General features: G+C 40.2%; 3 protein-coding genes across 5 annotated transcripts in view; 2 read left to right on the top strand and 1 right to left on the bottom strand.

Annotated features, from left to right (window-relative positions):
* Positions 1 to 252: 252 nt before the first annotated feature.
* Positions 253 to 45,010, top strand: LOC140739445 (lateral signaling target protein 2 homolog). 2 transcript variants are annotated; one of them, XM_073067748.1, is made up of 13 exons: positions 253 to 774; positions 17,725 to 17,865; positions 25,793 to 25,930; positions 26,684 to 26,886; positions 29,273 to 29,362; positions 30,717 to 30,806; positions 31,217 to 31,318; positions 33,546 to 34,334; positions 35,395 to 35,546; positions 40,131 to 40,250; positions 40,784 to 40,885; positions 41,239 to 41,342; positions 43,325 to 45,010. In XM_073067748.1, the coding sequence occupies exons 1-13, from the start codon at positions 733 to 735 to the stop codon at positions 43,454 to 43,456; spliced, it is 2,205 nt and encodes a 734-aa protein (XP_072923849.1). In that variant the 5' UTR covers positions 253 to 732; the 3' UTR covers positions 43,457 to 45,010. The 2 variants fall into 2 exon arrangements, with proteins under 2 accessions (XP_072923849.1, XP_072923850.1); XM_073067749.1 differs by lacking the exon at positions 29,273 to 29,362.
* A 6,605-nt stretch (positions 45,011 to 51,615) lies between these two features.
* Positions 51,616 to 62,648, bottom strand: LOC140739447 (PRELI domain-containing protein 1, mitochondrial-like). Of its 2 annotated transcripts, none has more exons than XM_073067750.1 (6): positions 62,538 to 62,648; positions 60,942 to 61,118; positions 59,298 to 59,520; positions 57,987 to 58,100; positions 57,058 to 57,136; positions 51,616 to 53,292 (listed from the first exon to the last, which is right to left on the bottom strand). In XM_073067750.1, exons 2-6 carry the CDS (start codon positions 61,031 to 61,033, stop codon positions 53,153 to 53,155), a joined length of 648 nt encoding a protein of 215 aa, XP_072923851.1. In that variant the 5' UTR covers positions 61,034 to 61,118; positions 62,538 to 62,648; the 3' UTR covers positions 51,616 to 53,152. The 2 variants fall into 2 exon arrangements, with proteins under 2 accessions (XP_072923851.1, XP_072923852.1); XM_073067751.1 differs by lacking the exon at positions 62,538 to 62,648 and adding an exon at positions 62,260 to 62,465.
* A 2,250-nt stretch (positions 62,649 to 64,898) lies between these two features.
* Positions 64,899 to 72,089, top strand: part of rab24 (RAB24, member RAS oncogene family) — a 55,937-nt gene continuing 48,746 nt past the window's right edge. The window contains exon 1 of the mRNA XM_073067753.1: positions 64,899 to 65,059. The gene's annotated coding sequence lies outside the window, so the exon portion shown is untranslated. The remainder of the gene's footprint in view (positions 65,060 to 72,089) is intronic.

A 72,089-nucleotide genomic window follows, 5' to 3' on the forward strand; every position in this document is an offset into this window, starting at 1 on the left:
ACCTGTAGCTGACGCACAGAGCAGTCCTGTGGAAGAATGGGATAGACTGCTCAGTCATTCTGTCAAATATCGCTATACCACCTGGGCGTTAGGAATAAGTGCTGCTGAATCAAGCGAAACGCAGCGTGCGTATCCCTGCCCAAGTCAGGCGGAAGGCGGGGTCGGCGTGATCTTCGGGCAGGACCATTGGTCGGAGGGCGGGGTCATTTCAGGCGCGTCAATGCGTGAATAGTGATTGAGACAGGTAGATGCGTCAGGTAGGTGAGCGAAGGCGGAAGGAGCTGCGGCTGCTGGCTAATTGGGTCATGGGAGGCCCGAGGAGTCCGTCAGGCTTCCCCCGAGAAGTCAGCAGGCGCGTTAGTTTGGAGAGAAGCTGAGCTTTCCTCTGTAGCAGAGCGACCATCTGTAAGAGAAGCGGGGAACTGCCAGCTTAGTCGGCGAGAGGTGTTGTCCACATCGCCGTGTACAGGAGAAAAGCTGTTAGTGTCTTCGTGAAGGTGGGGAATTGGCAAGACCATGTTAAGAAAGTGAACGTTCGTCCAGCCTATCCGGTGGAGAGACAATACCCGACCTGACATAAGGGCAGCCATGTACAATCAGTTATGATAGCGTGATGTCGCTGTGATTGAGGAAAGTTGAAGCGGACCGCAAGCTATTACAGTCAAGATTGTGGATTCGGCCACTGTAAATCGTTCTTTATAAAAGAACACTACCGTATCCGGAGAACTCAGTATGCTACCCGCGGCAGTGAAGCGATGGCTCTACAAGCCCAAAGTAAGAGAATATTTTACAGTCCGTCCATGTCGCTCAAATTTTCCTTTCCTTACTGTTACATTTCCTTACGTTCATGACGAACTTTAAAAGACTATGTTTCCAGCTTTGTTGATGTTGCACTTCCATTGATTGGCTTTTTAGTTTTAATTCGTAATTCCAGTTTAAGGAGATTGGGCGTCTAAGTAAGTTGTTCTCTGACCTGACTTTATTTTTAACGATCGCTGGTTAGTTTTGTTTGCTCCGTAGAATATTCCCAACTACCCGCTCTGTACCGTTGAAAAGGGCTTGAATGATGTTCGTTATATTCGTCGTGACTAGTTGATCATTAGCAAGACAGAACTTGCAAATTGCATCACTGGAAATAGTTAGCCCATTAACTTGACAAATAAATTCAATTTTGGGAAGGTTTGAGGCAATTCAATATGACGCGGATTCTGAGACGAAATTTGCAAAGTTATAGAGGTATTATCACCTTTTGACGACAAGGAGGAAGAAACTTGTGATAACTGGATTTATACCGAATCAAACTTTCTGTATTCCGAGGCTTCTGCCTCAAATTAACAAATGAAAATGTTAATTTGATTGCAATCACTTGCATTGATTTCCTAATACAATGGAAATTACTATTTACTCTCAAGCTGAGTTAACTTGCATTCAAATTCATTCGTGATTTTTTTTTTAAATCAACCCAATGATTAATATCGGAAACAACCAATATCTGAACCACCCAGATTCTTGTTTTCTGTGTCTGCACTTGTACACTGAGGAAATTTTTGTTAATTGGCTGCTGGAGAACTTGGTAAATAAGTATGGCGATATGTAAAGATCTGACGTGCATGGTTATTCTTCAGTTATAGATAATTATGTGCTTTCATTTTAGCTTGACCAAAGCAACTAGCCTTCCTGACTTTTTTCCTCATCAGCTCTTGAGGATGCAAACTCTTGTGTGAGCAGAATTCCACAAGCAACAAGTCCAACATTCTTACCTAAATAATATTTCAATTATGATCTAGTGTACTTGACCTGGAGGGCCTGTTGACTCACTCCACATACACTCATTATCTTTATATATTTCAAAACTTTTAATCATAATAAAATATAGTGTGAAACTTCCAAATTCACAGTTAATATATTCGTAGTATCAACTTACTTTAAAAATACAGCACCATTGCCACGTGTGGAAGCTGACTAACTTGAAAAGCTATAACCTGGATCATTTTGCTTCATGTTCTTCAAAGGAGAAGGCAGGAGAATGAGGCTGAGAGGAAAACTAGATCAGGCATGCTGAAATGGCAGCTCAGACTCATTCGCCTAAATGACCTAATTCTACTCCTATATCTTGTGGTCTAAATATGTTTTTTTTTAAATGAAGACAAGTGAAATGTCAGTGTAATTAAGTCATTTTATGCATGATTAAGCATAAGTGGAATTGTATTTATGATTTAATTTTTTATTACAACTTGCACAACCAGTTGTTATGTAAGTAAAAATGCTACCTGTACGATGTTACCAATGAGTCATTGAATAGGCAGTAATCAACAATGCAATCTCAACTAGCTCAACTTTCCCTGTTAACTAGATAATGTAATGTGCTGAAATGTCCTCTTGTTCAAATTGTAGAATGAAAATTAGCTATTTCCTCAATCACCAAAATCATTCGATTGTCCTGCTATTCTTTTACAACAAAGATAAAGTTAAATTCAAATATATGAAACTTGCTCTCTGGAAATCCAACACTACTTGCATCAGCGGTAAATCTTCACTGGAGGAAAGTTGATCATTTTGTGTGGATGGAAATTTGCTTTTTGTTTAATTATTCATAATGCCTACAAATATTAAGACAGTGTCACTCTGAGAATGATTGTGAGGTGGCTAATTTTCCTCCTTTATCATATCATAGGATTTAATGTTGCTTGCATATGCTGAAAACCAACTATCCCTGCATTGATTACCTGAATACATTTTTAAAGACCCACAGATGCTTTATAATTTTAATAATTGGGGAAAATTAGTCAAAATGGAGCAACCATGCTTGTCTTCCCCTTCATTCTTATGTCTATATGCTATATAAACAAGGTAGATTTGTACATTGCAGACTGCTTTAAGTTGAGTGATAGTCATCCATAAGGAATATTGTTTCACTTTTCCAATAGAATTGTGGTAACCATCTTGGAACAAATTGTCCAATGACTTCATAATTTAGCAAGATTATCAATATTAAGATTTCTATTTTTTTAAGGCTAGGACATCAGCTCAGAGTTGGTCAACACCTTCTCCTCGAAGGAAGTCATCAGTAGTCCATGGGCTTCTACCTATTCAATATGCCATTTAAAAAAAAAGCTGGCTCCTTAATGTATTTTCTTATTTCCCATACCAGCCACTTTGACCATTTGAGTTTGTTTCCTTCCCTAATCCAATAAATTTTGGCACTGGTAGGTGAAAGATATGAATGTCAAAACTATTATGTAGAGATGATAGCCCTTTATTCCCTAAGCTGTGCTCTAAAGTGGAAGCTTTGCCATTCTAGGTCAAATTCAAAGTGTAAGATCGCTGCCACCTAATTATGTGGCAAAGAAAGAATGGCTTTGTTAATTCTGTCATTAGTTTGGCAACTATTTGGGCTGAATAAAATAATATAAAAAACACAAATATCCTCTGTGGGCTATTTGCCAGCATGCTGTACCATTGGCTCAAAAGCCCAGCATTTGATCCCCAACAATAAAGTCGGAGCTAATTTTAGCATCCAATGGTTCCGAAGTCAACATTGTTAACTGTCAGCTCTGACGATGTCCTCCAGTTCCCAGTACTAAGAGTTTTAGAACATTTTTGCCAAGTCTTTTGAAATGATTGATTGAAGTTTATGCAGGGCTTCATTAATGCGGAATCAGCCTGTGGATGAGGAAAAACTGGAATAGCAATAGTGATCATGTACGATGAGGGAGGAGTGAACATTTGTTTAGGTTGCAGTGGGTCTACATAAGAGGACTAATGATCATTAACATGCGAGAGACTGGGGAGAGTTTCAGTAGGAACTGGAACAATGGGTATTAAAAATAACTGCAAAAAGATGGGTGGAGTTCAGACCCATTGTGATTTCCTCAACAAAACATTTTGTACTGAAGGGAAAAAAATGCATGTTTGTTCAAGGTGCTAGTTGGCTCAGTCAGGCAGACACCAAAAGTGGATGTGAATGGGTTGAATTGCTATTGATGGTTCATATGACAGACCTGGTGATGGATGGATGGAAGAGCAGAAGATATTCAGTGTGTTCAGACAACTAGACTTTGTTTGTGCTTTGGGTTTGAGAGCATGAAAAGAAATGGTAGGAATTGGGACAGAGAAAGCCAAGTTTATAATCTCCTGGCAGCTTGTTCAGGCAAAAGAAGAATGAAGTCAAATAGGTTATTTTGTTTAACCATGATGAAGTCAGCAGAGTGCAATCTGAGTAGGTGGACTAATGATTACCAGCCACCTCCTGTGGCAAATCCTGAATCACTTTTATGCAAACGAATCTTTTTTTTTCTTTTTATAAAAATAATGTGAAGGTATAACCAATCCAACACCCTGGGGTAGCTTTTTCAATCTGCTGCTCTGGTTGCAAATAAAGAAGTGATATTCTATTAGGAAATTTTCAGTGAAGAAGAATAAGTGCCTGGAAGAAAAATTAAATTATTCAGTTTAACTTTCCCTCATGTTATGTGATGCTCGCTGCTTGACTAGTCAGAAGAATTGAACAGGGGAATGAATAAGCAATATATTGTCTAAACAGCACAGATTTTGCCTTCTGCTCTTGTACACTTGTTCTCACTTGTATAAATATGAATCTTTTTCATGATTTCAAGCTGCATTTCCCCTTAGGAAGTGGATGTCTTAAGAGCCACATCAGAAAATTTCAGCTTCATTTGTATGCATTGGTTTTCATATCACCCTCATGTCCGTTGCATACATTGATTGTGAAGGGGTTTGACCCCAGTTGTACTTGCTCAATGCTGCTTACAGTTCCACTTCCAATCTAAGTTCTGGATGCAGCACAAAGTAAGTAGTAGATTTAAATCCTGTTTGGTTTTGCTACCACCAAATTCAAATCTTGTTGGGAAACAACATCATTATCAGAATCCTTGAAAGTAATGGGAAATAGAAAAAGAACATTTTTAAACATTATTTTGGGGTTCCAGGTTTGAATTGACAAGAGAATGGTTGGGGCAAAATGGGGTTATGGAGAAAAGGGAAGCTGATTCACTATTCAGGTGTTTGTTCTCTATTATAGAGTGTAGTGGAGATATCACAAACACAAGAAATTCTGCAGATGATGGAAATCTGGAGCAATGCACACAAAATGCTAGAGGAACTTAGCAAGTCGGGCAACATCTATGGAAATAAATGAACAGTTGACTTTTTAGGCTGAAACCCTTCTTCAGGACTGGAAAGGAAGTGGGAAGATGCCAGAATTAAGAAGTTGGATGGAGGAGGAGGAGCCTAGCTAGAAGGTGATAGGTGAAGCCAGGAGGGTGGAAAAGGTAAAGGGCTGGAGTGGAATGAATCTGATAGAAGATAGTGAACCATAAGTGAAGGGGAAGGAGGGGGGGAAGCCAGATTGGGGAATAGAAGAAGAGGGGAGGGAATTTTTTTTTTACAGGAAAGAGAAATCAATATTCATACCATCAGGTTGGAGGCTACCCAGAAAGAATATAAGGTGTTGCTCCTCCACCCTGAGGGTGGCCTCATTTTTGTACAAGAGGAAGCCACGGACTAACGTGTTGAAATTGGAATCAGAATTAAAATGATTGGCCACCAGGAAGTTGCACTTTTGGAGAATGGAGCAGACTGCCTATCACCTCCCCTAGGGTTCTCCCTCCTTTCCATTCTCCTAAGGTCCACACTCCTCTCCTATCAAATTCCTCCCTCTCCAGCCTTTTACTTTTCCCACACAACAAGCTTTGCCTATCACCTTCTAACTACCCTCCTGCCCTCCCCCCACTTTCTTATTCTGGCTTTTTCCCACCTCCTTTCCAATCCTGAAGAAGGTCTCAGCCCAAAATGTCAACTCTTTATTCATTTCCATAGATGCTGCCTGACCTGCTGAATTCCTGCAGCATGTTGTTGTGGAGATATCAATTGTTTTCTGTTTTTCTATACTTTTACAATGTGTCACAAAATCTGAAGAATTTTGGCTCACCTAGCCTAATGTATTCCATCCCCCGGGCCATGTGTGTCTAAAGTAGGTACTTAAAACTCATTTCTACAGATAGATTTAACTTCTGAGATTTAATAAACCTTTTACTAGACTGTTTTGTAGCCTGGAGAGGAAATACATATGTTTCTAACTGGGTGGGTCTGCATTGTAGATGCAAAGATTGTCATCCAAATAACAATGAAAAGAATTTGAACGCATTCAGCACTCTGTAATGCGCGACCTGGTGATTTGAGGTTTTTTAATTTTTAAGCACGTGGTGTATTTTTGGAAAGCCCCAGTTTTCATATCTTGAAGAGGGCTTGCCAATTTTTTTTTTATTGAAGTTGCAATGAGCTCTTCATAATGCTGCTTGGGATTTGAGTGCGTAGGTAATGTCTCGGTACTGTTTGAGTAATATTGTAGACACGTCATTTATTAGTCTTCTTGTCCATTTAAATAGTTCATTAGGGCCTGTATGTAAAAAAATAAGTGAATTGCATATGTCATCCCACTACCACATGATACTTGTGCACCTAAAAGTAAACAAAGTTAGACTCACAATTCAGACTTCTATGTCTTGCTTTGAATTTGTTTTCATGTTTTGAAGTTACAAAACGTAACATCGGTGGTGAGGTTCTTTTTTTAAGATGCCAAAAAAAGTACATCTTTAAAAAGTGCATTTTTAAACCAAAAGTGCAACGAGGAACAGAGTTTAAACATAATAAATGAAGCCCAGCAAGTGCAGAGAAAGTCAAGTTATAAAAAGGCAGTAAACAGAAGAATTCAGTGCTCATAACAAGTGAGTACTGGGTGATGATCATCAGAAAAACGAGCAGAAATAGCTGATTACATCAGAAAGATAGACATGTTTCATTACACAACAGATAACTGGATTTTATATACTGAGCAAATTGAATAGTATTTTGAAGCAAATGATATAGCCAATGAGAAATGAATACAATTTTTCCTATGTGCACAGAGTTCAAAGGCATAGCTTGCTTTGAAGTTTGACTGCTCAAATCAAACCATCTGAAATTAGTTTTGATGATATTGTGAAAGTGATGCAGGAACATTTAGAATCAAACATTGTTGATTGCAGAATGCTTTGGGTTTCATAAGTGGAATCAAAAAGAAAGGGAGTCCATTTCAGCATATGTGGCTGAATTTAAGAGATTGTCTGAGCATTATCAGTTTGGTAATGGAATTAATGATGCAGCAAGAGATTGTTTAGTTTGTGGAATCTTACAAGAAAGCATTCAAAAATGGCTCCTAATTGAAGCACAACTTGCATTTAAAAGAACAGTTGAAATTGCTGTTTCAATGGAAACCACAGACACACAATTGAGTTGCAGTCAGGAATGAAAGTGACCATGAACAAATATGCAGTGTCTAAACAGAAACCAGTCCGGCCGAATGAATTGTGTTACCATTGTGCCAGTGTCTCTCTTATAACAGATCAATGCAGATTTAAGGGTGAAACTTACAGAAAATGCAACCAAGTGGGACACATACAAACAGGACGTTGGGCAGACAAAAATTAAAAGCTAAAAGTCAAGTCGCAGTTTCAGTAACAGCACTAATCTGCAAGCTGTTGATGAAAAATCTAATACTGATGAGGGTGACACAGGACTGGCTAACCTTGAGAGCTACAACTTGAAAACTAACAGGAGATGAGCAATATGACTGTCTAATTAAAATGGAATTGTACACTGGTTTAGCTGTCACTGTAATTCCATAAAATGATTTTTCATAGCATTTCAAAAACAATAAACTGAAGCCTGCAGACATCCTACTAAGAACTTGTACTGGAGAAAAGATAACTCCTGTGGGACTGGCATTCATACCAGTGAAACGCAACAACCAACAAGAGACATTAAGCTTGTACATGGTAAGAACAGGAGGACCAGCATCATGGGTGCATGATTGGCTGATACAACCACAACTGGATCAGAGATCTATTCTCAATCTGCATGCCACATCCCTTGCAATGAAGCCACCTAAAAGTGAATTAAGAAAGATACCAGATGATGCCAAAACTGTCTCCATGCTATATGCCATGAAGTGTTCCTCAGCAGGTGGCAAACAGGTGTTGGTGCCAACCTCTTTGCTTCTGGTTGGAAAGCGCTTTAGACCAAGGAAGAACCATGCTGCTCAGAGGAATCATGAGATGAAGAAAGCAGCGGTCCGACTACAAAAATTTTTGGTGGTTACATATCTGAGAAAGCCTCTGATATGTTAATCAGGCAGTTACTTGCAAAATGTGGCTTGGTTTTAAGCTGAGAGAGTTCAAGGAGCTTCAAAAAAGTTGCAAGCATTCAGCTTTTGTGAATATAAAGAACCAGAATCTGCTTTGTGTGCATTAAGGTTATTGCATGATCTTCAAGTGGGAGACAAAAAGCTGCTTGTAAAAGAAGATGCAAAGACCAAAGCCCAGCTGGATGAATAGATGACTAAAATAAAGAAGTCAATGAAGATATTGAAAACAGAGTTCATCAGATGATGTGGATGAGGAAACCAGGAGCGATCAGATCGTAAAGGCAGCAATAGACGGATTAATAAGGGAATACTCCAGTGAACTAAATGCACCTTCCCAAGATCAAGATGCACAAACCTGAGATTATTTTCACAATGACAGGTCTCACCTGCAAAACAGCGTGATTTCTCTTGTCAGGAAAGACATTATCCCACAAGAGGAAAAAAGCCTCCCCAGTGATTTAATCTTTAAGCCTAAATGGAACAATTTAAAATTTACTGTGTTGTGTAGTATACGTATAAAGTTGAGTATTAAATTGGGGTTTCTAGTTAAGCAGGGAGGAGTGTTGTGTATTTAATGCTTCAGCAGTGTTTGAATAATATTGTAAATGTTGATTAACAATTCTTGTTCATTTAAATAATTACAGGTTTTATGTTTTTTAAAAAAAGAGAATTACATAGGTCAAGGCACCAGCACCACCACATGAGACGTGTGCCTTGCTTAAAGTAATCACAAAGTTAGATCCATGTTTCAGACTCCTATGACTTCCTTTGAATTTGTTTAATGTTTTACAAAAATAAGTGTTTTAATGACTTGTGTAAATAGTTTGTGATGTTTCTTTGTGATTATTGTGACTGCTTCCATCACAAACCAGCTATTACCTCTTCCACTTGCAAAAGAAAATTGAACTAGATGTGTGCGCTTCAAGTCTTTCTGTAGACACGGACACATGTATAGGTGCTTCACAGTTTTACTAAGTCTGACATAATTAAATTTGGAACTGCTCCTCCTGAGATGTGGCAATTGTAAACACCAGACTGATTTAATAATTGTGTTCATTAGAATAAAATTCTGGGTCCAAATTAATTTAGATATTTGACCTCCTACAAAATACATTTTGGGCATAGTAGGCCATTGATGATCCCAGGGGAATGTGGGTTTGCACTTCTGGTGGACTGTGTCCTTCCCAGGGGGCAAGCCTGGACTGGAAGATTTGAAGAACTGGCTGTTGCCCATGCAGTGGGATTCCCCCTCTCCACGTCACTGATATAGTCCAAGGGAAGTTCAAGTGCCGATACAGCTTGGCACCAGTGTCGTCACAGATGTTGCAAACTGCCTTAGAGACCCCAGCTCCAGATTTCTTCCTTGGGGTTTACTCCTGAAGCCTTTCCCATGGGTGAGTATGGACACAAGGTAGCAGAGGTTTAAAATCAGAGTTTTGCTTCTCCTGGCCAGGCTGCCGTCAAAGTCTGACGAGCCCCCCCTGCCCGAAGCAGCCAGTTTTGAGGTGCCAGTGGTCAGCCTTTGCCCTTCACTTGTCAGAAGACATAGATCCACTGGGCCTAGTAGCTAAGCCGCACATGAAGGCCAAGAGTTGGACTTGATTGTCAGAGTTGCACGCCATTTGGAGCAGTTTATATAGAGTGGGAGCTTATCTCCACTACCACCCCCAGCTATGACAACCTTAGGAATCATTTGGGCATAAAGTTCATTTATAAAAAGAATCAATGTTCCTCTTAGAGTTGTGTGTTTTCACCCAAATGAATTTCATCTCGGACTCTACAATTTCCATCTCACCTGACACAAACAGTGATTATTTTGCTTCAGTAGTAGGTGTGATGAATGTTATTCATCTTTATGCACTTGATAAAATGGAAGCAATTGCCTCAGTGGTCTGCACTTGCCTTGAAAGGGAAGTAAGAGCTGACATGTATTTTAGAACATTGAGCATCACTTCCTTTCTCAGCAACAGCAGAAACTAATGAGTTAAATACCTGCCTGTTTTATTGGGGGGGGGGGGGAGAGAATTAAGATGCAAGACAAGAACAACTTAAATTTATTTTTTAAATCAATGAGTAAATGAGGCCTCTGCCGGCCTCTTGGCTTAAAGTCAGTAAAGGAAAGTGCTGTAATGAAAGATAGAATAACAGGGCACTCTAAGAGGTTTATAGTATGGACCTACTACAGGGCCATCATGGATTTATGAAAGGAAAGTTGTATCTACATAATAATAATCCCACCCCCTCTGGTCTACATAATCTTCTGGAGTACAAGCTTGTAATAGGTATAAATGCTAAAGATGGATCAGTAGTTATGATGTTTGAGTTTTCGGAAGACTTCTGATAAAATCCTAAGAGAAATTGGTTAGATCACACAGAGTTGGGATAAATTGGCACAGATTGAGAATTGGTTATTAGACAAAAAGAAATGTTGGGAATAAAATAATCCCCTCAGATTGACAGGATATGACTGGCTGAGTACCAAAGAGATTGATACGTCTATGGGCTGTGACTTACCACTAAATTCATAAATGATTTGGCTGAAGACAATGTGTGTCAAATATCCAAATTTGTTAATGCAACAGTAGATGGAATCAGGAGAGGGCGGGAGAATGTAAAGAAGCTTCAAGGGCAGGTAGACACTTTAACTAGGATGAAGAAGGCAGATGGTGGCAAAATTGTAATGGTGCAAAGTGTGGTAAAGCAGTATATTCTTAAAGAAATATTATGCTGGCAGTCATATGGGATCAAATGTGCTTATACAATCATTGAAAGTCAAAATTTGGGTGCAGCAAATGGCAGGGAAGGTAAATGGTTTGTGGATCTTTATTAACATTCTCTGGGTTTGCTGCAAATAAACTGGGGTGAGGGAGCAGCTTGTGTATTTTGTATAGTTTTAGTTTCCTTGCCTCGTACGCGGTTAAGATCCACTAAGCTGGTTGCAAGAATGGCAGGTGTGCTGTATGAATGGGTAAAACAGGCCTGCGTTCTTTAGTGGGATGAAGCTGAAAGCTGGAAAGGTGATTGGCGAAAGTGATACAGAGCTGGAGAAGGGAAAGGATCATGGGACAGCAGGCCTCGGGAGAAAGAAAGGGGGGGGGGAAGCACCAGAGGGAGATGGAGAACAGGCAAACAATTGACATCTCTAACTTCTGTTAATGCCCCTCCTCCCCTTCTTACCCCATCCCTGACATACTTAGTTGTTTGCCTGTTCTCCATCTCCCTCTGGTGCTTCCCCCCCCCCCTTCTTTCTCCCGAGGCCTGCTGTCCCATGATCCTTTCCCTTCTCCAGCTCTGTATCACTTTTGCCAATCACCTTTCCAGCTCTTAGCTTCATCCCACCCCCCTCCGGTCTTCTCCTATCATTTCACATTTCCCCCTCCCCCACTACTTTCAAATCTCTTACTATCTTTCCTTTCAGTTAGTCCTGACGAAGGGTCTCGGCCCGAAACGTCGGCAGTGCTTCTCCTTATAGATGCTGCCTGGCCTGCTGTGTTACACCAGCATTTTGTGTGTGTTGTTTGAATTTCCAGCATCTGCAGATTTCCTCATGTTTGCTCTTTAACATTTTCAAGACGCTCTTGAAACAAGCAAGCTGATTTATTATAAGCATGCTTTAATACTGCTTTTGTATGTAGTAGGTTAAAAATTACAACTTTATAGTGGTGTTCTCTATTTCTCAATGTCATTAGAGCTCTTAAATGCTTCATTATATGAAACCATGCCAGAATTTCATTCTAAAACAATTGGTGGGGAAAAAATAAGCTGCTTTGATAAATTGCAAATATATTCAAGATCTTCTAATGTATTACAGAAAGCAAGCTAACTACTAACCTCTCCCTCAATGTCAGCAAAACAAAAGAACTGGTCATTGGCTTCAACAAGTGGGTGCAGCACATGTATATATTAGTAGTGTTGAGGTCTTCAAGTTCTAAGGTGTAAACATCACCAGTAGCATGTTCTGGTCCAAACATGTAGATGTCTCTTTCCTCAAGGCTAAGGATGTCACCGACCTCCGGCCTTGCAAGTTTTATATAATGCACCATAGAAAGCATTAGAGCTTGATATGGCCACTTTTGTTGAAGATCACAAGAAATTGCAGAGGGTTGTGGACACAGCTCAGTCCGTCATGAAAACCATCCACCCAGCCATGAACCCCATCTACACTTCTCACTATATTGGCTGCTTTTCAAAGGTAATCAAAGACCTACCACCCAGGGCATTTCCTTCATCCTAATGGGCAGAAGATTTAAAAACTAAAGCATGTACCACTGTGCTCAAGGAAGCCTTCTAACCTACTATAAGACCCTTAAATGGATTCCTACATGAACAATAAACTTGTAACCTCAAAACCTACCTTGTCAAAACCCTTTCACTGTTGTCTATGTGCACAACACCCACGGTACTCTGTAATTGTAACTGTACACTATATTCTGCATTGTATTATTGCTTTTCACCTTGTACCACCTCAACATGCTTGTGTTTTGCAATTATCTATGTAGAGAGCTTGAAAATCATTGCTTCACTGTATCTTGTATGTGACAATTTTCCAATTCCAATTAAACCATGTCTGCAAAGAATGAAAATCCCTTTCTACCCAACAACTAGTTTCAATTTCTGAATTCCCTCTACTGTGGCAAAATAAAACCTCCTTGGGGCATCCTGAAGGAACACTATCGGCAAGCCATTTGAACATATTGGGGTAGTTGGTGAAAGAAAAAGCTATTGGGAGAGCTTTATGGGAGAAAGAAGATGGAGAAACTTGGAAAAAGGATTCCAGAGCTTAGAACGTTGGGAACTGAAGGCATAGCTGACAACGTTGGTGTGATTATTGATAAGTTTAGAGGGATGGAAGCTTTTGTTACTTGAGTGTCTGATTGCTAGGCGTCACAAGCCGCAGAGTTGCCTCTGCCCAGTAGTGTGCAGTTTTAATGACATCCTATTTGTGACTGGATGCTGATTAGGGCTGGAGCATATTGAAAATAAGAAGAAATGTTATGATGTATTTTATTTGTAACAAGGCTTGTTACCCGAAGAGTGAAAGACTATAGAGGTCTGAGATTTAAAAGTATCTGGGTGTTAGAGTTATGATTTGCAAAATGTTTGTATAATGGACGGTGAGTAATTAGAACTAACAAAATGTCAATGCTAATTGCAAAGGCAATTAGGTGCAGAAGTAGGGAGATTGTGCTTCATACATACAAAGCATTGATGAGATGGCATCTGAAGTATAATGTTTAAAGTTCAGAGTGCATTTATTATTAAAGTATGTATACAGAATACAACTCTGAGGTTCGTCCTCCCACAGGCAGCAACGGAACAAAGAAACACCGTGGAACCTATTCCTAGAAAAACATCGGCCACCCAGTGCATGGAAAAAAGAACAAATGGTTCAAGCAGTAAAAAGCGGGTGAACAATGCACGGAATATCATCATCAAACCAGGAGTATTCAGTTGAGCTTGGTTCACTTCAGTTGAGTGCCACTAGCCAACAGGAGGCCGCCGAGCCAGTCTCGGCTGAAGCAGCCCAGTCTGCACTGATCGCTCCAACCCAACTGCGTACGAACAGCAAAAAAAAAACAACAACCAGAATCCAGAAAACCGTGAAAGGAAAATAGTTTTGGAACCACTTTAGTACTAAAGTACTAAACCACCTTAGAATTTTCTTCCTTAAGAGCAGAAGAAGCTGAATCTTTGAGTAATTTGAAAATGGAAATAAAAGGGAATGAAAATCTATTGGTGGAAACAAGTCATGTGAAGCTCAGATTGTGATTGTGTCAGGCATGAATATATGAAATGGTGGAGCAGAGTTGAAGGGCCAAGTGGACTACTTGTTTTTATGAATGTACACATGACCCTGATTTCTCGGTATAAAGATCCAGGCATACTTATTAGAGTGGATTAGGATTCTCATGCATTCCTTGTTCCGTTTTAAGTTCATGGTGAGGTTTAGCCATTGCAAGCTGGCAATATTTTCAATCTTTTCTTTTACTGTTTCAACCTCTGACATTCAATTCATTCTATTGCCATAAATCAGAGTAATGACTGCTGCAATATTAGTTGGCATAATAACTAGCACCAGTGGAATGCTGCAGAATAATATGCTCAGATTGCTGTAAACTGATGTTTTAAAAAGCTCCACTAGAGTTGTACCACATATATAGCTGTTTTATTTGATCATATTTAGAGAGGGGAACGAAGAAGTGTACAGTACATGCTATTCCCAGCTCCGTGTTTTCCTTTCAATTTATTTTGTTCTGGAGTTACAAAACAGTGGTGACGAAGTTTTAAGCAAACCTGAGGTGACTACCTACCTGTTGAAGCAAAGCGAGATGTTTGAGTTTTTTAAAAGCGCAGCATGTTTTTTTTCTTCACAAAAGAGTTGAGGTGTTTTGTTTTTTTTTAAAAAAAGCCGAAATGGCTGGCTATATCAGAAAGATAGACGTGTTCAATTGCACGAGAGATAAATGAATATTGTATATTGAGTGAATTGAGCAGTATTTTAAAGTAAGTGAAATAGCCAATGAAAAACGAGTACCAATTTTGCTGATAGCATTAGGCATAATGGTTGCCTAGAAGTTTTACTGCTCCAACCTAACCAGATGAAATGAACTTTGTTGATATCATGAAAACATTGTAGGAACATTTAGAACTGAGACCATTGTTGATTGCAGAACGCTGTAGGTTGCATAAGTGGAATCAGAGGAACGTCTGAGAGATCATTTAGTTTGTGGGATCTTTCAAAAAAGCATTCAAAAATAACTGAAGCACAGATTGTACATGGAAACCACAGACAGAGATGCAATTGAGTTTCAGTCAAGAGTGAAAATGACCATGAACAAAATTTTAATATCTAAACAGAAACCAGCCTGGGCAAACAAATCATGCTACTGTTGGGGCAGGGGCTCACATACTCCAAAGAAATACTGGTTTAAAGGTGGAGCTTGCAGAAAATAGACAAAGTAGAACAAAGTAGAGCATGCTGGGCAGACTAAAATAAACGGACTGTACAGGGAAGAGAAAACTTAAAGTCAGGTTGCAGTTTCAAAAAGAGTACTCATCTGCATGCTGTTGATTGAAAAATCTGATAATAATGAGTGACGTAGGACTGAATAGCCTTGAGATTTACCATGTGAGAACTAATGAGAGACTAGCAATATGGCTCACTTCAGAAATGAACTACAAATCAATTAAAATGGAATTGGACACTGTCTTGATGTTACAGTAACTTCACAAAATGAGTTTGAATGATTTTTTAAAAATTCTGAACTGAAGCCTGTAGATATCCAGCTAAGAACTTGTACTGGAGAGAAGATGACTCCTGTGGGAATGTCAATCCTAGCAGTGAAATACAACATCCAACAAGCCGCAAAATGGTATGAACAGGAGGACCAGCATTGTGGGGTTATGATTGTCTGATCCAACTACATGATTGGAGATCCATCTACAATTTGCATATCAATGGCCAACAACAGAATCGACTGAAAGCAAATTTAGAAACGTGTTGGATGATGCCGTATCAGTGTTCAAGTTCGGCATTGGAAAATTTGAACATACCAAGGGTAAAGTAGTGTTAAATGAAATTTCCACACCCAAGTTTTACAAAGCCCATCTGGTTCCTTATACCAGTGAGCTACATTGCATGGAAGCTGAAAGAATTCTTTTCAATGTTGATTGGAGATTATGGGCAACATCAGTGGTCCCGGTAGCCAAGAAGTTTGAACCTGTCAGGACCTGTGGTGATTTTAAGGTAACCATCAACCAAGAACTGAAAGTAGATCAATGAACTCTGCCCAGGATAAAAAATATCTTTGTAAACCTTTCTAGAGGTAGGCACTTAAGTAAAATGAACTTGGCTGAGGCCTACCTACAGATGAAGATGGAAGAAGAGTCTAAAGTATTTTTCACAAAAAAAAACACTCGCAAAGGGCTTTATCATTATAGTAGGCTTATTTTTGGAGTAGCTTCTGCACCTGTACTCTGACCAAAAGCTATGGACCAGGTGCTACAATGCTGTCCAGGCACTGTTACCTGGATGACAAGGAACATCTCCAATATCTCAAGACAGGGTTAAAAATATCAGAAGATTTTGGGCTCAGAGCATGATAAAACAAGTGTGAACTATTTAAAACAAACATCACTAACTGGGGTCACACCATTGATGCGCAAACATTACACAAGTGTCCTGAGAAAATTCAAGCAGTGGTAAATTCCCCCAGGCCAAAAGGATGTATCACAGTTGCAGTCCTTTTCAGGATCTGACAATTAGTATCACATTCCCTTACTGCTGCCAAGAAACCTCGTGCACGGATTTACAGAGAGGCCTTGAGTCTATTTTTTTTGGTGTAAAATGCTTCAAGCTGTACTTGAATGGGAAAATGTTTACCTTCATTATTGATCAACCACTAGAGTCCATTTTCAATCCACAGAAGAATGTTCCACTCACAGCAGCCGCATGAATGTAGAGATAGGCCCTGATTCTTGGGTTACAAGATTGAATTCAAGAGGACAGTTGATCATGGAAATGCTGTTGGTTTGTCCCTTCGCCCCTGGAAAATGAAATACCTGAAAAATTTACAAGAGGGCACTCCACTGAATGTATTCTCTCTAATGCGAATCGAAAGTCTCCCCTTTCATGGCAGAGAAAATCCAAAGGGAAACCAGAAAACATTCCACACTGTCTCAGGTCTACATGGCAACTCAAAATGGCTAGAATTTGCCATTTGCCAAAACGGCTAGAAATTCCAGTTACCCCCCCCCCCCCCGCCCTTTTTTTTAAAACCAGTGCTGGGATGAACTTGCTCTTGACCGAATTTGATTTGTATGGAGATTGAGAGTTGTTTTACCGTCCAAGCTGAGAGCTAATGTGTTGGAAGAGCTACGTGCCAGTCCTCTAGGTGTGGTCAAAATAAAAGTGTTTAACATATCAGTAATATTGTAAATATACTGTTTGATTAAACTTGTTTACCTATTTCATTACAAGTTGTGGATGGAATACATTACACCACTATAAGTGTGCGCCTCACTAAAGTTTAAAAACCAAGAAATGTATTTGTTATTCCAGCTCTTTGTTTTTCTTTCAATTAGTTTTATATTTTGGAGTTACAAAACATAACATCCTTCTCCCTCCCCTCTTCTATTCCCCACTCTGCCCTCTTATCAGCCTATCACCTTCCCTCTTTCTGCCATAGTCCACTTTCTTCTCCTATCAGATTCTTCCTTCTCCATCTATCACTTCCCAAATTTACTTCACCCCCCCCTCCCCCACCCACCTGGCTTCACATAACATATTCCGTCTTGTCCTTCTTCCCTTCCCCCCCCACCACCACCACCTTATTCTGACTTCTCCCTCACCCTACCATCCTTTCCCTCCTGATGAAGGGTCTCAGCCTGAAATGTCGATTCATTCATTTCCTTAGATGATGCCTGACCTGCTGAGTTCCTCCAGTAATTTCTGTGTGTTGCTCTGGATTTCCATCATCTGCAGAATCTCTAGTGTTCATAATTCTATTTTGTTTCCACAGAGATCCGACCCACACCCGTTGGCTCAATTCTTCTATGCAGATAAGGAAGTGACTCGAGTGATGATAGAGCTGAATAGCGTGAATCTGCATAACGACCCCCAAGAGTATGTGTTGCAACTGAACAATCTCCGAGCCAAACAGGTCAGTGAGATGGACATGAAGATAACGGTCCAGATGTGTATTGAATTTTTATTGACAATCTGAAGTTGGAATGTACACAATAGTAGCAGCTCATTGATTAGTTATGGTTTGGATCCAATTACTCTTTTCCAGGCTATCTTACGAAACAACGTCATAACACAAAATTGAGATGTTAACAGCTGTATTATTGAAAATTGTGTTGGGTGCTTTTCTAACAATTTGGCCTACAAATAAGCTGAGCTTTGATTCCGAGCTTTGTCCTGGCTTTGATATTTTGATCTTCTTCCTGATCAAAGCTTCTGCTGACAACTGAAGGTGATAGTGAATTCTTTTCATCCATGTCAAACATTCAAAGTGGGATTAAGTAGTCTAGATTTTCCCGAGTCTTTATTAACTTTAAGGTTTTGTGCAGTGGAGGTTTTTTTTGCACAGATATTAAGTGCAAGGTGCATCCCTCTCAGGTTTCTTGACCTCTGGACATGTGCATCTCAAGCAATGGGTACATTGGGGTTGCTTTCTCTGGTGAACGTGGTTGAAGATGAGCAAACACAAGAGGGCATTGTTTTAAGTGGGAGGTAGAAGATTTAAATGGAATCTGAAGTCTCTCACATGGAAAAGCTGATATCTGAAATGTGCTGCAAGAAGAAATGGTGACATCTAAGAGGCATTAAACAAGCACTTTAGGCAATGAATATAAAGATATGGACCTGGGTGAGCAAATAGATTTGTATAGATCAGGTTTTCTATCACTGGCATATGTCATAAAATTTGTTACCTTTGCAGCAGCAGAACAATGGATACATGATATAGAAAAATAAGTAAATCATCGCAGTAAGTATATATGGTATATGTATATTAAATAGTTAACTTTTTTTTTAAAAAGTGCAAAAAAAGAAAATTTTTAAAAGTGAGCTCGTGTTCATGGGTTCAATGTCTATTTAGGAAATCGGATAAGCAAATGATTACAGTTTCCATCTTCTCTGAGTGTCATTTGCACACAGCAGCCCAGTGGCTGAAGTTGAATGATAGTTTTAGAGTGGAGGTGAAGTCCGTGGACGTTTGTCCTGTTGTTTAGCCCCACTCCAGCAGGAAACTTTTTTTTTGTGACCAGGGTGGAGCATTGTGATTAAAAAAAATCTTCATTACTGAGATGATGACTCAACTCTGCCGTGGGCCAGGTGTGGACGCATTGCTTTAAAATAGCAGCTTGCATGCCACTGTGGAGGGTGGAACCAAACTTGAGAAGCATATTTGAGTGTTCCTTTTTATTGTTAGTCAAAGCTGTTGTGAATCACGGATGGCCAAATATATTGGTGAATACTGTTCTACGCACCTCCATTCAAATTGTTGCCCATGGTAACCATGTCCATTGAGAGATCCTACTGCAACTTGGGGAGCAGCATGGTTAAGGCGATTTCAGGCAGTGAATATTTCTGAAGTAGACAGCAACAAGACATCTGTTCTTGCAGTCAGAGAGTCATAAATCACTACAGCACAGAAGCTTTTCTGAAGCAGGATATTAATTGCAGCACTTCCAAACACACTTCCTTTGTACTTTGGTATTTTGTGCTGAATTTCCAGGTGAATATCTCGTAATAAATGGTGAATTTTCAGTGTGCAGCATGAACAAGTGATTGAGCAAAAAGTAACTTTAGAATTGTTTGGTCTACAAGCTCATTATTTGTTGGTGAATGAAAGTTTTGCATTCCTAATTCAGCATCAAACGATAAATCTCTATAAAATCCACAAGGTCCTAATATCCTTGATGATGTACATCAGAAAGGCCATCGCTAGAACATGATGTTGGTGGAGCTTCGCAGTTTCTCATGGATTCATCCATCACTTTAGGTGTGGCTCTTGTAAATGTTGCAACAATCAAACCTTTAGCAACAGAAAAATATTTATGTGGGGAATTGTATTTGCAGCATGACCATCTTGCTGCATATCAAAATGATATTTTTCTCTACTGTTTCATGTTTTCATCCAATAATTGAATACAACATCTAGACCACCAATTTCTCAATCCAGACAGAAACCTACATTATAAGATCACAGTGGTTATTAATTCCTCTCTTTAATCAAAGTTGGGACTAAAAATTGTCCACTCTACATTTTCACCAGAATAGTTTGTTCTTCCTTAATCTTTTTAAACTTGTTCCCAAATATTTATTAAGTGTCATCTTTGGTATAGAAAGACTCAGACTCCTTCATTTTTTTACAAGGATGTTGCCTGGATTGGGGGGTGTGCCTTATGAGAATAGGTTGAGTGAACTCGGCCTTTTCTCCTTGGAGTGACGGAGGATGAGAGGTGACCTGAGAGAGGTGTGTAAGATGATGAGGGGCATTGATCGTGTGGATAGTCAGAGGCTTTTTCCCCAGGACTGAAATGGCTAACACAAGGGGGCATACTCTAGTTTTAAGGTGCTTGGAAATGGGTACAGAGGGGATGTCAGGGGTAAGTTTTTCACACAGAGTGGTGAGTGTGTAGAATGCACTGCCGGCAGCGGTGGTGGAAGTGGATTCAATAGGATCTTTTAAGAACCTCTTGGATAGGTACATGGAGCTTAGAAAAATAGAGGGCTATGCACAATCAGCACAATGTTGTGGGCCGAAGGGCCTGTAATGTGCTATAAAGTTCTGTTCTAAATGACTACACTAGAACCTGGCCATGCAACCTGGACTGTTTTATCATTCTGACATTGAGGGACTGTTACGTGGCATGATAAATTGTTGGAGGTAGTTCTTCAAGGTTCCTGGTTGATTGCTTTATTGATTAAAATTGTGGTTAATTTATTATAATTGAAGAATAAAAATATCATTTTCAACAACCGCTGTTGTCAAATTGGTGGCTAAGTGAACCCATGTAGTATATACTGGCACGCGTAGAAGCAATTTGGGTCATAACGAGCAAATGGCAGCTCAGTTTTTCCACACAGAAAGAAGTCAACTGTTTGAAAACTGTTCAGAAAACCAGTGGCTTACTGGTTTTGTTTATTAAGTTAAGCTTCTTGTGATGAGCAAACCAAGCTGAGATGGGGTCCAGAGTTGACCCCCCCCACCCCCCCCCCCCCGTGAACGATGCTGTTAATGAGCGAGAGAGAAGAGGGGGGAGGCATCCTGCTGCAGATGAGAGAGATGATTTAATATTATGACTTTGGCTGATTGTTTACCTTTGCTCCAAGGACACTTTCTCTGCCTGCTTGTGAGGATTCTTGCTGAGACAACAAGGCGGGACCAGGTGATGGACGGCCGGTGCCCTGCGAGTGATGATAAAAGGCAGGTCTGCTGAGACACAAGCAGACACACCACGGGACACTGAAAGAGCATTGTGCACCCACGTGAAGGTGGGGGTTTGGAGGATCGATTCCGGGGGGAGGGGGGAACAATCAGAGGCTCACAGTGTGTGAAGGCAGACCGGTGGGGGCTTGTTTGTGTGTCCACCCTTGCCTGGATGACAGGCCTACCACTGAAGAATGGTTGTGCCTGGTACGGGGTCACAGTCGGTGACCGTAACAGGACATGAAGACAAAGGAAGGTTTGACGGCAACTACATCACTTCTCGTTCTCTCTCTCTCCCTCCCTCTCCCTCTCGTTCTCCCTCTCTCCCTCTCGTTCTCCCTCTCCCTCTCTCGTTCTCCCTCTCCCTCTCTCGTTCTCCCTCTCCCTCTCTCGTTCTCCCTCTCCCTCTCTCGTTCTCCCTCTCCCTCTCTCGTTCTCCCTCTCCCTCTCTCGTTCTCCCTCTCCCTCTCTCGTTCTCCCTCTCCCTCTCTCGTTCTCCCTCTCCCTCTCTCGTTCTCCCTCTCCCTCTCTCGTTCTCCCTCTCTCGTTCTCCCTCTCCCGTTCTCCCTCTCCCTCTCTCGTTCCCTCTCCCCTCCTGGGCAGCCACCATTGGGATCCCCGTGCCGCGGAGCCTGGACGGTTCCCGGCGTCGACCTCTGAAGTTCTGGGTGTCGGCTCATGGTTGCGCAAGAACAGGCACAGAGCACAAGCCATAGAAGCAGGGGTCTATCACACCAGACAAGATCCAAGATGCAGATTGTGCAAGGAATGCACTGAAGTCAGCCAGCCCATAGTGGCAGGGTGCAAGATGCAGGCAGGGACAGCATACCCTGAACAACACAACCGAGTTGCAGGTATTGTGTACAGGAACATCTGCGCTGAGCATGGATCGGACACTCTCGTTTTCAAATGGAAAACACCTGAGAAGGTAGCGGAGAATGACAGTGCTAAGATCCTGTGGGACTTCCAAATACCGACTGATAAGCCAGCCAACCAGACATAGTAATATGGGACAAGGAAAGAAGAAAGCAATAGTAATAGACGTGGCGATCCCAAATGACAATAACATCAGGAAGAAAGAATATGAGAAGCTGGAGAAATACCAGGGCTTGAAAGAGCAGATAGAAAGGATGTTGAAGGTTAAAACCAGAGTAATCCCGGTCGTGAGGTGTCACTTGGAGCTGTGGCACCTGGACTGGGGAGAGACCCCAACAAATCCCAAGAACAACATTTGAGATTTCGGTCCAGAAGAGAGCTCTACTAGGACCAACAAGGCTACTCCGCTGAACCCTCAAGCTCCCAGGCCTCTGAGATTGAGGGGAAAATACACATACATACCATCACAAAATAGTTAAATAAGTAGAGCAAAAGTAGAAATTTTTAAAAAAAAGTAATGAGGTATTGTTCATTAATTCAATGCCCATTCAGAAATCGGATGACAGGGGAGAAGCTGCTGCTCCTGAATTGTTGAGTGTGTGCCTTCAGACAGGTTTTTTTTGTTTAAGTTTGTAAATTGACTTTCTGTGGATGATCAATTATTTCAACCAACAAACCAAGAAACAAGATGGCGAGCTGCCCGAGTTCAAAGAATCAGTTCGGGAACGAAAAGTGTAATGATGCAGAGGATTTAATAGACTGGATGTATAAGTTTATTTTCATTCGAAGGATCTGATAATTTTTGCAAAGACTTTGAAAAGTTACTGAACAAGATTTACTTTGCTTAAAAAGTTGTGATGCTGGAGGATTGTCATGAAAGGAGTTGAGCTGTACCTATAATATTTGAATTTGTAGACATACTGACCAGAACTGAAACCACAGTTAACCATTATACTGAAGAATAGGAATTCAATTAGTTTTTAATTAACTAGGGATAAATAGAAAGGAAAGTTTAGTCTGTAAACCTTTAAATAGGGGATTAACACTAGATCTAATTAGGGAAATTGGAGTAATAAAGGTTATTCTAATGAATCTCATTGATTCTAACTAAAAAGGTATTTGGTTGTTGTTTGAAATCTGAGATTTGGAAACTCAACAGAATGTTGGAATTTTGAATTGTTTCACGTAAATATTTTGTATATATTGCTTTTTTTATATAAACAGAACTTGCCTCCAGAAGTGTCTTTTAAATCCACTGTCTCCTTCCAATACCTAGAGCTTCTGATGGCCTATTAGTGCCTAGTGCAGTACTATGTAATTTGATTCTCTCATAGAGAGTGTGGCGACCAGTCACACGAGATAAGATCTGCGCTAGACAGGTGTTACATTGGCAGTAAATGAGTGGTATAATTTTCATAAGGGGTCTAAGTCCAGCAATAAAATTGATTTGGTTTAGATATGGCTTGTGTATAGCAGTGATTTCTAACAGTTAACATTATTTGGTTATTCATGAGGGAGGAAGCCATTGGACCATTTTGGTCCATGATAATTCCATAACAATGCAGTAACATGCCCCTCTCTCCTTGCCTGCAACTTATTCTCTCTTGTACCTATTAACTCTCCTTTGATTGTAGGCCTTGCCTACAAAAGGGGTTAACCTACAATTGTCCTATTAACTTTGGTATGTGGAGGGAAACCAGAGAAAGATAAAACTCCACATAACAATCACAAAGACTTGGATTAAATCTGAACCACCTGTGCATATAGCACTGAGGTGAACAATTCTTTTGCTGAATTGTTCTTTTTTCCCCAAGGAGCAAGGGCAAATTTACAAAGTTATGAAAGCTTTGGCTGGTAGATCTTCCTCATTCTTGTGAAGTATTTAACTATTTTGATACTAACATTTCTGAAAATAGTGGTGATTCTGTTCCTTCAAGATCAAATCTTTTGATGCATAATGGAAACATCAACACACTGCTTGCTGCATGACAACCAAGATCAGAGATGATCACTTCTCTTTCCAAAACCTGCTCTGCAGATCAGCTCATGGCAATACCAAAATTATGCTTGGAATCCCCACCCAAGGAGGACAACTGGCTTTGCTGATGAAACCTATTCTACCCTTGGGTATAAAGCACTTATTTAGAGTATTAAACTAGTGACGCAGTTGTCTGGGGAGGAGATGAGCCCAAAATAATCTAAGAAAAAAATTGGGCTCATAAGTAAAATAATATGTGGTACGTCACTCTCTGCAGAATAGGAGGCCATTTTTATATATTGAAATTTGTCATGGCAGGTTATTATGCAAGAGATTATTTTATGTCTTAAAAGGGGAAATAAATTTCTATTTGCAGTACACATCATGCTCTTTGACCTATGATGTCTGTGACAATAATGATGCGATTTAAACTAATCCCATTTGCCTGAACTTGCTCTATCCTTTCATCCCGTCTGTTTTTGTGGCTGTTTATATATGCCCCTTAATTGTTGCTATCATGTTTCCTCTGCCTCCCCAGGCAGTGTGTTCCAGGCACCTACCATTTTGTGTGTGTATAAATGTTTAAAAATACCTCCCTCTAATCTCCTTTTAAATTTACCCCCTTTCACCTTCAGCTATGCCGCCTTGTAATTGACATTAACACTCCTTAAAAGGCTCTGCTGATCTACCCTATCCATGCCTGAGCCCAACGTATTCATGCAAATACAAAGAAGACAGAACAGTGGCTTTATTTCATTAGGAGTTTTCGGAGAAGTGATATGCCACCAAAGACTGGCAAATTTTTACAGATTTATCATGGGGAGAACTTTCTAACTGGTTGAGTCACTGTCTGGTATTTATGGGCCACAGCACAGGGTTGGGAAAAATCTGCAGAAAATTGCCAGATTCAGCCAGCCCCATCATGGGCACTGGCATCGAGGACACCTTCAAAGAGTGATGCCACTAGAAGGTGGCATCCCTCATTAAGGACCCCAATTGCCCAGAATATGCCCTATTCTCATTGCTACCTTCAAGGAGCCTGAAGACACACCTTCAACGTGCTTGGAACAGTTTCTTCTCCACTGCCATCAGATTTCTGAATGGATATTGATTCACTACCTCACTTTTTCTGCTTTTGCTCTCTTTTCGCACAGTTATTTAATTTATGTATTTCTTATCATAATTTAGGTTTTTAATGGTTTTTGAAATGTACTGTTGCTGCAAAACCAACGTATCACTTAACATATGGCAGTGATATTAAACCTGTTTCTGATTTTGCCTCCCATAATTTGATTTTCTTCTGTCAGGTTGCCTGTCAGCATCTGATACTCCAGTGAAAATGGGCCAAGTTTGTCCAACATCTTGTAGGGAGTACTGTGTAGTCCAGGCAGCATCCTGGTGAACCTTGTCTATACCTCTTTCAAACTGCCACGACCTTCTTGTAATGTAGTGATCAGACTGCATAATAGTCCAAATGTGGCTTAACCAAAGTTTTATCCACCTGCAATATGACTTTTCAACTCTTGTACTAAATTTCCCTGTCCAGAAAAGACTAGTATGACATGTCTTTTTGTTTTAACCATCCTATTTTCTTGGTAGTATCATTGGCAATGAGTGTATCATTATCAAATTGTATTTTTTGAGCAATCTTCTAAATATGGATTATGTTGCTTTGTGGGATGACTCATTGAAGATTGGGCCTGGGTTACCCAAAATGAAAGCAGTACTCGCCCCATTCAGTAAGTTGGTATCCAACATCTAGATGATGAACATCAGTTTTCATTTTAATTTCAGGATCATATGCTGCAGATAATTAATCAAATCATGGATGAATGCATCCCCAATGAGCGACCAAATCGGGAGTTCCAAGTCAAGTTCCCTGATGAGGTTTTGCAGGATCAGCTGGGAGTACAGCTCTGGTTTGCTGCTGAGGTAGGCCTTGAGGAGGGGGGGGGGGGCACTGTGCACCCTAAAGCCGCAGTTTGATTATCTATCCTGGCATTCTTCTGATTTCCTAAGGAGATGATGTTGGTTGTAACATTGATTATTCTCCATGTGGACAAGTTTTTGATGTCGTCTGGGGCTTATCACAAATACCTGCTATTTAAATCTGTCTCATTTGGGAGAAATAGCTTGTTTGATTATTGTGGTCACCTACATTCATGAAAGCTCTTTGGAATCTGAACTAAGTTTTAAAAACAATTGTTATGTGCCAGTGTATGCAACTAAGGTGCGGTTGGTAATCATGTAATTTGGCAGTTGTCGACTAGATGCTATCTATGAAACAGTGAATTTGAGGGGGAGAAAAAACACTTCAAATTCTTCTGTTTTAAAATGATAGAAGGCCTGCACTTGAACTCTTTATAGAACTTTATTATGCCCTGGAAGCCAAAAAACAAACTTGCTACTTTTGAAAAGGTAAAGTTTGGTGATGCATGAACTTCTGAAAGGCAATGCAAAAACAAAAGCAGAAAAAAAAATTCCGCAGCGCAATCCAGTTAGTCCTGACCTATTGCATTCCACAATCCAATGGTGTTTGTCTAAAAGTATTGGTAGCGTCATTATCTGAATCTATATTTACATTTGCCTTTGTATTTGGGAGTACAAAGTTGACACTAGGGAGTGGAGGTCCTGTATTGGTTTGCAAAAGGAGAACAATAAAAGATTAATCGCTTTAATCTACAGTGTTTGATGGCCGGCTCTCTCATTGAAGTGCATGAATCTGAGGTGTTTCTGTTGCGCCCTCTGGCGGAGGACCTGCTGCGCAGTCTGGAGGAAGTGCGATCACTTCTCCGGCAACAGTGTTTTACTGATCACATGGTCTATACCGATGATATCAAAGCATCTCTCATTCGGTTTGACAGGCTCTTTGCTGAGTTTGAATACAGGTAAGTGGATAGTTTTCTGATTTCAGCAAGATAAATGACACACGTGCTCAGAGCTTCAGATATTGGGGAAACTGCAGTTTTGATTTCAACTACACTCTGAAGATTCAGTTCATGACAAAATGAACAACAACGGTTTGAGTTGCTGTTTCTTTAGGAATTTGCACATATCGGAGGGGTGCTAGAGGTAAATTTGTAGTAGCAACAACTTTTCCAAAACAATGGCAACAATGATTACCCATCATCCTTAACCGAAGAGAGGCTGATCAGTAACCCTGATGCAGTTTCCCTGCTTGGCTTTACATGTGAATCTTGTCAAGAACAAAATTGCCATTCAAAGTACACTGCATTACTAATGAAACTACACAATTTAAAGCTGCACTTGGAGCAACTGACAACTAAAGTTCAAGTTGCACCAAACTTTTTTTTGACTAATTTGAAGGTTTTAAAGTATATTTTAAGCCCACTAAGTTGCAAAATCTTCACGAGGCAATCTGATGTCAATTTGAAAAGTGGTATTAAGTGCAAATTGATTTAATACAGCTGAAATTTTGTCCAGTTAGTTATAAATAAGGATCTTTGATAAAAGCCAACTGCACAATTTCAAAAGACTCAAACTGAACAGTCATAGGAAATGTAACTCTATCCATTAGTAAATAAAATGCTGTTCTATTCAAAAGTGGTTTACGCATTCTTCTGTCCGAAACCCCAATGTTCATCTTTTGGAGCTCCTTCCAAGTCCTTCAGATATGGGAGATGGGAAGCTGCAAAGTGCCCTGTTTGATGGGCTTTGATGCAATGTCATGCAACTCAAAAGCTTGCAGAAAGCAGTGTTGGGCTGATTAGCAAAACTTCAAGTCTTTCAAGAATTTATTTGTACAGTTTGTACAATTTGTCTGTACATTTGGACAGACCATAATGGTTGGCACTTACAGCTATTTGGAAAGGCAAGATTAACAAAGGTTGCGAGCTCACAGATTTAACATCCAGGCACTATGATTTGATAAGCCAACAAGTGAACTGTGAACGCTAGTGGGCTGTGTACAATGTGCAGGGTTCCAGTTCACATCTTGTGGGTAGTGGAATCTTGCATTATTGATTTGGAGTTAATAGATCAGACTAAAGAAAAATAATATAGAAACTAAGACCTTGTACATTTTTGCTCTTTTGTTATCTTGATGTGTCAACATGATATTTAAGATGTGTGAAGGCAGCAGTTGCTATTTGGTTTGAATAGCAATATTAATTGATTGTAATGGGCAAACTTTTATTTTGAGAGCGATTACATGCTTAACTAGCAGCTCAGTCGTTATGTTTTGTGTTGGTTTATGGTTTGGTTACTTTGCAAACTTGTTGCATGGCACCAACCTTTTTTCTAAGAAAAGCTTTGTAAAGAACGTAGAACAGTGCAGCTCAGTACAAGCCCTCGGGCCTGTGATGTTGTGCAGACCTTTTAAACCTACTCCAAGATCAATCTAACACTTCCTTCTAACATAATCCTCCACTGTTTTTCAGTTGCGTGCCTGTTTAAGAGCCTCTTGAGTCCCTTGTGTTTCTGTTTCTAACACCACCCCTGGCATACATGCATCATTCTGTTTTTTCCTAAAGAAAAGCCTATCTCTGAAATCCCTCCCCCATACTTCCCTCCAGTCACCTTAAAATTATGCACTCTCCTATTAGTCATTACTGCCTGTGGAAAAGGTGCTGCTGCCCACACTACCTGTGCCTCTTATCTTGTAAACTTCTATCTAGTCACCTCCCATCCCTCAATTGCTTCAAAGAGAAAAGCCCTAGTTTACTCAACCTTCCTTCATAAGTCATGCTCTCTAATCCAAACAGCATCCTGATAAATCTCCTCTGCACCGTGTCTAGTCTTTCACATCCTTCCTATAATGAGGTAATCAGAACTGAAAACAATACTCCAAGTTTGGTTTAACCGGAGTTTTATGGAGCTGCAATATTACCTCTTGTCTCTTGAGCTCAATCCCCTAACTTTGAAGGTCAACATATCACACCACATTAACCATCCTACCAATCTGTGCAGCATCTTTGAGGAATTGATGGACATGAACCCCAAGATCCCTCTGTTCCTCCACACTGCTAAGAATCCTGCCATTAACCCTGTACACTGCCTTCAACCTTCCAAAGTGTATCACTTCACACTTTGGTTCCTGGAATGGCCTTCGCCTGCCACTTCTCAGCCCAGCTCTGCATTCTACTAATATTCTGCTGTTACCTACAACAATCTTCTACACAATCCACCACGCGCCACCAATCATCATGTCATCTGCAAGAATTTTATAAATAGAAGTTGATGTATAAAGTGGATTCTACAGGACAATTGTCAAGATTAAATTAAATGTGTTCTACAACATAACCATTTTTCTAGCTATGTATCTGCAGTGGTCCCCATCAAGTCTGCCGAGGAGCTCTTCAACCAGCAACAGATTATTGTCCTGTTCTGTGAAACTATAGATAGGTCAGTATCTCCACTAAACGTTCATGTTCCCTTTGTATTCATTCCTTTAATTGCCTACGGCTTAAATACTTTGTACTTTATCCAGACTGTCCTGCCTCATGTCGGGGTAGAACACTTTCCATTACCAGACTACCTGACCTCCTGAGTGTGGAGTTTGCTGAGGGTCAAAAACAAGATGCTTTCTGTGTCCTTACACTAAAGGAGAAGGCACAATAAAATGTTGGATTTGAATTGACCATTCTGTTCTGCTTCTTAATGAATACAGTTTTCCATGTGGCAATGTGTATAATAAAGATCTTAAATTCAAGGAAGAGTTGGGGGGGGGGGGGGGGAATTGACTGGGATAAACCATAGTCATAGCGATAGATGTAGAAACAAGTCTTTAGTCTCAGTATGTTCACTGAACATCAACCACCCACTAGTGCTAATCTCCTTACAACCTATTGACTTCCCTTCAGATTCTGGTACTCACACTCTGAGGCCAGGTTAGCTGAGAAACCTGCACGTCTTTGGATTGTGTGAGGAACCAGGAGCACCCAGGGAAAACCCACATGGTCACAGGGAAAACATGCAAACTCCATACGTACTGAATGGAGCACTGAATGCTGAGCGAACAGCCTAATATAATGACAAGTGAAATGCTAAGGAGAAAATTGCCAGACCAACTGAAATACCCCATGATATTAAAGAGGAAGTTAGCAGAGGTTTGGGGTGTCCTCCAGTCTTTTGTTTTGGTGTGGTGATGTTCAAGTTGGAGGAATTCCATTTAGATAGCCTCCAATCTAATGGCATGTATATTAAATGTCTCTAACTTCTGGCAATCTCTTCTTCCTCCCTCCCTCTTTTTCCATTCCTCATTCCGTTTACCCTCCCTCTCCTCACCTGCTCAGCACTGCTCTCTAGATCCGTTTCTCTGTGGTTCCCTGTCCTCTCTAATTAGATTCTTTCTTCAGCCCTTTACCTCTTACACTTATCCCCTCCCAGTTTCTCACTCTGTCCTCCCTTCCCCCTGACCCTAGTCTCACCCACCGTCTGCCAGCTTGTACACTTCCCCTTCTCCCCCCCACCACCACCTTTTGTGTTCTTTCCCCCTTGCCTTCCAGTTCTGAAGGATCACAGCCTGAAACATCAGCTGTTTATTCCCCTCCATAGATGCTGCTTGACTTGCTGAGTTCCTCCAGCAGTTTTACATGCTTTGAGTAAGACTTGATTCTGTCATTTATATTGATCATTTCATTGGATCAGCAACTCTGACTCAAGTAATCATAAACATTGACTACATTGCTTTTAGAGGTAATTTGATGTTTACCGCATTGCCTTCCCTTGTTCCCACCCCACCCCTCCCCAATTACAGGGCACTGAAACTGGGTTACTTGACACAAGAGATGATTGATGGCTTAGAACCTGTTCTGATGTTCACCATCCCCCGGCTTGCTATCATTTGGTAAGAAAGTCTGACGTGAATTGCTGGAGCTGTTGGTGTTTTATAGAGGGCTGGCGGTGGTTGGTTTCTGTAAATGGAGGCTAATATGAAGAGGGTGTGTTACTGGCTAGTTGAGTATCTACTACTTCCTAGCTAGCATTTAATTTTTTGAGAAGTTAAAAATATCCAGAAATATAACTGTGGCCAATATTAGTAAAATGATTTATAAAGCCATTTCTGCATGTTTTACTCTGCCACAGATGTCTTGACTCTGTTAAAATTGATGCAACAATAATGCTATAGTGTTTTCCAATACTGACCAGTGATGACGACTTGATGCTTTTAAAGCATTTGCTAGTTTGGTGAAATCAAAGTGGTGCCAACTGGTCCAAACAGTTTAACAGTATTCAGAGCAATATTTATTTTTCCAGTGGGCTGATGATCTACCCAGAAGGACCTCTGAACCTAGAACAGCAGCCAAATGACATGTCCAAGCTTTTTAAACCATTCTACGCCCTCTTGCAAAAAATAAGGTAAAGGTTTATAACTGTTAGCACATTAAGTGCACTTTATCGTTGCATGTGTTAATGACAATTTGTATTAGTATATCTGGTTTCCCCACTTGTCAAACTTCAGTAATATGCAAGTTCCCAGGCAACATTGAAAGTGCACTACATATTTTAATAATTCAAAATGTGGCACATGGTACTAATTTGATAGGGTGACCTATCATTGTGGTAGGTTCGGGCTTGGAGTTGGGTCAACAAACATGCCAAGTGGCCATGGTGGAGAATGGATCTGTGAGGAGGGCTGGGAGTCTGGTGGGGAAAAAGACAGGCTAATTGATTGGAGTTGTGGGAGAAGATCAACTTGCAATGGGGAAGGGTTGGCATCTTTCTGCAGAATGGGGAGGTCGCTAAAGAAGGGTATCGCCAGTGAGCCACATAGGGAACTGAGATTTGGAAGCTCGTTGGAAGGCATCTGTCACGCATCACATTACAGAGATAGTGATAAATGTACTCGTAAATCAAAGTGATTAAGCCTATTTCATTCAATTGTCTTAACCTTGTGTGAAATTCTGTCAATCACAATCACTGCTCAAGTGTTTGGGCCATTTTGCAATCTCTTGATTTGCTGTGCAGTCTCTGCAGATTCACTTTCCCCTTGTGATGGGGAGCTGCCTATAGAATTAGTGTGAAAGCCAGTCATTCTCAACCCGGTCAACCCAAAATGAAGAAACACCTTGTATTTAATATTGTTTTCCAAACAAAAACCGACTTGAAATGGTCAAAATCTAGAGTTGCACCATTTTCTTGATTAAAGTTGCCTAGAAGAAACTCCGTACTTGCATAGTTCATGCGTAATCATAGTTCATTTTGTTTCAATATCTTTTTTCTGTTATCTATTAGCTGTGAAGTGTATGAATTTATAATTGTCCAAGACCAATCATAAGCTATTTCTGAACCATTTTTCTCCTCCAACAGATTTTGAGATGAAAATGGCTTGCAATGTACGAATATTGTAACTGACGAGGATTTAGATTTAATTGAGTTTCTCTATTAGAGATGTGGGGGAGAGGGAAGGAAATGTAAATTTAACATAAAACATGAGGGATAGGTTTTTATCTACCTGAGTTAGATATAAATATCTAAAATTTTGTAAATACATTCACAATATAAGACCAGTCATTTCATTTGTAAGATTTGCCTGATAATAATTTTTCCTTCCCATAGTTTTTTTTTACATATAGGCTTTAGCCCTTTGTGTGCAAAGACGCTTGAACTGTTTTCATTCCTCACTAAGCTTGAGTCAACAAGGAGCTAGGAATGTGTTTGTGACAAAGTTTTGTCACAGACAGCTCCTACCACTTCAACTAGTAAACTTCAGGCATATGCCAACAGCAGGTAATGCCTGCCTCGGTGTGCACCCTGTAAATAAAATTCAGAGTAAAATTTATTATCGGAGTACAGACATGTCACCACACACAACCCCGAGGTTCTTTTTTCTGCGGGCATACTTAGCAAATCTATAGAACAGTAGCTGTAAACATCAGGAACTATAAACTGTAACCAAACTGTAAGTGCAGATATAAATAAATAGCAATAAGTAACAAACTCACAAAAAGCCAGCCGGTGGTGTGGTGGCATTAGCACTGGACTTTGCGAGTTTGACTCTGGCCGGCTCCTTGCACACTTCCCATCAGTGCAGGGTTGAGTGTTGAGCTAGCAACTTGCCCTCGTAAATCAACAGTCAAATTCTACGGAAATAACAAAAATGCCACCCGATACGCCACAAGGCACGGAAATGAACAACAAATTCATTTAAAAATGATTGGACTTAAGTCATGTAACATTTTATAAATAAAACCAGATTTATTATCACTGATTTGTATGATGGGAAATGTTTTGTGGCAGCGATTCAATGCAAAAACAAATTACTGTAAATTACTAAAATAACGCAAGAGAAAAGAATAACAAGGTGGTCTTCATGGATCAGACAGAAATCTGGCAGAGGGAAAGAAGCAGTTTTTAAAACATTGAATGTGTGTTTTAGGCTATAGTATCACCCCTCCATTGGTAACAATGAGAAGAGGGCATCACCCAGGTGGTATGATGACCGACACTGCAGTCTTAAGGCACTGCTTCCATGATGGTGGGGGGAGGGCGTGGTTGCAATTTTCTTAATTTCAAATACGTGAACATACTGTAATTTTCTGTAAAGCCACCATGTTAACTCAAGATTCTACACTTTTTCCCCCAGGGACTTGCTTTATGTCCTCACAGATGAAGAACTGTCTATGTTGGAGAAGAGCTTGTGTGCTGTAGAATCTGAGGATCTCTTCAATCCCCATATGATGTTTCCAAATCTTTCATCTCCTCTCCAAAACAACGTATCACCTCATGAAATGCTTGATGAACCAATGCATGCTAGTGGTGTTTCACCTATTCAGCCTGGTGCAGAGGAACTTAACCACCCAGCACGTAATGAGCCATATTGCAACCAGTCTACCTTGCATGCATCTAATTCGGTCGAGCAAGCTCCACATGAAATACAACATCTGTTGGAAGGTTCTAACTTTATACTTGACAGAGGTTATGAAATGTGGGGACAGGAGTTCAGATGGATTGTGAATGTTAACACAGAGGAGGAGGCACAGAATCAGAAGTTCACAAATCACTCCATGTCATCGTCATCTACTTCCAGTGATAGCCTGTCTGATTCCAATAGCGTGCAGTTCTGTTGCGTTGCAACTAAAAACCTTCATTCAGAAACTGACCATCCAAAGTTCCTTGATGGTTGTGAGATGGTAGGTACATCCACAATGACTACAATTCAAGCTCCTAATTCTCCAGGTGACTGCCATGTACTAACACCTTCCAAACAAGATCATGTTGCTCATTTCTTAAATGCTGATTGTCCAGATGACCACACTGAAAATCACAAACTGGGGGCAGCTTCGTTTCTTGGAGCAAGTCCAGAACGGAGCAATTTTACCAGAAGCATCTCAAATACTCTGGTGCCTGAACAGCCATGTATGAGTAACAGCAGGTGAGATGGTTAGATTTGGGACATTATTCTTGAAGTTGCTAATTCTGGGATGGAAAGGGAACTGTGGACAGCTCAAACAGTTTTTTAGTTTGTCATGTTTTATTTTGTAATGAGCACCTGAAGTTTTGTTGTATAGCCTGACCATTCAGCTGCAGTAAAGAAACTTCAGTCAAAGTATACCTTAGTTTTGTCTAGAATGTACTTATGAATTTAACTGGCAAAATCATTTGTTGTACTACATAGTTGTTTCAGTAATAAGCTGCAAACCAGATTTCAGATCTAATCAGTGTTAACCTTTTGTTTCAATTTACAAGCTATGTTGAGTACATTTCCTGTAGTTTTCCTACCAATCCTGTAAAGCAGGGGCTCCCAAACTTTTTTATGCTATGAACCCCTACCATTAACCAAGGGGTCTGTGGATCCCAGATTGGGAACCCCTGCAAAGCAACTAAAGTATTCAAGTTCCGGTCAGATGATCTTTTGCAATCCATGCAAGTAACCCACAGGAGTAGTTTGGGGGGCAATCATTTGCATATTTTTCTGCACCGTCAAATAAAATCTGCAAGAATTTTCCAGTTTCTTGGATGAGACTGCCAATTATTGCAGAATGAATAATATCTACCCTGGGCCGAGCATTATTTTTGTTATTGAGACAGAAGTCAAATGCTGGTTAGTTAAGACTATCGAATACTTTCTTTTAAAACAAAAGATGAGAAATTCACAAGCGACGCCACTGAAAAGAATACTGGTGATCCCTGTTTTTTGGAATGGGGATTGTGTTCCCACAAAATCCATGTTGCAGATTTCATCCATGCATCAAGAAATTCAAGTGGAAACAAAGTACTTTTGTTAATCTGTTTACTTTTATTCCCACAGATTCAATGATAGAAAACGTTATTATCTTAATTTTGGTTGGTGAATTCTGTATGTGCAACTTTCTGTATCCACAGCGGTTATTTGTACCAGATCTAGTTTGTCCTTTAACAAAACGTGGAATAAATTCTGCAAGGCGGTTTAGCAGCAGTCACTGTATTAACCATGAGCGTGCTTTTTACGACAGATTGCCTGAAGGACAAGATGAGCCTCATGTTGTGGATTGGGAAATGGAAAGGGAAGCAGTACAAGCTATGAAGACCTTGCTAAGAGAGGAAATAAGATCACGGTACCAGAACAGCAGTGACATGCTTCATCGGCTCTTTGTTTGTATCTCAGGTATGTTGCTCATAAGGCCTCACTGCTTGGTTTGGGACAATGTAAAGGCTTTTGCTCTGAGTGTGACATTAGCAATAATGCTTACTGCACAGAGGAAATGGAATTGGTTTATTATTGTCACATGCGCTGAGGGACAGTGAAAAGCTTGTCTTGCATAGTGTTCATAAAGATCAATTTATTTCTTGGTGCATTGAGGTAGAACAAGGTGAACAATAGCAATGCAGAAAAAGGAAGTGTGACATCTACAGGTAGACAACGTACAAGTTCATTAGACAAACCCTGAGGTCAAAAGTCCATATTACTTTTACTAGGGAGCCATTCAATAGTCTCATAACAACGGGGTAGAAGCTGTTCTTGAGCCTAGTGGTTCATGCTTTTGCATTTCCTGCTCAATGAAAGAATGCCTGGGGTTAGAGCGCTCTTTGATCATACTGGTTGCTTTAATGAGGCAGTGAGAATGATAGAGAAACCAGGAGGCTGCTTTGGGTGATGTGCTTAGCTGTCTCCACAACTCTGCAGTTTTTAGCGGTCATATGCAGAGCAGTTGCCATACCAAGCTATAATACATCCAGATAGAGTTCTTTCTAATTTAAAATAAATAAATGAGTCAATGAGGGACATGCCAAATTTCTTCAACCTCCTGAGGAAGTAGCGATGCTGCTGAGCTTCCTTAGCAGTGACGACTATGTGGTGAGTCTGATTTTTTTTTTTTTACAAAAATATTTTCATCAAAATAAACTTCATACATAATTTATTCTTGTAAAGTATTTTTTTTTTATCATGCAATGCCTCTTATTTTTACCTGCATAGTTAATGCATTATGTAGTGTTCTACTACATTCCGTAAAACCAATCTGGACCCCTACATAGTTGGCAGGCTTCCACACCCAACCCAGCCTCCACCCATCCAACAGCACAAGAACCCTATACTGTCCTCCATTACTGAGCCCTGCAGTGGCTACACCGAGCCTGAGTGCATGCCTCAACACGTACTCCTGCAGCCTAGAAAGTGCCAGTTGGCAGCATTCCTCCAGAGCAGGGGGCTCGCAACCTTTTTAATACCATGAACCAATACCGTTAAGCAAGGGGTTCGCAGATCCCAAGTTGGGAACCCCTGCTTTAATGACAATGCCCTGCTGAATCTGGCCATATTTCTGCAGACGTGTTAATAGAAAACTGAGGAAGTTGCCCTATGACCTCCTGGTGAGGGTGACGAGCAGAGATTCTAAATCTGATTGTGTGGTGAAACTAGGAGAAGAGACTGTGCTTCACTTATGCTAGTGGAGCTGTGCTGGTAGGGGTCTTTCAATCCCAACAAGACATAAAGAATTCAGTAAATCTGGTTACTCATGGGCTAACATTAAAATAAGCCAGAGGCTGTCACACTTGAATTGTACATCCTCTGTTTGATCTATCTTTTGACTTTCAGTTTAATTAATTCCCTCAGGACAATTAAGGATGGCAAATTAATACTTGTTTTACCCATTTGCCAAGGCAATGCAAATACAATATTTGGTTTATTTTTAATTGCAATTGAGTTAAATAGTCAATCATTAGCTTGGAAAATGTTTAGTGTACTGCAATAATATGCAGTGCTATTGAGATGTTGATGTAAAACAACCCTATGAGAATGGATGCTGTAAATGTTGGTACGAAGCATTATAGATTTTCCTTCTGTTATCTGCCTTTGAATATGCAACAGATACCACTTAAAACTACACGAAATTAAAATTTTTGGCTTTATCAAAGTGAGGTAAGAATGGTTATCCACAAGAAATGGTTAACAAGGACCTTAAAATGGTGAAATGGAAGGGGATGTGCCTTGGGCACTATAGTAATTGAAAACTAAAGAATGTAAACTAGAGGAGAAAATGAATGAAATGTAGAAAGGCAGAAGGGTAGAACGCTTATTTGGACATAGCACGTGTTGAGTAGAAAGAACAAATTGAATGAATTTTGAAAATAATTTGGAAGCTATGATGCAGCTATAAAATGGTTAAAGCTGGTAAGTAGATGTGGGAAAGGGGGAAATGGTTGCATGAAAAAAGTAGCAATAGTGATGATGTATGATCCAATCTCATGTGAGGAAAAGCAAGTAATGGAGATGTACTTTGGTGAAAGTTATAGCAGAACATAGAAATTAAACATTCATTAAATTCATGTCATTCTAGAGATTTTTAACTTCATTGTAAGTTGGGGTAAGCAGACATGCTCATGAAATGTGGTTAGTTTGAATGGGCTAGATTTTGTGCTTTTTGGGTTTTTGCAGAAACAGATCACTAAAATATTAGAAGTAGAAACCGTTACTGATTTTGTTATGTTAAGGAAAAAAGGAGTTGTGTGAATGAACGTTTATCCAATATAATCATAATATGATTAAACTTGGTGTGTGTTGGAAAGAGGAAGGAGATTTTGTTTCTAGTTGCTGATGCATTGAAACACTTACAAATCAAACATTTTTGTTAATTGATTAAATCATAATAGAAAAGTTGAAGGAATTGAAAGAAACATTTACTATGATATGAAATTAGTTTAAACTCAAGAAAAAGATTCTAATTGTAAAGCAAAGTCATCGATGACAAGAAGTAAAGGGTAACATGTGTAAATCTAAAGGAAATGCCTACAAGGTGAAAACAAATGGAAATTTTGTTAACTAGGAGAGACATCCTACAGTGTCAAAAAGAAACGATGGGTTGTAAGAATCATAAAACTTGATGTTAATATAAACACTTTGCTCCAGCCCATCTCTTTTCTCTAATATGATGCAATTGGCACCTCAGAGGTAGGTAGTGGTGACGTTGGGTATTGTTAAAAATATGTACAGTACATTCAAGCTGAATACCAACTTTGCATCAGTATTTATACTGTTAAGGAAAAACATACAAAGAAAATAAATTGTTTAGATGGCAGAGACTTGCAAAAAGTTAAGTGGAATTGCAGTTCAGTGAACTTTGGGGGTGGGGGCAGAAAATGTTGGAAATGCCCAGCAAAACCACATTCAGAATTTGGAAAGGTTGGAACAGCTTTAGAGAAATGAAGATCTGAAATAAAATAAATAAAAACTGAGATGAAATAGGAAAGGGGGTTATTCACTTGTCATTTGATTAGATGCCTGGAGATTGGATTTCCCTATTTTGTTGAGTGCAGTAAACATACAGCACATAGAATTAATATCCAGCTGGATCCCTGCAAAGAAGAAAATCTCTTGCAGTTAGCCAATAAAGGTAATTGTAGACAGTGAATTCACTGCAGCAGGATCTGTGGTTCCTGATGGTCAGCATTGAAAGCTCCCATTTGCCATGCATGGCTACACAAATTGCTGTGAAGGCATCGTGCCTTAAAGGAGTTTCCTCCACGGCAGCCACAGAATGGATCCGTAAATGGCTGCTGCACAACTGAAACGAAATGAGGGAGTAGAGGTGAGCAGCCGCCCAGAGTTTTGTGCATGTATAACACTGCGAAATTCAGGATGATTAGTGAGGCATATTGGAGCATCAGCTCTGAACTGCATTGTACGGTGCTGCCATCGATGATCTGTCATATAGACAGAGGCCAGCATGTTTTGCTAACAGAATATATCTTCTAATTACAATTTTCACTGTTATTATGTATGCAATAGACACCTGGAGAATATCAAACAAATTGAGGGTAAAGTGAATTCAGCAGGGATCTGACAAATCTCCTATGATTTTAATTGAAAGTGATAGATGGTATGATTTAAACAAACATTTGGGTGCATGAAACGCAGGTACTGAAGGATGTGTTTTCCAGAATTAATATTCCTTAAGTTAATTTTTTCACTTAGATTGTGGATCTGAAGGTTTAGTCAATCCCAATAAACCACCTGCTATTTGATGGATGAGAATGTTGGTGGATATTGATATACAGAAAAATCCCAGAAGTCTCCAGTAAAGTCACTTTCCAGATTATTCTAGCTAGAAATGAAATCAATGTTGAGATAATGGATATTTAGTCAAAATGGTAGGTTGTGGTTAGAATTTGTACTAAAATCATTTATAAATGACAGATATTTGAGCAGAAATACCCATTCCAGAGTTCATCAGTGCTGAGCAATATCACAATGTAGCTGGCAATGGCAGACTGAAGTTACAATAGGTAAGTTGTGACTTATCAATTTGTATGTACGCCATTGCAGAGCTTCCACCTTACATATTAAAAAAAATAATAAAAGGCATGAGAAACTCGGGAGGTGTGGGGTATATAACACACTAGAACTAGAAGTCCACACCAGGAAATCTGCAGATACTGGAGATTCAAGCAACACACACAAAATGCTGGTGGAACACAGCAGGCCAGGCAGCATCTATATAGGAAGAAGCACTGTCGATGTTTCGGGTCAAGATCCTTCGTCAGGACTAACTGAAAGGAAAGATAATAAGAGATTTGAAAGAGATTTGAACTAGAAGTCTATGGTGTTATATTCACATAGATGGTAGTTAAGGTCCTGAATGAAGAATTAAAAATAACTGAAGAACCTTTTAACAGTGCAGACATAACAAAAATATTAGTTTGGCTCAGAGTCCTTCTAACATTCACTTAAGAGTTATCATTCCTTTTGGAACAGGAGTAGCAGACCAACTACAAACCAACTTTGCAGGAGACCTTCGACGGATTCTAAAAACTGTCTTTGAGATTGTGACATCAACACCAGAAAGGAATGAGGACAACATGGAAGAGGAAAAAGGTATTTGATTATTTATTTTTTTTGCCTCGAGTTGCAACTTCACACTGATTGGAATCTTACAGAATGATTGGAAAGGTGCTTGCAAACCACTGGCACTTTACAGCTTCAGTCTAAGGGTTGACTGCTGGGAAACCATTGAAGCCACAGGCTGCACATCGTTTGAAATGCATTCAATTCTTGCGTCAAACCATACACTGTTGGAGAGTGAAAACTTCAAAAACGTGCCCGACCTTCTGGCTAGAGATATCAAGATGGGGAGGCCTGAAGCTGCCAAATGAAGGCAGGCTAGAAAGGTGAAGTCCTGGCCTATCTCCATCTTCCCTACTGTATATGTGGGTAAATTATTGAAACCAATACAAAACCTGAGCAGGTTTATAGGGGAAGCAACCACATAGAAACCTCTGTTCCACCTGCAAAATATTTTGTAAAATCCCAGAATATTTTGTGCAGTAATTCAGTGAAAGAAATACAGATGTTATTGGCTTAATCTAAATCCTTTGGAATAATACAATTGTGATTTTTATCTTTTGCAGAGGAGGAGCGTGTTAATGCAGAACCCTCCTTGGAAGATTGTGCACTGTGTCAGGAACCCTGTTCATCCAGAACTTCCAATTTAAGCATCACTAAACCAGAAGGTATAGTAAACAGGCATCTTGCAGAGTAAAGTTACCAATAACCATTTGCAGTTCAATGGTGGTTAAATTGTTCTGATATTTGCCTATTGATTATTGGATGAAAATTAAATTTGCCAATACCTTTGTTAGCGTAATTGATTGCCTAAGTATTGGGAACACTGTATGGAGAAATACGAACATTCAATAAAGTCTTTACACATCTAAAATCATTCACTGACAGATGCATTTCACTTCCTGGTGAATGATACAGTTTAGCAATGCTGTTTGTACTTGTGGTTTCGGTCTCAAATCCTAAGGCAGGTGAAGTGGTTCATTTGGAGTGTTCCTGGAAATAATTGTTTCTTTCCATTCAGTACCTCCAGAGTGGATTGCTGATTCTGCCTGCAATCAATGCATGTCTTGTAAAGCACCATTTACAATTCTCAGGAGACGGCATCACTGCAGAAACTGTGGCAAGGTACGTTATTGACATAGGATTAGGATCACATGACAGGTTTTGGATGCAGGGAAGACTAACAAATAGTTCTATTGTGGATTTTAACTTCAGCCAGTGTTGCACATCCACCTTTTTATGCTGTGTAATTTCACAACCTCAGCATATCCCGAAATATTGAGCTGATGATGTCAGGGGAACTGCTGACTCAAAGCCAATCCATGTACAAAATATCTGATTTCCCAAATATATGCTAGAACATGGAATGTCCTGAAGATTGGATGTGAAATAATCTGATCTTTTGCTCCTCCACTACAATATAGAGGACTGGCTTACAAGTGACCACATACATTTAAATGATTCTGCAAACCCCTATGGGTAAAAAGCAAGCATTTTAAAAAATTTTACTTTAATCTTTTTGATTATTTGTATTTTTGCTGTTAAATTTAATTTTAACTAATGTGAATCTACTTGAATAGTTTTTTTAAAAATGAAGTCTGAGATATTCAAAACCCTTTGATGGCTGGTGATTTGTCAGAGGTGACCTGGGACATGCCTTCACCAGCTGTTTGCTGCTTGTGGGATTATGCTCTAGTACTGGGAGGTCAGCCTCTACAGCCCTCTTTGTCTGAGGGTGGAATAGTAGGTCCAGGCAGGCAAGAAGAATGAGTGGAAAATCTTAGGAATAATAACATAATAACTTTGGAAATCTGATTACTGAAGATGGACCCATTGGCATAAAACTATTACCTCAACTTGTGCTCCTCTCAGCCTTAGAATTGTAGTTGGACTGGTCAAGTAGGCTCTTTAGCCTACCAAATCCACACCAATCAAGCAGTAATCCTGCATAAATCCTAATGTTCTTTCCACAATAACTCTCCCTTCCCACAACCCACTCACAGATGAGGGGCTATTTCCAGTGGTCAGGTCATTGAAACAATGCAGCTTGAGGGACTCCTCACATACAATGTCTGTGCGGGTACACCGGAGATCAGGATGAAGCAAGTCACCGAAGCAGTGAGGGAAATCTCCTTTGCTCCAAGACCCTTCAGACTATCCCTGTAGCTAACCTCCAGAAACATTCTGGTAAACCTGACCAGACAGGCCAGAGGCACTTTTGTACGCTGCCCTTCAGATTACAGGTGACCACAGCTGGCATATCTATCAAAGCTGTGTTCATATCAGTTGGATTGCTGATCTTCATAACAGGCTTTGTGAAGTGGCTTTTCCCCTCCTCCATTCTCCATTTTAAAATTTTCCTGTTAAGTGTGTTTTAAAGTGTGTTGCTGTTTCTATAACTCAGGAGCTTAAGATATACTTTGAATGGTTCTGAAGAGGTGCTTCCATCATCTGAGCCCTGGTTGCTGTTTGCAGCCTGATCTATTTCACATAGTTGCATTGGTGACTGGAGGCACAGAAGTAGATCTGGGGTGCATTGTGGGGTGGCACAGTAACATAGTGGTTAGCTCAACACATTTTACAGTGCCAGTGACCAGGGGTTCAATTCCTGCCACTGCCTCTAAGGAGTCTAAGGGGCATTCTCCCAGTGACCCTGGGTTTCCTCCAGGTACTCGGGTTTCCTCCCACAGTCCAAAGATTAGTTGGTCATTGTAAATTGTCCTGTGATTAGGCTAGGGTTAAATTGGGGCATTGCTAGGCAGTGAGGCTCGGAGACCCAAAGGGACGGTTCTGCACAGTATCTAAATAAATAAAATACTACCCTAGAATTTTTGTTTCTCCTGTCAATGCCCTCTGCAAGATCTTCCATTGCATGGCACTTGGCTACAAGTGCATGATCTTTAATGTTGTGACTCATAACTTACCCAGTGCCACCCTAGTGTTAGAGACGTAAGTTACTGCTAAAATAATACTTCTCATTCATGAATTAGTTTTAATTTGTGTGCTCGGATATTTAGAAAGGGAAGAGTGAACCTATTGTCATGCTTTACGCTCAGGAAAAGCTCAGCCTTCACTTTCTGGTTTGTTTGTTTGTTTTTTTTTTACAGATCTTCTGCTCCCGCTGTTCCTCCCGGACAGCTCCTTTGCCTTGGTATGGACAGATGAAGCCAGTCCGTGTATGTTCACACTGTTACATGTTTCATCTCACTTCCTGTTACTCCAACACATCTGCGTGTTAGCCTGCTGTCAAACTGGTAGATTTGCTAAGGGAAAAGCTCTGGAATAAACCTTCAGCAATTTGGTTCCAGCGTCACAACATTATCAACTTTCCCACAAGTAATCTAATTTCCCAGGACCAATTTTGTTATACAAATCAATGTTTTTGATTGTCGTACAGATCTATAAATAACTGCTGACATGAGCACTTTCTACCTGGAGTAACTTAAAAGTATCAACGGTGCCTTCTCCACTGGGCAAAGAGAATAGGAAATTATTTTGTGGTTTTAAGGAAGCAGGTCATCAGAGAATCTAAATTCGACTGTTTACAGCAGTATAATTTGCTTAAGCCTTAATTAACATAAATCCCTAACGTATCAGCATTAAAAAGCAGCTGGGGAGAGGAGCATCAAACCTTCCTGAGGCCAAGCATTATCCTTTGTTACAACGTTATTTCTGATAGGCTTATAGTGATCTATCCAGACAACAGGACATTATTGCAATTGTGGGTTGTGGTTTTTCCATGGATCCAAGCAGAATACATTAATTTCCCCATTTTAAGTTTCTCATGTCATTCTATGTAAAGTTTGAAGCAATATACGTATTTGGTTCTTGAACTGTATTAAAATAAAGATGTATATGAAGATGGGTTTTCAAACCTTTTTAAGAATGTTTTGCCTTCAGATGGAAACTGAACTTAAAATGCCAGTTCTGATATAATGCACTGATTTTTTTAAAAATGAATACCCTATCCATGATCTACCTTTGTCATTTCCAGCCCCTAGTGATGTTTCTGTGGTTAATGCACTTCTGAAATATTACTCAAATATGCTGCTAAATACCTCAAAACATTTACACTGATCCCATTTGAAACTGCAGTAGGGGGATAGTTTTATAACTTCAGGTTAACTGGGTAATGGGAAATGCTCTCGAGAGGATATATTTTCTATTTCTGAATGTATGCAATAAATGACTTTATTTGCAAGTCTAATTCTGTTTGCAGAGATGGGAGACTTTGTTTAAAAATCACCCTGTAAATATTATATTGTGTCTGCCCATCTCTTCATCCTTCAATATTTAGATCTTCAACTTGTCCAATAATTTCTATTTTGGATTATCTTGAATGGGTAATATTTCTTTTCTCTGGAAACTAAGCCTAATATAGAATTGTCACCAAGGTTGTATCTTGATCTCTTTAAAGACGATCAGTTTTACCATTGTGTGTCAGCCCACCAGTTGCTCTTTGAGTACAATATTCAGGGACTTGAGCTCACTTGGATTTACTGAAATTCTTCCCTCAGTTAATTATGTTTAAAAAGTAAATTTTATGGTGGCATTCCTGAGTCAAAGTAGCCAGTACTTTAAAAGTCTATCCATTACTAATGCCTAACAAAAGATGGAATGTCTTTTGCTGTGGTCTATAGGTAAAACTTATCACTACAGTAATATAATCATCAGCATAATCACAGGGAAAATGTATATGACATTTTGCCTTGTACATGTATTGAATTCTGATTCCATTTCTCATGATTCCATCTTTTTATAATTTAATTATTTCAGATTTTCGAATAAAGTTTAAAAAAAAAAAGGACCACTGGGCGTCTTTTTCTTTTCCAAGGTTATTAATCAGTTTGTTTATTGACTTGCATTATCATACTTAAAAGATCTTTTAAGCTTCATTTCATTTATAGTATTTTGCCAAAATATCTGTGGGAATGTTTGTACAAAAATCCTATGGATCAAATGGATTGGCAGCACAATAAGGGTGCACTGCCAGACTTGTGATCAAGTTTATATTGTCTGACATGGACAAGTTGAATCTAGATGAAAGACACTTGGAGGCTAATTTCATTGAACTCAGAGGCTGGGGTCGGGGTTCTAAGGTCGCCTGTTTGCAATAGTGAATATTGGGTTTCAAAGATGTTGTTGTGGTGCTGTCTATTTGGGGGAAATGGAAGCCAATCACTGCCTCTGCTCACTGGTTGCAAAAGAGACTCTAGAATTTATCGGGGTAAGAAGGGTACTTTGACAAAAGTCAGCAATGAGGGATAAACATTCCGTCCAAGTATAGATTAATGGCTAACGTAAAAGTGAAATTGAAATATACTGCTGTTAGGAGACAATTGGGCTTACAAAGGACTATTGGCTGGAGACAAAAGGCATGACTGAAGTACTAATTGAATGCTTTGCAACAGAAGTTAGCAAGCAAAAGGTCTTTGCCCAAATTGCAGTGAATGAATCTGCTGGAATACCAGATGAGATTTTAAGAAGTCGCACAGAACTCTTAAAATAGTGCAGGTGTTGGGTTAATGTGAGAAGCCAAGTAGAGACGGCAAAGAGGCTGACTCTATACAATTTTTCAGAAATAAAGCTGAAGAATTGGAGAATTACAACTGTTGCACAATTATTCAAAAACAGGGAAGGATTATAGCATAATTTAATACTTGGTTTTGACAGTAATTATAACTGACTTAAAGTTTGCTTGCATTTGGAAGTGTTTGCTTTTTTTGTTCTAAGAAACATTTTGTGCATAACTAGTAGTTGGCAACTACAAGCCCCCAGCACTGACCTCTCAGGTGAGCCTGCCAGTGAGATGTTGCTGCGGCACAGTTGGATCTGGAGCAGGAATCCAACTGCAATGCATGGATCTCTGCATTTACCAGTAACAACAAATACTGAGTATTTGCAATTAACACCAAGATTTGAAGGTGTAGTGTAGAGTAGGGAAGGCTATCAAAGCTTGCAGCTGGAAAACAGGGTTGAAAATGGCAGATGGAAGTGTGAGCTGTTGCACTTTAGGAGGACAAACCAGGGTAAGACCAGCACTGTGAATGGTAGGGTGCTGAGGGGTGTGATAAAAGGGAGATCCAGGAATTGAAATGCATAATTCCTTGAAAGTGGTATCATAGGTACATGAGGTTGTAAAGAGTGCTTTAGGCACGTTGGCCTTCCAAAAATCAATCTTCTGAGTACAGGAGTAGGGATGTTAGAAGTTTAAGATGTTGGTAGGCAAATGTAGAGCATTATGTGCAGTTCTGCTCATCTACATACAGGAAAGGTATCAATAAGATCAAAAAAGTACGGAGAAAATTTACAAGGATGTTGTTGGGACTTGAGGGCTTGAGTTATAGATAAAAGTTGAAAGGTTTAGGACTTTATCCCCTGGAAAGTAGAAGATTGAGGGAAGATTTGGTAGATGTATACAAAATTGAATGGTATAAATTAGGTAAATGCAGGCATTTTCCACTGAGGTTGAATGAGACTAGAACTAAAGGTAATGGGTAATAGGTGAAACCCGAGTTAAGGGGAAACGAGTGTGAACGTCCCCACTCAGAGGGTGCACAACAAACTGCCAGTAGAAGTGGTGGATGTAGTTACAATTTCAACATTTACCAGAAGTTTGGATAAGTACACAGCTAGAAGGGTTATGGAGGCCTGTGATCCAGGTCCAGTTTGATGCGACTAGGCAGAATGTTTGGCATAGACTAGATGGGCTGAAGAGTCTGTTTCTGTGCTATAGTGTTCTGACCCTACACTTGCTAACTTATTACTCACAACTGTGGTGCTACCTGTACTCTGTTCTTTGCATTAATTTCAGCCTGTAGGGCGAGCGTTGTAGGAGACAATTGAGTGAATGTGTAAATTGGACTAGAACAAGGTATCTGGGCCAGTGGATGAAGAGGGGTGGAGGTGTTGGCAAGGTGGAAGAAATAGGGATGGGTTTTGGTTTAGAGAAATTTGTTAACCCAAATCTACCAATTTTCTAAATGATTTTATCTGCCTTGCAATGAGTATTACAGGAGTAAAAGAACTGTCAAGGATTCAATTATGTCCCTTATCACATTTGTTGCTGTTTTCATACAGTATAATTTGCATAAATTTGAAATAAAAGCAACACACAAAATGCTGGAGGAACTTAGCAGGACAGGCAGCATCTATGGAAAAGAGCACAGTTGAAATGAAATATTTGTTTTCAGGTTTCTAGAGAAAAGAAATGTTTAATGCTTTATGGCAATACATGTAACTACTTAAGCTGTCCTGTTGGTAGCACTGCTGACTATTTCATACAGAGATGGAACACGTACTATTTAAGCATGCTGTTTCTCACGGCATGCCTTCAGGCACATTATTGGATAACATGACTACTTTTCTACAGGGTTTCAGATTTCTGGATCATTGGTATCTCTTCTGGGGAAGGTATGACCTGTATAAAAAGGATGGTCTATTCCTGCACCCGAGGGGGGACGAGTATCCTTGCGGGCAGGAGTGTTAGAACTGTTGGAGAGTGTTTAAGCTGATTGGCAGAGGTTTGGGAACCGGAGTGATATGGCTGAGGAAGCAGTGTGAGTGTACAAGCAGGTGCAGCGTCTAGTGAAACGGAGGAAGGACAAGCTGATCATGCTGCAAAATTGCAGTCATTGCGATGAGTTGCAATGTTAAAGGGGATAAAATCAAAATGCCAGATGAACACTGGGCTGTAGGTGTTATATTTGAATGCACACAATATACTGAATAAGGCAGATGATCTTGTAGCACAACTAGAGAGTAGCAGATAGGACTTGGGCATCATTGAGCCGTGGCTGACAGAAGCGTACTGGCGGGGAGCTTAACATCCAAGGATACACATTGTATTGAAAGGACAAACTGGCAGGCAGAGAGGGTGGCATAGCTCTGTTGGAAATATTTGAAATCAAATCCTTAGAGAGAGGTGACACAGGAGTGGAAGATGTAAATCCTTGCAGGTAGAGTTAACAAAATGCAAGAGCAAAAAGAGAGCTATGGGTAACCCTAGGTAATTTCTAAAGTAAGTACATGTTCGGCACAGCACTGTTAGCTGAAGGGCCTGTATTATGCTATAGGTCTTGTATGTTTCTATGTAAAGACCCTTATAGGAGTTACCGGTACATACAGGCCTCCGAAGAGTTCCCAGGATGTGGGTTACAAATTACAATAGCAGATAGATCAAAAGGGCAATGTTGTGGGAGGGGGGGGGAATTTCAATATGCAGGTAGATTAGTGAAAATCAGGTTGGTGCTGGATCCTATGGGAGGATTTGTAGAATGCCTAGAATGGGGATGATGACAGGACAGCAATGGCTGGTGTTTCTGGGGATCTTTGGAAGGCATGGGAATGATATATCCCAAAGATGGAGTATTCTAAAGGGAGGATGAGGCAATCATGGCTGACAAGGGAAGTCCAAGACAACATAAAAGCAAAAATTAATGGAAGGTAGAGGATTGGGATGTTTTTAAAATCCAACAGAAGACAGTTAAAAAGCTGTAAAGAGAATAAAGATTAAATAGAAGGTAAACCAACCAATAATAAAGGGATACACAGCTTTTTCAGATATAGAACGAGTAAGAGATGAGAGTGGATATCGGACTGCTGGAAAATAACGCTGGAGAGGTAGTAATGGGGGACAAAGAAATGGTGGAGGAACTTTGCATTGGTCTTCACTGTGGAAGATGCTAGCAGAATGTCAGGGACAGGAGTGAGTGTTGTTATTACTAAGGAGAAGGTGCTTGGGAAGCTGAAAGGTCTGAAGGTAGATAACTCTGCTGGACCAGATGGAGTACACTCCAGGGTTCTGAAAGGGGAGTTGAAGAGCTTGTGGAGGCATTTATAATGATTTTTCTGGAATCCCTCGATTCTCGCATTGTTCTGGGGGATCGGAACATTGCAAATGTCACTCCACTCTTAAAGAAGGGAGGCAGAAGAAAGGAAATTATAGGCCAGCTAGCCTGACTTCAGTGGCTGGAAAGATCTTGTTTATTATTCAGAATGAGGTTTCAGGGTAGGTTCTTGGAGGCACACAGTAAAATAGGGTTTCCTTATTGAGGGGTTTTGCTGACAGAACTGTTAGCATTCTTTTGAGGAAATAACAGGCAGCGTAGAAAAAGGAAAGCCAGTGGACATTTGTGTTTTCATAAAGCCTTTGATAAGGTGCTGCACATGAGGCTGCTTAACAAAATAAGAGCATAAGAGCCCATGTTATTATAGATAGAATATTGGCTGACTGGCAGGAGGCAGAGTGGAAATAAAGGGGGCTTTTTCTGATTGGCTGCCGCTGACCAGTGGTGTGCTAGGGGAGTTGATGTAGGGACCATATCTCTTCATTTTGTATGCCGATAATTTGAATGAAGAAATTGAAGGCTTTGTGGCCAAGTTTGCCAATGATACAAAGTTTGGTGTAAGGGCATGTCATTTTAAGGAAGTAGGGTCAGATTAGAGGAATGGGTAAAGAAGCGACAGATGGAATATAATGTATGGAAGTGCATAGTCATACATTTTGGCAGAAGGAATAAAGGCATTAACTAGTTTGTAAATGGAGAGAAAATTCAAATATCAATGGGGCAGAGGTATTTGGGAGTCCTAGTGCAGATTTCCCTAAAGGTTAACTTACAGGTTGAGTTGGTGGTAAGGAAGGCAAATGCAATGTTAGCATTCATTTTGAGAGGATTAGAATAGAAAAGCAAATATGTAATGCTGAGACTTTAAGGCATTGGTCAGACTGCACTTAGATAAGAGGCCCAAAACTGCTCTCAATACTCTAAGGATATGCTGGCACTGGAGAGAGTCCGGAGGAGGTTCATGTGAATGATGCCAGGAATGAAAAGGTTAACATGAGCATTTGATAGCCCTAGGCCTGTACTCCCTGGAGTGGGGATCTCATTGATACCTGTCAAATATTGAATGGTCTGGATAGTAGATGTGGAGAGGATGTTTCCCATAGTTGGGGAGTCAAGGACCAGAGGGCACAGCCTTTGAGTTAAGGAATATCCATTTAGAACAGAGAAGAGTAAAAATTTCTTAAGCCAGATGGTGGTGAATTTGTGAAATTCTTTGCTATAGACAGCTATGCAGGCCAAGTCTTTGAGTATATTTAAGGCAGAGGTTGATAGATTCTTGATTAATCAGGGCATCAAAGGCTGTGGGGAGAAGGCAGGAGAATGGGGTTGAGAGGAATAATAAATCAGCTGTGATGGAATCATGCTGGGCTGAATGTCATAATTATGCTCCTAGGTCTTAGTCTTTTGAGTTTGAGCTCAAGGCCCTGTGTTTGACCCTACTCTGAATGGTGAGTCCCATCCTGGCTTGCACTCCAGCTGAATGAGATGCTGGAGATCAAATGTGTTGGGGAGAGGAAAAAAAGAAATGGGCTGAACAATAGGACAATGATGGAGGCTTCACACCTCCTCTGGTAAATACTCTCAATTTTGATATGGGAGATATAACAGCTAATCCACTTAGTCCCACAAACGGTAAAACAGTTGTAACGTAATCAACTGCTATATTGCTTTGAGGTAAATATGAAGAATAAATTTTGGCCAAAACATCTGGTAGTCCCTCGCTCTTCAAACTGGTGCCATGATTTTGTTTGGATCAGCCTGAGAAACCTGGTGCCCGAGTTTACAATCTCAGAAAAAGTGGAAATAATTGAACATTTTTTCCTACATAAATACAATGATTAGATAGAATCATAACTGCACACTTTAGGCATTTTCTTAAATTATGTTTACAACTTAATTATATCTTATTGGATGTTTGGAGAATAAAAAGTACCTCTACCTCAACTTTATGCAATCAACGAGAAAAAGTAAATGCTGGCAGATAGGGGAAAGTAGAGGCTACTGGTTCATGGATGATTTAATTAACACTTCAGAGAACCTATTCTAATAGAACAACATTCCATGAGTCCAGAGAAGTTCACGCTTGTTAATAGGTAGACAATTGTTAGACAAGTGGAGGATGTTGAGTATATATTCAGATACAATGACAAACCATTGCTTCCTTGACCTGCAAAGACTTCTGCTATTGAAAAGGCCCAGGATTTCCTGGGACTCTGGCTGGCATTCAAATATCAAGTTATACCTCCTAAACACAAGAGGCAAAGACATTCCCAACAGAGCACTGCATCTTCTAGCTCTGTTGGAGCATCAGCCATTTCAGAACAGGGATCCAAATGCATTAAGAGAAGGAGCCTATGATACTATTTGGCCCAGCAAGACAATCCTGCGTGTAATAAATGTCAACATTCCTGTTTTCCTAATTAGATGCTGTGGAAAAACAATCTCTAGGACTTACTCAAACCAAATGAAAATCTAGGGGATAAAAAAGCAGTCATTGCTGTGAAAGCTGAGATGCTAGTTAATCAAAAGCAGCAATGAACCTAAAGCCAGTGTAATCGTTCTGAACGGATTATCTTTATTGCAGATTTTTCTATCAACAGTACCTATTTAAGAATGTAAACATATCTACATTTTTTCCACACATTTCCCCAACCACATCTGGCAAATGTGGTTGACAGTACAGTATTTATGCATTTTTAAAAAAACATAGCATTTGATCACATTGCTGCCTAACAATATAAAAACAGTAAACAATTTTGGGATGAGATCTCCAGTACACAAATATTGAATTATTTCAGATTGTCCAAAATGAAAACTGGCCTGAAGAAATTAGCAAATAACTTCCCACCTCCCACTAGTGCAGAACATACAGTAATAACATTATTACAACCACAAACAAATCAGACAATAATTATTTTGGATTTATAATAAGTATCAGTTGTTGTGCACAAATACCTGCTGTGTCTTTACTTGAATTTTGAAGATCTGTCTCTTACTTCAAAGGATGTACTTAATACAGTGCTAACACACAGACTGAGATTTTAAGATCAAACTGCCCATCTTCTAGTGCAAAGAAAGAAACACTCATCTGCAGACAAAGAGGAATATTAAAAAGTTGGAATAAAATGGAAATGTTACTGGTCCCAACACAGGCTGAGAGAACCTCCAGCTTATTCTGATGTTTTATTTGATATGAGTATTATGGATACTTGCACCAGCAAATAATCAACACAAACAAATGTCCCGAAGGTAATTACAATAACCTAGGGAAAGTGTTGTTGGTGAGATGTTGAAATACAGATAGAAATCTTCTGTTACTATGGGCAACAGATTAGCTAATTTCTCAGTAGAGGCAGATTTGATCAGTTTCATTCCTGAGTCCCTAACCTATTATAAATTCAGTTACAGTTAACTGGATATAATCCAGTTTTTTTTTTGTAAAGATTCAGCAAATGGAAACACAATTTCAGTACATGGACTGAGTTTAATTGCCTTGCATTACAATATTTTTCGCTGTACTGCACCAACCAGCGACCACCTTTTTCCCTCAAAGCAAAATTTCTCTCATTCTCATGAGAAAATCTGCAGTTGCTGGAGATCCAAAGCAACACACACAAAATGCTGGAGGAACTCAGCAGGTCAGGCAGCATCTGTGGAAAAAAGTTTATTTTCTATAGGTGCTGCCTGGCCTGCTAAGTTCCTCCAGTATTTTGTGTGTGTTTCTCTCATTCTTCCTTCTACCCCCACAAACCCCAACAATTTTTAAAAGACTACAAATAAAAAAAGTTTGACAAACTTGCCCAGGGACTGGAGAAACCATTTTAATTTAAAATACTTCAAAATATCTTGTATCAGTGCTTCCAAATTGAAGACCATTTTAAAATGATTTCATTAGTGCTAAGTATTTTATCTCAGTAGTGTCAACAGCTCTCCTGGGATCCATTCCACTAAGCCAGTTGGACTGATTGATTAAATTTCTGCAAAAATTCCAAGTGAAGTTGCATTTAATTGTTGGTCAGGTGACTGCTCTGCATACTGGACTATACTAATTGAGTTTTGCCTTTTCATATACAATGAAGGGTGAGCGTCTTATACATATTGTTTCTTTTTCTGTGGTCCTGCTTTGCTGGCTAGATCCTTTGCCTTCTCTGAGGCTGCCAAGGCTGTTTCCTTAGCTTTCTCAGTTGCTTCTTTAGCAGTCTCCCTCAATGTCTTCATTGGTATTTCACCTGAAGAAGAAAACAAATAAAACACTCAGCCTGGTTCTGGAAATACCCAAGCTAACTACTGGGGGTCCATTCTGATCAGACCTTGTATACAGTAAAACTCGGATAATTCGTTATCTGACAATTCAGAAATCACAATCATCTAGCATTTTGACCACCAGGCATTTTATTTCAGCCCACCAGGACTTAAATTCCCATGCTGTCATTGGAGAGAGTTCAGCAGAGGTTCACAAGGATGATTCTGGGAATGAAGGGGTTTGGTTTGGCAGCTTTGGGCCTGTACTCACTGGAATTTAGAAGAATGGGGGGGGGGGGGGGGGGGAAAGGAGATCTCATTGAAACCTACCGAATGTTGAAAAGACTAGATAGGGTGGATGAGGAAAGGATGTTTCCTATGATGGGAGTATCCAGAACTAGAGGGCACAGCCTCAAAATTGAGGGGCAACCCTTTAGAACTGAGGTAAGGAGGAATTTCTTTAACTAGTAGTAAATCTGTGGAATGCTCTGTCACAGACTATGGTGGAAGCCAAGTCCATGCCTACATTTAAGGTGAAAGCTGTTTGTTTCCCGATCAGTCAGGACATTACAGGATATGGGGAGGAGGCAGGTGTTGTGTGGGATCCAGGATCAGCCATGATAGAATGGCAGAGCAGACTTGATGGGCTGAATGGCCTAATTCTGGTCCGCTGTCTTCTGGGCCAATACCATTAAGCAAGGGGGTCCTTGGACCCCAAATTGAGAACCCCGATTTAGAGAGAACTTGTGGTTGGGCTATTAATTTTCAGTATCTTGAAAATCTCAGTCTAGCACCAAAGTCCTACACATTATTGGAATTTTAATTTACTAAATTATTTTACAAATCAAGTTCACTGCCCAGACTGTTGCAGAAGCAGGGGTTCTTTATATTAAAAAAAAATCCAAGTTATAATTAAAAGCATCCACATCTTTCAATCCTTAAGAATTCTTATATTTAGCAATCATAAGAACAAACTAGGGCCACACTCCTTGAAGCAGAAAATATTGAGTAACCATGGTTAAGCCAAATCATCAGAATCAAAAGTGGTATAAAACAGTTAGCAAGTATCTCTCAGACTTTTGATTCTGTTTTCTGCTTCAGAGCCATTGGTTGCAGGTAGCCTGGAGCAAGAATTACTTTCATGGAAACAAAATGCAAAACACGAGTGGAGCTACAACCAAGTCTGACATGTGGGTTATTTAAGCAACACTTCATTAATTAGCATCACATTTCAGAAGTGACATTTTCCCACAACAAAAATTAAGCTATTTCTCTCTGTCTGGGTACTGATGGCAAGGGTAGGATTTATTACCTATTCCTAATACCTTTAAACAGTGACAGTGGTGGTAATCCTCAAAGGTACTGCCCCCTATACCGTTGTTTCAGAGGTTGGACCTGGTAAGTATGAAGGAATAGGAATATATTTCCAAGTCAGGATGGTACACTTCCTGGAAGGAAATATGCAGGGCTAGGTGGCCCTATGTACCTTCTTTCCCTCTTGGGGACAGAAGCTGCAGGGTTGGAAGGTACTGATGAAGAAGTTAGGTGAATAACTATAGTGAACTTTGTAGATGATGTACATTGTAGACACTTAGTGCTGGTCATGAATGGGCAATCAAGCAGACTTTTGTCTTAGACAGCGTTGAGCTCTTTAAGGTGCTGTTAGAACTGTACTCATTCAAACAAGTGGAGAACATTTAATCACATATCTAACTTATGGAATGGGTGGAAAGGTTTGTGTGTGTCACTGGACACCCAGAATTTGACCAAGACAGAGGCTAGAGATCATGGTAATGAATGTTGAGGGTAAGCATTGACTGTTTCTTGTTGGTAATGGTCATGGCCTAGCACTAATGTTACTTCCCAATTAAAACTGTCCTCATTATGCAGCCGCATCATACTGCAATTGATAATCTGCAGTTTATGCTTGTATAGAATTGGCACAAATATTCATCTCTGGCACGCATTTCAACGTAAATTTGAGCACAAACAGATGAGAAATCAGTCAGATTTTGTCAGTCAGAATATAAGGAATAATTAAGAATTATTTTGTTTGTCAAACAAGATGATTGACTAATTCAGGAAAGCACAACATTAACATTGTTATTTTTATTCTTAGGCAAAAATGAATTGTACTGATTAAACTATGCAAATATAATCATTAATTTTGCTTTGGTATCTTCATTTGCTATGAAACAAACTTTAAATATTTGTACTTGGCCTCTGTTTACTGGGCATTGTTTTTAGTTAACCATCAATACAAATGGAGTGCACTTACGGCTGAATACAAAAACATATCCAGTTTGTATGTGGGGGGGGGGTGGAGAGCATTGCTACAAATGGGTTATGCTATTAAAAGTTTTATTGGACAGACTGAGTATATATACAAATCAAATGAGAATTGCTTTAAGATCCAAATAACGTGAATAAAAATGTAGCTGTAACTGAACTAAATTTCCCACAGAGATATTAAGAAATATCCATATTTAATGGCTCAATGAAACTGTTTAAAGAGAAAAGAAATGATTGTTTTCACGTTTTTGTATTTGTTGGAACTCAGTTGGTCACAGCTATCATGATGTGGAATTTGATCTCACAAATGATCTCTTAACATACAATAACTTCAACACCAAGATGATTGAGGTCAATTAGGTTATCTGTTTGAACTAATCATAACCTGACTTAACAACAATATTAAGGAAACAAAGCGCGTCCCAACAAAAACATGCATCCCTCCATTTACAAAATAATGCCATAAAAGAACAACCTTCTCAGATTGCTTTAAATTATTTTTCCTATTGCCAAAATAAATCTACCATGCACAATTGAACAAAAATGTTGAAATTTCAACTAGCCAAGAAGAGAGGGCCTTAGGATTTATTCATTACAGAAGCTATTTTCATTTGTCTTGTACCTCAGTTGACTTAGTAAGCCAAATAAAGCATTTATTAGCATAACCTAGATCCAAGCAGGGAATCTCAGGATAGATGCTGAAACATTTTCATGAATAGGAAAGTCTCAAATGAAGGGTGGGCCATTTAAAACCAAATTACATGTAGTCTGTGGAATTCACTACTTCAGACAACTGTGAAGGCCAACACATCAGTTTTATATATTTTTGAAAAATTGGGAATTGACAGCTTTGGGATCTGGCACCAAGGAGGGGTTGAGGGCTGGGGTAGATCAGCCATACTGAATGTTAAGCAAGTTTAAGGGGGCAGGTGGCCTAGACCTGCTCCCACTTTCTTCGACAGAGAGAAAGGAGGAACCAATGGATGTGACATTCTGGGATTTTTACAGTTGGGATAAAATTGCATACAGGTTAATGAGCAAAAGATTGAAAAATATATAAATATAGAACAAATATAAAAATTGGTGGAATCAAGTGATGTGGGGATACAAAAATGCTGCAATGTAGATCGGCTATAACCTTGCTAAATGCTTGAGGGGCCAACTGGTCCACTTGTTCTTATTCCGTATGTCCTTATAAGCCAGTATCAGTTCTGGTTAAGTATTCTTTTGAACGTTGAAACAGGATTATTTCCTAACATGAATAAACTCAGTCCAACTGGATGTCATGTACATTTCCATTCCTGATTCAATTTTATCTACTTGCCCAGCTCCTGCTTCCTAGCTAGCTTGATCCGTCCCATTCGCTTGGCATGACTAAATGATTGGAGATCAGAGCTACGTTGTTGCCGCAGTGTTGATGATGCCAAGAAGTGATGGATACATCTGATTTATATACATACCGTGTATTCTAGCCAGAACATATTCAAAACCTTTCATGGTTTTAGTTATGCTATTCTTAAAGCTGGCAACGCCACATTCCTGAAAAAGGCAAAAGTAGTACAATTATACTCGTGTAGGATAAGACAACTCAACAGTAAACATACGATCACTTGGTGGATGCTTTGTACTCAAAGCAAACATCTTAGTACTGGAGCTCTCTTCTCACTGCTACAATCAGGCAGAAGGTACAAGAGCCTCAGGACTACTGCCCCTCAACCATCAGATTCTTGAATAGAAGGAAATAACTACACTCACTTGCCCCATCATTGAAATGTTCCTACAACCAATAATCCCTCCTTATCCCATGCTGTCGTTTCTTATTGCTATTTATTTATATTTGCACTTGCAGAGTTTGTCGTCTTCTGCATTCTAGTTGATCTTTTACTGATCCTGCTGTAGTTACTATTCTATAGATTAGCCGAGTATGCCCACAGGAAAATGAATCTCAGGGTAGTATATGGTGATATATATGTACTCTGATAATAAAACTTACTTTGAACTTTTGGTACTTTATAGCAACATCAAGTACTCCATAACAAGTAAAGACAGGTCAAATGGGCAAAAGTGATCAGATTCATCTGACCATTGAGTAGGAATTGGGTAAGGATAGGTAATTATATTACACAGAAGACCTAAACCAGCAGACCGCATCGTACTTACTCTTGTACATTAACCACAACTCACTTGACAGCTTGTTTACAGTTGTAATGTGCTTAAAAGCCTAAAAGCATGTGGCAAACACAAAATGCTGGAGGAACTCAGAAGGCCAGGGAGCATCTTTGGAGAGGAATAAAGAGCTGATGTTTGGCCAAGACCCTTCCTGAATTTCCAGCATCTACAGAATCTTACACTTATAAAAGCATGTGACTTAATGAAAACGAAAACTGACCTGAATAGCAAGTGAAAAGCCATACACATTTGAGGAAATCCAGGCCTCACGTTTAATTTGAGTCCAGTTCATATTCTCAGGGTGTAATCCATATACACAGCACTCCTGAACAACCTGATTCAAGACAAAACACGGATGTATTAATGGACAAGGATATGAACACACATAATTTTTCACTGATCCTTTCCTATTAACACTGGGCTTCATTAAATCTATCAAGTGGTACTCTATTCTACAGAGCTGATGAAAGTGTCTCATATGGTGTATCGAAAATGGCCAAATAATCCAACAGAATCCTTCCAACAGTGGTTAATTTTCCCATGCTTGCTTATAATTTATGTATAATGTATTCAGTGAATTTCAGTAATAGTATAGATGACTCTACATTCTCTGAAAGATTCTCCGTTCTACTGGAGCAGGTGTCACACCATTTGAACAGGTTACACCTAATCAATGGAATGTGCTTTCATCTCTAGTTTGAGTACAAGACCACAACTTCTTTTTCTATCTGCTCTTTGTTCATTCTTTGCTCTTGTAACACTTAATAAAATGGCCTTAACTATCAGGTTTTATGCATCATTCTCATCTTCCAAAGAAACCCTGGATCAATTATCAGCAGGTCCAACACTAGAGAGCATCACAGCAATACATTCAAGTCTAGGGCCCTTATTTTAGAAAGGACATTGAAGCAGTGGGGAAAGTATAATGAAGATTCCTTATGTTGCCAGATCTGAGGAATTGGGATGCTTCATCATTGAGCTAATGAACATTATACGATTGAAGAATTGCATGAAGTAAATGTTATAGGATGCATAAAAATAAGATTGGTAACTAGCTCCATCTGAACTCATAGTAACAGTATAGCTATACCCTCTGACCAGCTACTTAAGTGCTACCTGACTAAATTAAACTAGTAATAATCTCTCGTGTACTGTTACAGGGCACATTCCAAATCTAGTGTTTCATAGACAATCATATATGCCAGTTAAGCAAGAGATTAACTAACTTCTCCCTCTGACATGCTAGCCGCTGAAGCTCGTACAAGCATGCTAATGTGTCACCGAAAAACATCAGGGCATTTGGGCTTAAGGCAAACACTTCTCAAGTTCTCAGCTTGGGCACTCCAGGGTGGTCTGTTATAACGGGCTAGAATTTGCTCCAGTACTGGAACTTCACTGTTTCCACCCACTTGAATCAAAATGCGAGAGATGTACAAAATGTCTCTCTCATACAATCCACTGAGGAACAGGAGTGCCCCCAATAAGAGGAGATAGATAGATAGATAGAGATATATAAAAATAAATGACATACCATAAGCCTTGAATGATTGATATTCCGGGTAAATGTAGTCAAAGTTTTATGTTTTAAATCCACTACTGAATCTTCTAGAACAAAGGCTGAGTGGGCAACGTTAGTAGGAAATAATCTCTCTGCCCACCGAGGGACTACGCTCGTCTTGGTGAGCAGTCTTCGGGAAATCACCCTGTTGGGCGTTATCTCGCGATGGATGACATCCTCTGTAAGTACATGTTTGCTATGAATGAAGGAATATTGAAACATTAAAACCTTAAGACTTCAGTTTTAGTTTAGCAATCATCAGAATGTTTTCAACTTTGAATATTAGTTAATATGCTTGGTTTTGTGCCAGAATAATACCAGTTAAAAATTTGATTTAGACATACAGCATTGACCAGTGCTTTCTCTTAAAATAGGAAAAGGTTATCAGGCCAATCATTTAAATTCAAACTGTAGAATGTCAAAGGTGCAAATAAAGTTGCAGCATCTGCCCAAATTATTGAGATAATACTTCAAAAGTAATTAATTCCCTTTGCCCAAGACATGTTTATGTGAATATCCACATCGTGTCACTATTATCTAAAAAGTCTATTATGGGATGGAATCCATTTTTCACAAGAGAATCAAATGGATACTAACACTCCTTTGCACAGACAGAAAGTATGACAATTGAAAAAAACATTGTCTTAACGATGCAAGATATTTGTTTTCCTTTCTCAGACAGATCATCCCAAAAGGCTTGCCAAAATGCTAAGTGGCTTTGAATTCTTGAGTTCGTTGTGCACAAAGGTCATCAAAAATTAAGTCAACAGCAGAGTGAAAACTACATTGAATTCAAGCCTTAGGTTCAAAGAATGAAAAGCATGTGTCAACAGTTTCCTAAACTAGTCCTGATTACCTCGTAATAATCCTGCAGTGATCACCTTTTTTTAAATTGCTGTTTCACATATTTATACAACTGCTTGTTATATTATAATAGCGTAATAACATTATACAATCTTACATAAAAATGAATCTCACACTTTACGTCAACCTGTCTATTTTCAGGCCATGCTACTCAGGACTTGTGCTAATACTTTTTTATGACAACATGTGCTGGATTGTAACTGTATGTGCTATGTATGACTATATGTACTGTATTTTGCACCTCGGCTCCAGATGGCTTGTTTAGCTGTAAACACGTGATTGGTTGAATGAGAATAAACTTGAACTTGAATAATTGAAAAGAACAATCAAACCTGGAAAATGAATGATGCACTGTATTTGGAGTTCACAATGTGGTCACCTCTACATTAGGAAAAAAACATAACCAATTGGGTGACTACGTTGCTGAGTCCTTGCATTCAGTGTACAGGAGTAAACCCAACTTTCCCAGTGCCTGCCTTCTCTCCATCTGTTCTCACTGATTTTTCATCTGGGTGTGATCTAGTTAGATTCTCAGCTTACTCCCGAGGCAACCCTTGCCTCACTCTGCCAGGTATTCCCCTTCGTCCTTTTCATCCACTCTGCAACTCAAAACCAACTTTTCTCTTTTCCATATTTTTAAAACAGTTCCCCTTTCCACAGATGTCACATCACTTGTTAAACATTTCCCGTATTTCCTGTTGTTATTTCAGATTTCCAGTGTTGTAGTATATTTCTTTCAAAGAGTGAACTCACCTGTAAGGGTTGGGATAGCGCTGCCAGAAAGCAGCAAACACTTGGTCCCATGAACTCTTCAAGTCATTCAGACAGAGAAAATACTTCACCATTGTTCCCAGAAGATAAATCAATAAAAACCGAGCTTGGTTCAATGGTCAAGTGGGTAGAGATGATCATTCCTTGATGCAAGGTGGCCTAATTGTTTGTAAAATTAAGCATTAGATTAATACACTAATGAGATTAACCTACTTATTTGTCAAATTAAATTTAGTACAATAATCAGTTTAACTGTGGTGCTATAAATAAAACATTAAAATCAGTTCCAATCCCATGACTATTTTCTTCCCGATATCTAACTATTTACCTCTGCACACAATTTCTGTTGTTATATCCCAAATGCAGGACAGCCCCTCCCCCATGACACTTAAAACCCTCCCCAAAGCATTGTAACAGCATTCTCTGGGTCTTTAGAAATGAAACAGAAAACGTGGCCACGTTTTGCTTATCGTGATCTATCACTGTCACATGCGCATCAACATCCAAGACATCTTCAAGGAGCAGCTTCCACCATTAAAGACCCCCACCACCCAGGACATGCCCTTGTATCACTGTTACCATCAGGAAGGAGGTACAGGAGCCTGAAGGCACACACTTGGTGATTCAGGAACAGCTTCTCCACTCCCCCCCCCCCCCCCCAGCCATCTGATTTCTAAATTAACATTGAACCCATGAACACTTTCTCACTGCATTCCTTAATTTCGTTTTTTTTTGCACTACTTAACCAATGTTAACTATTTACTATACATACTGAAATTCATTTTTTCTATATATTCCACTGCTGCCACAAGTTAACAAATCTCACATGTGCTGATGATTTTAAACCTGATTCTAATTCTGATATAATTGATGTCTTTTTAAAAAGCAGCTTCTGTACGATTTTCCAGAAATTGTACAATCCACAAGCTAAACATCCACTATCTGAACTTGCAGTCGGCACATTAAATGTAATTGCAGAAATATTATAGGATGGATATTAAAGTTGTGCGAAGTCTGTAACAGTGATTCATCTGATCATGAGAATGAAGTTATAACAGCACTTCGCCACTAATCCAATTGATAAAACTTAATTTGAATCTCAAAATATTTAAATCCCAATTTCTCGCGAGTTTTGCTAGGCATTGGTTGTAAAAATCTTCTTTCGGAGAGCTTCCTACCCATCCTCACTCCAAATTGTCTTCAAGTAACGTAATCCCATAACTTCAATTTGTCCCTGCTTCTGAACCTTAGCAAGATTTGCTTTAAATCAATTAAGCACAGATTGAAACGGCCAGATTACCCGGTCATTCATTCTATCGGTAATGGTGGCGCCAGATAACGGTTCATTTGCCTTTGATTCAACGGTGGTTAAATGAACCTGCAAATGCCGCTAACACATGCGTTGTCTTCAGACTGCCCTTCGCACTTCAGCGCAGCGACATTTCTAGCAGAGGCCGACAGAATCCAATGTCATCCTGGCGGTCACCATGAACACGGCCCCGCCATGCCCACACCCCCCCACAACTCGCCCCGTCCGCCTGCGAGTGTCGGCAACCACTCCGATCCGCCGGTTCTCACCTGTTTCATGGTCCTTTAACTAGGTGAAGCTGCCCCTCCTCACAACTCCTCCCCATCTCTCCTCAGCCTCCCTGTCCTCAACCCTTCCACTTCCGGGAGAAAGCGTGCAAGGGACTGCGCATGCGCCCTGAGATGGTGGCTGGGGTAACTTCTAATGTGTCTCTCAGAGATCGTCTGTAGCTTCTCGTTGCCTTCCTTTAGGGCAGAGTGATTAACCACTCGCCAGAGGGAGAAGAGAATTGCCAATTTAGGTGAAACTGCAGCTTCTCACTACCTTCAATTAGGAAAGATTGATAAAAACACTCGCCAGAGGGAGAGGAGAATTGCTGATCTGGGCAAAATTGCAGCCAACTATAGTATAAAATAAATTTAGACCTTGACAACCCAGAGGCAAAAGGAAATAAAGAACTCAGAAAAATTAAAATCACTGGAGAGAAAAAGGAAAATATAAACTAAAAGACAGTTCAACAGGTGCATGGATATGAAAGGCTTAGAAGATCATAAACACGCGTAAGTCTGCAGAGGATCGAAACTAGCAAAAGTGGAACTTCCCGGAGGCCAAACATTTTAATTCCGGTCAGGCAGCATCTACGCAAAGAGTACACAGTCGATGATTCCTACTGATGATGGGAATCTTTTCTATAGATACTGCCTGGCCTCCTGAGTTCATCCAGTATCCGCAGATTTTCTCGTTTATGATTTTTAATCCGGTTCCGTTCCCACGTATCGGTCCATGGGCTTCTCGAGCCCAGGTGAGGCCACCCTCAGGGTGGAGGAGCAACACTTATATTCGGTGTGGGTACACTCTAACCTGATGGCATGAATATTGATTTCTCCCTCCTGCAATGTTCCCCTCTCCCGCCCAAGTCTACTCTGCAACCCTTTTACCTTTCCCACCCACTTGGTTCACCCATTACCTTCTAGCTAACACCCCCCGCCCAACACCACCTTTTTATTCCGGCATCCTCCCCCTTCCATTTAACTCCCGAATTCGGGTCTCGGCCCGTATATTCACTTCCATAGATGCTGCTTGACCTGCTGAATTCCTCCAGCACTCTGTGTGTGTTGCTAAGGTTTAGAAAGTTATGAAAGAACACTGTAAAATAAGACGGGCTTTGGTCAACGTGGACCGGCTGAACCGAAGGAGCTGTTTCCATGCGGTACGACGACGTGAGCTAAAGACTAAAATCATCTGAACCTGGTGACCTGCACTCTAGTTTTCTAAATGGTCTTTCTGGGGAGGTGTATGCATACATTGGAAACTCCAAGTCTCCCTACATTCTAGAAAATTGGAAAACAGCTATTTTAAATTAAAAATATTAAAACAATATTAGCAATCTCAAAATAGCAACAATAGAAATTGCATAATAAAGGTCTTAGACCTTATAATCCCAAGAAATTCTACCACTAAATTGTTATCAGTGTACCATTCCCCTTTAGTGACTATGATAACGACGCAGTTCACTGCATTTGTCCTTGATGGCTTCTTCCAAGGGGGCGACATTTACTTGATTTTAACAAGTAAATCAACAGCGCCCAACAAACCTGGGTTGTTTTCTATTTGATATTACTTTTTCTTGTTCTGTTTACTTTTGTAAAGCATAGTAATTTTATGTCTTGCACTGCACTGCTGCCACATAACAACAAATTCCATACCCGAGATAGTAAATCTGATTCCGAATCACAAGAGACGGCGTGCATATTTGATACATATTGAAATAGTTAAACATAAAGTGTGATTTAACACTCAATTAGCTAATATCGACATGGGAATGTGAAGGGGGGGGGGGAGAAGACCCCAACTGCTGGAGGAACTGAGCGGCTCAAGGATCATTTGTCGAGTTAATGAATATATGTGTTTCCTCCCCACATACCAGATGGATAAGTTAATTGGCCGCCGTATAGTTTTCCGTGAGCGTGTAGGCGAGTCACTTAGGGCAAGTTGATGAGCATGCGGGGGGATCGAAACGGGATTAGTCCAAGTGGCCGTGGTCAGTGTCGGCTCGGTAATGTTCCAGAGCAGCATAACAGATAGATAGAAACTTTATTGATCCCAAAGGAAATTACAGTGTCACAGTAGTACAATAAAGGTGTCACTATATTACGTGGTCCACGTCGTGGTATGGTTTTGCTTCAAAATTTTGCGGCACCTTGGAGTGGAGTACAGGCTTCATACGCGTGACGAAACGAAGATTAAAAAAAATACCTCTGAAGTTACTGAAATGTCTCCACCATGTAGAGTTTATTTCTCACTCAACTTCTCCCGCCCTAGTGACGTCGCCCTCGGTACGTCAGGGTGACGCGCGCTGGAACCTCAGCCCCGCCTATTCCCGGAATAGCGCCGGCCGTGGCCCAGTCCTCCTGCCGGGAGAGTTGCACAACTTCCGGTCACGGTTAGCCCCGCCTCGCCGTGTGCGAGGCCCTGCCTCTGTTAGTGTTTCGTTCCGCGGGGAACCGAGGATTGCGCCTCTGCTACTCGCTCTGGCACATCGACACCGTCCCGGCCCGTGCTGCAGGTGAAGGTGAGTGTTACGGCGGCGGGGTGTTCCGTCCGGAGACGGTGGGCCCGCTTCGCTCTAGGCGAGATTACAGCAGCAGAGCGGTCACACATCAGGGAAGCTGCGAGGCTGAGCTGATTATTTCACCATCAAGTGAAAGCCTTCTGCAGGGGTCAGGATGGTCTAGACCTGTCTAGCCTACTGGTCATGACACTCGTGAGGAATCGGTGGATGGTGGTCGGATGGGAACCCTGATGTTCTGCAGCACCTAATGCACTCGGCTGGAAAACCTTCTATGTTGTTTGGGTTGTCACTGAGTTCCTTGTGCTCGAATTGTTTTCGTGGAAGACGGACCCATCAACAACCCGCATTTGCTTAGACCCAGATGCTTTACAGTGATGTTAAACAAAAAGGTCGATGCTATTTCAATGAGCGGGTGACTGAAACACTGGTGAAATATGGAAAGAATCTGAGGAAAGAGTGGAAGGAAGTGCCAGTCTTGGTGGTCCTAATGGGACAATGGTGATGGAGTGATTTCATTTTGGAATGAGCGGAAGCCCATTTACTGAACGTTCGCATTTACGGGCTGGAGATAGCAATTAGCAAAGGGTTTTTAAATCCTTTCTGTTTCATTTTCTGTGATTTATAAACAATGGCCGTGAGGCAGGCTTAATTGAGCAGCCGGTCAACGTTGACAAGAACGGGTGAATGGAACTTTTCTCGTGGGGTTAGAGGCCAGCAAAGTTAAATGAATTTGGGTGTAGAGAGCTGAGTAAGGGAGGTATGTGCCAGAGTAGTCAATTTTAAAGGTGGCAAGAAATGGGTAACTATTTCGGCTGGATCAGCCAAGGCAGGGCAAAATTTTGATTGGAAGGATTTACAGACATATATAAACGGAGGATTATAAAGCATTATAGAAGAGCAAGATTGTAGTTTGTATGGACAGAGGGGTAGGTTAACATTTTGAGTGGATGGTGGCATATAAGATAGAGAACAGTACTTGGAGAGAACTGGCCATTATCATGAGCATATAAGGGAGATTGGAATTCCTGTGATATTTGACTTGTTAAACATTTCCCTCACTAAAGTGGTTTGCATACCGTGATTAGTTACTCAGTTGCTATCGTCATAGTCGGCAATAGCAGAAAGCCAATTCATAAGTGTTGGCACATTAGATTTAATGCAGAGAGGGAAGTGGAAAAAAGGAATTAACTAGATTTAATCTATCTTTGAGATAAAGTTTATGAATTCCTCAGTTGGGGGGGGGGGGGGTTATGAGAGAATGTTTTAAGACAGATTGCTGTGCAAACAAAAAGCCAGGATGTTTCCTTGCATTGCAGAACAGTGCTGGAAAAGAGCACAGCTTTGGAAGGTGAGGAAGACTTGCAATTGCAAATGCTGGAACTGCTAACCTTTCCACAAAAGGACCAGGAGGTGGTTGTGTGCATGGTTTGTGAGGTGGTCTGCTCTAAGCCAAGTACACAGACTATTCTTAAAATCGTCCCCAATCTCCCCCCCCCCCCCCCCCCCCACTTTTGAGGATTACAGGCCAGAGAATCGGTGAGGTATTTACACTTTCCAAGGAAGCTTAGAGTACAACCTTGGATCTTTTCTCTTCATTTAATAACCTCTTGAATGATAACCACACTATGGAGCTTTAAAAAAAGAGGGCTATGCAGTAAGGAAATTCTAGGCAGCTTTTTAAGGAGGTTAAATGGTCGGCACAGCATTTTGGGCCGAAGGGCCTGTAATGTGCTGCAGACTTTCTAAGTTCTATGTTCTGTTTCCATTTTGGGAACCCGGTATCTGGCATGCAAATAATGTTTATCCATCAGAGCCAATTCAGATACTGAGAAACTGAAATATAACAGAAAATACTGGAGTGTATTCAGTGTAATTAGGTCCTCAATGCCATGGATGTTGGACATTGATGTTGCTTTGCTTTTGCTTCCAGTGAAGGTGGCATCTTTTGTAGGCCTACCGTAGGTGATCCAGGTCTCTGAAGAATATGAGAGGGCAGGGATCACTGATGCTAGGCGGGCAGTGGCATACTTCACGTACGAGCTGTTTGTGTTCACGCATACTGTACCGTTTTTCTCAGTTGATTTGTGTATGCTGACAATATGGAGGAGGTCATGAATTTAATCATTAATGTCTGCCTTTGTCGATGGTGGTTCATGTTTTCTATCTCCAAAGTTTTATTGTCTGAGGTTGGTATTGCTTAACTAAGGTAAAGGACCTTTGTTTTGTTAATGCTGAGTGTTGTGCTTTATTCAAGCACATGTAGGCAAGCATTGTCTACACACCGAGATTTTTGTGATCTTCGCTCTGGAGTGTTTGTCACATGAACAATTGCTAATTAGTTCTGAAAATTAGCTTCACTCTTTTGGGAATTTTATTGGAGGTGTGGCATTGCAGTGAGACAGATTGCCCAATGCTTTTCTCAGTGATCCAGTCTTTGATAGCAGTCTTCAATAACATTGTGTAGGCCTTGTTGTTTAGCATCAAGATACGCAGGAAACTAATTTCAATGCGCAGCTGATTTTAAGAAGAATGCTCCCTAGTCCTGCCAGGTTGATAGAGTTAATGGCCATAATCTGTTAAAGGAGGCAACATAATGGTTGGTTCTAGTCCCTGCATTTCTCCGAGTTGTCACACACTGAAGACTGTTACAAGGTGGACTGAATCCACACGACAGTTAGGGGAGCAACACACACAAAATGCTGGAGGAACTCAGCAGGCCAGCCAGCACCTATGCAAAAAAGTACAGTTGATGTTTTAGGCAGAAACTCTTTGGCAGGAAGGTACGTTTTACCATTGATGCTGCCTGGCCTGCTGAGTTCCTCCAGCATTTTGTGTGTATTGCTGGAATTTCCAGCATCTGCTGATTTTCTCTTGTTTACAATTAGGGGAGCACTTTTTGCTGTTGCAGATGGTAGTTAAGATAGACCTTTGTGGCATGGAGTCTCCTCTGTATTTACTACAGTCAGTTGTCTTTCTTGAAGTTAGTTACAATTACAGCACCTTTGACACCCCCAAGTGTAACTTCCCACAGGTGGGTGAACAGATTGCAAATTTATGATTGAAATTTCTCACCAAGCTTTAGAACTTCAGCTGGGATACTGTCTGCCCCAAAGTTGAGATGATGGTTTTTTCAACTTATGATCAGTCAGAGCAATGACAAAGCTGAACCAGATAGGCTCATGTGGATCCTGACATCAAGGGCAGAGTTGCAGATAAGAATATCTTCAGTGTTCATTTCAGTGATGCTGACCATATTTGATAAATTTACCTTCAAAGAGCAAACTGGCAGAGAAACATGGTCTAGTTTAATGTCTCAGTGAAGTTCACCTACAGAAATCAAGAACACCTACTGACTTTCTCTAATGTGCAACTAACATGCAATGCATCAGTATATGGGCAAATACCAGCACCTTTGGATGAGGGCAAGGAGCATTTCTACTCTGAATTTGAAAAATTCTCAGGTGGCATCCCAGAGGGAAAGTAATTTATTCTGGGTAATTTTTTAAAGAATGTGGAAAACTGTATTTGGCATGTAAGGAATAGACTAACTCCAAAGGAATCCTGACAAAATACTTGCAGCACAGTTGTTATAACCAACATTCTGCTGCATCAGAGGGACAGGCACAAAACAACATTGGCAATAGAGGTTTCCCCGCTATCCGAAGGTAGAGCATTTCCATGAAACAGTTTGTAAGCCGAAATGTCGTAAAGCGAAGAAGCAATTACCATTAGTTTATATGGGGAAAAATTTTGAGCGTTCCCAGACCCAAAAAATAACCTACCAAGTCATACTGAATAACACATAAAACCTAAAATAACACTAACATATAGTAAAAGCAAGAATGATATGATAAATATACAGCCTATATAAAGTAGAAATATTGTATGTATGATGTAGTTTCACTTACAAAAATCGGGAAGACAGTGAGCCAAAATCGATTTGGAGAAAAAAAATCAGCACGTACACGCCTATGCACGTACCCACATGAGCACACAACTGCCCGCACAAGGCTTCACGATCGTGGTAGTTTTTCTTGGGGTAAACACACGTATAAAGCGGGCGTCTTTCTTTCGTAAAAGCGAAAATCCACTTTGGTTAGCAAAAACAGGTACTAATGTAGGTCTTTCGTAACAGCAAGCTGTCGTAAAGCATACGTTGGAAAACTGGGGGCCACCTGTATGCTTGGTCTAAGCAGTGGCTCTTATTGTTACCCGTACTGTGAAACAGTGAAAAGTTTGTCTTGCATGTCAAGGTATGCATGGACAATACAACTGTGATATCCATCTTCTCCAGATAGCCATGAAATACAGAAAAACCATGGGATCCTTGAAAGAAAAGATATCAACCTCCCTGCATGAAAAGGGGGAAAAAAAAACAAAACTTGCAAATCCCACACCCCCAACCCCTCCCTTGCACAAAAAAAATGAACAGATCACCCACATGGAAGATGACAGCCAGAAAATCAAAAAGAGCAATATGAACTACAGTTCAATACAGGCAGTCCCCGGGTTACGAACGAGTTCCGTTCCTGAGCCCATCTTTAAGTCAGATTGGTACGTAAGTCAGAATAGGTACATCCAGTCTTATTTAGTGTTGTTTAGTCAAACATTTGTCTTAGTGTATAGTATATATTTTACCTTTCTATGCGTATAAAACACTTAAGAAATGTATATATTTCAATAATTAAACCACTGCATTGCTTAGTAATAATTGTAGCTTTCATCGGGGCAGGGCCTTTCACGTGCTCCATTATTCTCACTTTATCCTTCACCTATATCCTTTCAAGTTGTTCCGATCGTTGACCAACTGTAGCCTAAAGCTTTTCCAATGACCAATGGCGTTTCCTCTCTTTCCAGTCGCCTTATTATTTCCACTTTATTTTCAATCACGATTGTTTTCCATCAACGGAACAGAAAACTGCAGATTTTATGTTCTATCGCTGAGCAGCAGTGAACCGTCTGATTGGCCTATTGGAGTTCTCTTTAGGAACTAGTTGACTTGATTGCTTTTCTGATCTGGCTATTGTTCACGATCGCACTTAATTAAAAAAAAATACAGCAGCGGCAGCGGGTCTTGTGCTGCTCCGGGTCCTGAAGTCCACCTGCACTCAGAAGGGTTAAATGGGACAAGTGGGGACGGTGCTGACTGGAAAAGGTGGGGGGGGGGTCAGGGTGAATCTTGCTAAGAAATATTTAAGCCAAATACACAGTTACACTCTCAATACAGTGCTAACGGCAACGACTTAAAATGGCAGACGGCATCATTATCCGACTTAAAGTAGCGGACAGCATTCTCCTCCCTCCATTCGTAAGTACGAGTTGTCCGTAAGTCGGACGTTCGTAACTCGGGGGCTGCCTGTAATCACATAAGTCTTTGAATTTCAAAAACATCCTCCCACCAGAACAATGGAGAGCAGCTGCTTGAACTTAGTCCTTCCACAAAGAGTGACCTCTGCACCACCAACCCAGCTACTCATACAGTGCATTGAGGTAGTAAAAGGTAAAACAATAACAGAATACAGCATAAAAACACCAATAATAGAGAAAATGCAGTGCAAGTAGTCAAGAAGTTGCAAGGTCATAATGAGGTAGATTGTAAGGTCAAGAGTCCATCTTATTTTACTAGGGAAACATTCCCGCATTGTCACATGCTGAAGGTTGTGTTACTTGGTGAACTGAATCCACACTACAATTACAATTTTCTGCTGCTGCCTATAAGGAGTTTGTGCGAGTTCCATTGAAGAGACTGCTGGATTTTCCAACAGAAACCTTCTGGTATAGTGTGATGAGAATAATTAGGAAGATGAGAAGCTGATTAATCATATTGCAAGGTAATACTGAGCTGGAAACTCCTCCAAACCCACCTCAAGGAAAAGGAAGTAATTCTACAGGGAGCTGAAGGCTGAGGTCCCACAAAAAAAAACCTAAAGAACAGATAAGTGGATGGAGTGCCAGGAGATTCAGCAACTCATTAATGACCACAACAGCTCTGTCAAAAAATAGGCCAAATATCCAAGGTCCCGCTCCACTAAGAAGCAAGGACAGAGTTTGTTACTGAAGAACAATAAGGCAGTCACAGTTTGTTTGAAGAGGCAGTTTGAAGTGCTCTGTTCATGAGGCTAGAGGCCTTGAATCTAAGCAACTATTTGGTCCGATTTTGTTGTAGCCCTCAATTAATTAAAAAGTTGAAAAGGCCAAATATCAAATGAGAAACAAAAGGTCTGAATACAGATGGGTATTTCTGCTGATGTTCCAAAACCTGGCAGAGATGAAGTTCAGGTGTACTTGCATCCTCACCTTAATGTGAAAGACACCGTTAATCTGGGGGACTTCAGAGACATCTGCTAGAAAGGTGGCAAGTCGTACTCCATTATTTATACAAACATCGTTGGTAGAATCTCAGGTGGTGACGAGAGGGCATACAGGAGTGAGATATGCCAACTAGTGGAGTGGTGCTGCAGCAACAACCTGGCCTTCAACATCAGTAAGACAAAAGAGCTGATTGTGGACTTCAGGAAGGGTCAGATGAAGGAACGCATACCAATCCTCGTAGAGGGGATCAGAAGTGGAGAGAGTGAGCAGCTTCAAGTTCCTGGGTGTCAACATCTCTGAGGATCTAACCTGGTCCCAACATATCAATGTAGTTATAAAGAAGGCAAGGCAGCAGCTATACTTTATTAGGAGTTTGAAAAGATTTGTCTTCTCAACAAATACTCAAAAACTTCTATAGTTGTACCATGGAGAGCATTCTGACAGGCTGCATCACTGTCTGGTATGGAGGGGCTACTGCACAGGATTGAAAGAAGCTGCAGAGGGTTGTAAATCTAGTCAGCTCCATCTTGGGTACCTAGCCTACAAAGTACCCAGGACACCTTCAGGGAGCGGTGTCTGGGAAAGATGGCGTCCATTATTAAAGACCTCCAGCACCCAGGGCATGCCCTTTTCTCACTGTTACTGTCATGTAGAAGGTACAGAAGCCTGAAGGCACACACTCAGCGATTCAGGAACAGCTTCTTTCCTTCTGCCATCT

The sequence above is a fragment of the Hemitrygon akajei genome, chromosome 15 (assembly GCF_048418815.1).
Source record: "Hemitrygon akajei chromosome 15, sHemAka1.3, whole genome shotgun sequence".
NCBI lineage: Eukaryota > Metazoa > Chordata > Chondrichthyes > Myliobatiformes > Dasyatidae > Hemitrygon > Hemitrygon akajei.

What these genes read in the sequence shown, in the direction of transcription:
- LOC140739445 (XM_073067748.1), top strand. Translation starts at nt 733, where the DNA reads ATGCTACCCGCGGCAGTGAAGCGATGGCTCTACAAGCCCAAA. An exon ending in TTTGCTGAGTTTGAATACAG is followed by an intron (nt 26,887 to 29,272) that starts GTAAGTGGATAG and finishes CCATTTTTCTAG; the next exon opens with CTATGTATCTGCAGTGGTCC. An exon ending in CAACATGGAAGAGGAAAAAG is followed by an intron (nt 40,251 to 40,783) that starts GTATTTGATTAT and finishes TATCTTTTGCAG; the next exon opens with AGGAGGAGCGTGTTAATGCA.
- LOC140739447 (XM_073067750.1), bottom strand. Translation starts at nt 61,033, where the DNA reads ATGGTGAAGTATTTTCTCTGTCTGAATGACTTGAAGAGTTCATGGGAC. An exon ending in CGCTATCCCAACCCTTACAG is followed by an intron (nt 59,521 to 60,941) that starts GTGAGTTCACTC and finishes CTTCATTCATAG; the next exon opens with CAAACATGTACTTACAGAGG. An exon ending in TCAATCATTCAAGGCTTATG is followed by an intron (nt 58,101 to 59,297) that starts GTATGTCATTTA and finishes GTCTTGAATCAG; the next exon opens with GTTGTTCAGGAGTGCTGTGT.